Source organism: Pinus tabuliformis, chromosome 3_2 (assembly GCF_031772625.1).
Source record: "Pinus tabuliformis cultivar Carrire ecotype Pingquan chromosome 3_2, CPIR1, whole genome shotgun sequence".
Classification (NCBI taxonomy): Eukaryota; Viridiplantae; Streptophyta; class Pinopsida; order Pinales; family Pinaceae; genus Pinus; species Pinus tabuliformis.
Window position 1 is genome coordinate 188,459,268 of NC_142302.1, and position 72,089 is coordinate 188,531,356.

The window sequence follows — 72,089 nt, forward strand, 5'->3', positions numbered from 1 at the left end:
TTTTCTACCAAGAAGCCTAGTAATAGGAAGCAAGGTATGTACCAATCCTTTCTTGCACCCACATGCCTTGGGAAAACATTACTATGGATTTTGTGGGAGGTTTACTAAGACATGACTATTTATTAGTGGTATTTGAAAGGTTCACAAGATGTGAATTATCATGCTCTGTTAGGTCCCTATAGTACTAGTGTATTCCCACATTGTCAAATTGGTGTAGACCCCTTATTGTTATTGCTGTGCCCCATAGAAGCCCACTATTGTTAATGTGGTGCCCTTACATTATTATTTTAGGTCAACTTTGATTATATTGTGACCCCTTAGACTCCTATATATAGAAAGAAGGTCGTGTCATTTGAATCATCCAAGAATTGTTCATTTGTGTAATTTAAAGGAGGTTTCCCACATGAAGAGGCTTATTTATAAGTCGTTTATCTATCTTTTCTATCTTTTTGTGAGCTGGCTTCATAACATTTGGCATCAGAGCTTTCAATTATAGGGTTTCACTATTCCAAACAAGTCATTGTGGGATTTTTGCTATAACTTTTTCCATACGAAGTTTCAGAAGCTAAAAAAACCCATTTTAATCGGAATCGCTCTGAACCTTAGGTCATAATTTTAGATCTTGTCTCACTATATTTTTAGAGATATGATCTGAGGAAGTTAGGGTTTTCGTAAGCTCCAGAATTCCATCTCAAACAGATCATCATGGAATTTAGCTATACTTTTTTTCTACGAAACTTCAGACTCTGAAATTAAAACAAATTTGATCCTAAATCGCGATGAAGCTTGGGTCTGAATTTCCAATCTTGTCTCACTACATTTTCAAATATATGATCCAAGGAAGTTAGGGTTTTTGCAAGATCTCGAATTACATCCCAAACAGGTGACCTTGGGAAAATCGTCATAACTTTCTCTCTGAGTATTAGATTTAAATTTCATAAGCTACAGAAAGAGAAAAGACTATAGTTTTCTGTGTATAATATTCAGGTCCGAAGGTGGAAACAATAATACATGGCACTTTGTACAAGTCTGCTCTACTGAAGAAGTCTATAATCGGGTCAGTGTGGAGATTTGGCCAAACTCTTTCTTGAAGACTCCAAACTTGATCAGACCTGTGGGGATGGAAAGAGGTTTCAGAGGGATACCATGCGACAAAGTTGCAAACCTTGTAGATCCTAAATTTCAAAGATACAACCGATTCAATATTAATCTCCTACGAAGCAAAAACAATGTGTGTAGTCTTTTAATTTTTTTGCATAAGTTTGGTTTGAAAAACTAGTTTGAAGTGATTCCAAAAGGGAATAGTGAAGCATAATTATCATTAATTGATGCCCCAAATAAATAAAATGGAAAAACCTAGTAAGAAACTTGCAATCTCCACTATGACACATGAAGAAGAGGAAGAATGTAACATGATACATGAAAATTGCGAGACCAAATGCAAAAAATTTTGCTCTTGCAAAAAGTAACAAAAAATGAATTGGAAGCCATGATGAATGTTAAGATAGATGGTATAAAAAGGGACATTGTAGTTTTTAATTTTGGTTTAAAATTATACATGGAAGTAATGATGAATGTCAAGGTAGAAGGATTGAAAGAAACTTTGGTAAATTTGCTAGAAGAGAGGTGTCCCATTGGCGACAAGGAAATCCATGAAAATAATGATGAAGACAAAAGAATTATCAATCACGATTTTAGAGACTCCCATGTGGGGTTTAAGAACCACCACATTCCAAAGATAGAGATGAGGAAGTTTGATGTCAAGGATCCGGTAACTTGGATAATACAAATGGAGCAATATTTTGATCTACAGGATGTTCAACCCTCACAAAAGGTACGTATTGCATCTTTATATTTAGAACCCAATTAGTTTGTATGGTATATATGGCTTTGTTCTCGTAAACCACTTGTCGCCTAGTAAATGTTTACAGAATAAATGATAGCACATTATGAAGATACAAAGAGTAACACCTTCTTTAGCCAATTGATAAATCTCAAACAAAAGGGTTCAATGGCAGAGCACATTGAAGGCTTCCAAAAATTGAATATTAGGGTAACTGATATTCCAGAGCAACCTAGGATTGATGTCTTCATAGGGACTTTAAAAGATAACATCCAAAATGAGGTACTCTTTTGGGAACGTGATTCCTTGGAGAAGGCACTCAGGGTGGCAACAGAAGTTGAAAGAAAAATTATGGCAACAAGGAAGTCTACCAATCACAACTATAAATATGGAAGTGTTACCGGTCCTAGTCTTCCACAACCTACAAGGTTGAAACCACAAAAATTAGAGGAAAAAGGAACAAAAGGAATTTGTTACAGTTATTATAGCAAATACAATAAAGGTCATAAGTGTGTTGAGAATAAATTATTCTACATAGATTGTGAATAGGAGGAAGAAAATGAACAAGAAACATCAAAAGAGGAGGATATACACCAGGAATCAACCCTAGAGAAAGAAGAAATGAATCTAACCCATTCGTAGGAATTACCACTCCTCAAACTCTCAAGATAAAAGGACATATCAAGAAGAAAAAGTTATTAGTGTTGAAAATAGCGAAAATATCAAGAAGAAAAAGGTAATAGTGTTGAAAGGTAGCATAACTGTATGTTGTGAAAATAGAGATTCAAAGGTCAATATATTTGTAACACCCTCCTCCCACATCTACCCAAGTAACCATCCAACCAGGGTAAACATGTGACGAGAGGATACTATCATGGGATTCAACCTCCTATGTGACCTTAAGGAAGTGGAATCGACGGAAACACAACATACAGACCATCCTAGGAACCATCCCAACCTACAGACCTCCACGTTAGCTATAGGACTCCTAGGAACCATCCCAACCTTTTCGGAAACCAGCCCCTGGGTCCCACTGAGTTTTTAGACCAATTAACCCTCAGAATCTCCCATGCTATGGGCATGCCAACATCTAGAGGGATTTGGACGTTCCCATAACATGGAATTCTAGCGTCGAGGGACTATTTTGCTCAATGTTGTGCCAGTGTCCCTAGGATTTAAGTGACTTTTTCAGGCCCAGATCCAAGTTACTACCCAAAATTAAATGATACCTTCATAACAGAAAGATAACAAGGTAATGATTATACAAATGAAAATACTTGAATAAGGGCTTGAATAAACCCCTACTATTCATGATAGGAATTTCATCAAACATATCACAAATATGTAATCTATAGGTGTAAACAATAGATTTAAGCATAGGGGTCTCATAATTATTTGATAATTTCTAAGAATCATTTTTCCCTTATATCATTAGTTGCATTATCATCTATTAGGTCATAGATACATTGTTCATTCATTTACCAATAAAAACATGAGGAAAAACATACATCATCATTGTCATAATACATGCTTATAACCAACATAATAGCAACAAAAATATCAAGGATACATCAGCCATAAAATCCACATATAAACCAATACATGTATACATAAAATTTCAAGGAGAGAACCTCTTATTAATGAATGAAAAATCCAACCTAGGATGGGACTACCATGTTCCACCCGACCATAGAATGGCTAAGCCAAATTTCTTTTCAGCCATTCACCCTCGTGCCAGATTCCAAGCATAAATATGGGACTCAAACCAAAAGAACCAACCATGGCATCCTGAGGCTACACCACCTCACCCTCATCAATAAAAACTAGGTTTTACCATAATCCATCCTGGATCAGTAGGACAATGCAATAAACATGTGATAACAGGCTTTACCATGATCTCCACCAGATCACTAGGCCAAACAAGCATGGATGCCACCGGATTTCTCCACCTACACCATGATGAATTTTCATGTCTCCTAGTCTCTTAGGATTTACCACAATCCATAGTTCGATCCAGGGATCACCGGGCCCTAAACCGAGACACTACCCTAGGATTTACTATATATCTCACCATTCACCGATAGGGATTCTCGGGCCTAATCAAGGGAAAACACCTCTTGGCTTTACTGTATATCCTGCAATTCACCAGCAAGGATTCCAAGGCCCACCTAGGAAACACAAAATCTAGCTTTACCACAACCCATAGTCTAGTTCAGGGGTCACTAGGTCATGTGTTCTATAATTCTGAGATCTACCTCACTTAGCTTCGAATCCATCTGGAAATCTAGCTCAACCAAAACATGAGAACCCCATCACACTATGGCTATCCGAAAATGGCAAGGCTAGGCTGAAAACACTGTCACACCTGGAAAAACCCATGTCATAACAACAAAGAAACACATGCAATACCATGCATACCAAATCTAGCAAGAAAAACACACATGAAAATCAATACCTGCAAAGAATATTGTTGTAGCTTATTGATATTGCTCTTCCTTTCTTACTCCTTCCTTCCTTTTACCTTCTTTCCATTTCTTGATCCAATGCTAAAGTGCTCCAAGAAAAATCTAAGTGTCCAAGAGTGAGAGAGAGAGAAAGAATAATGAGAGAGCTCCAAAACTGAACTGACAAAAGGTTACAAACTGATCCTCAAAAGCCTTTTTATCAATTAGACCTCTATTTTCTTCATTTTCCATTATTTTCCTTCATTTCCTCTCACATGCAACCTGTGACCTTTCACCTTCCTTTTCTCCTAATTTCCATTATTTTCATAAATAAATGTGCCAAAATTGCATTTTTCCTTTCCAAAGCCTTAACCATTGTTTTTGCTAATTTCATTATCCATAATAAAGTAATGAACACCCACAATAGGATGTTTTTCCCAACATTCAGCTTGGAATAAGTGTCCCATCAACCGTGGGTTGTTATAGAACCCTCCCCCTCGGGGGACACCTTCCTCTATGTTCAACCACACCTATACCTCAGCAAAACTGCTAAAAAGAAAACATACTACCCATGGAGCTTTATAACGTAGCTTGATGTAGTATTTACAATGACCACCCTGCTGAAAAGAAAACCAACATGACGACATAAAAACATAAAAACATGACAACTATAATGACATGACACCCATACCGCTTATTGGAGGTTTATAACATAGCTCATGGTGGTATTTACATCCATATACATATGTACATATACCAAAACATCACACCAAAACACATGCCAAAACATATACCAAACATCATACCAAAATTGCTTTGCCTCAACCTACAAAAAATGAAGGAAACATAGCCCGCATTTGATCCACCATCTCCCATGTAGATTCATCGGGCCCAAAGTTCTTCCACCACACTTTAACCTGCTCGATTTCTCAGTTCTGGTGCATGAACACCTTTTTCTGTAATATACATTGAGGCTCCGAATGGAATTCTCCATTTGTATCCACCTGCAATATAGACTAGTAATGACATGATCAACATCTTTAACATACTTCTTGAGCAATGACACATGGAAAACATCATGTACCTTCACTTTCGGAGGCAGTGCAAGTTGATAGGATATTGGTCCAACCCTTTCAATAATATGGAAGGGTCCACAAGAATGGGGTTCAAACTTGGCACATGATCCAATCTGCAAGGAGGTCTTATTCTATTTGATGCACAAGTACACATGTTCCCCAACCTGGAACTCCTTGAACAACTTGTTTTGATATTCATAACTCTTTTGCCTATCCCATTTTGCTTTCAAATTCTTCTTTATTACTTGCATCTCCTGTTCCATTTCTGCCAACGTGTTCGGCCCAATCAAAAACCTATTAACTGGATCACTCCAAGTGATGGGAGTATTGTAATTCCACCCATTCAATGCCTCAAATGGAATGATCTTCAAATATTCCCAATACCCATTTTTGTAAGTGAACTCTACTAGTGGAAGGTACTCTTCCCACTTCCATTGTTGATGCATCACATACATCCTTGACATGTCCAATATCCTATTAACCCTCTATGTCTTTCCATCTATCTGAAGGCCGAATCTGTACCCAAACCCACAAACAACTCCTTCCAAAACTTGGAACTGAACTTTGCATCCCTGTCTGACACAATCTTCTTTGGAACTCCATGAAATATGACCACAACTCTGATGAAAACCTATGCTACATCACTTGCTGAGAATGTAGACTTCATTAGAATGAAGTGTCCAACCTTTATCAACCTGTCCACCACAACCATGATGGAATCATGTTGTCTCACTCTCTTCAACAAACTTGTAATAAAGTCCATGAAAATTACCTCTCGTTTCCACTCTAGAATCACAATCAGTTGTAGCAGTCCACCTGGACGCTTACACTTTGCATTTACCCGCTAACAATAAAAAAAACTAGTAACAAACTCTACTACATCCTTATTTATATTCAGCCAATAATAAAATTTCTTCACTGCAGTCAGTGTCTTTTGATAGCATGGGTGACTTGAATATGGTTTAGCATGAAACTCCCTTAATATCACCTTCTTAATTTCACTGTTGTTTGGCACATATATCCTGTCTCTAAACATGACCAATCCTTTCGTTTTAAGACAATAGTCCACATCCTATGCACCTATACCCATACCTATAAGACTACATGTATCTGTACCTATACTCTGCTGCAACATGGGCACAATCTCCATATACTAGACATCTTGCTGACCTGTGTGCAAGATCCTATCCTATAGATCTATCCCATAGGAAATCATAGTTGCAATATGATTTACTTGTATCCACCTACTAAGAGAATCTGTGACCCTATTCTCCTTTTCTTTGATGTACCTGGTCTCAAAATCAAACTCACTGATCATGGCCAACCACTGAGCCTTCCTTCCATTCAGATTCGATTGGTCAAATAGATACCACAAACCACTATGATCACTCATCAATACAAACCTCCTACCAAGAAGATAGTGCCTCCACATATTTAATGCATGTATGATTGTTGCTAGCTCAAGATCATACGTCAGATAGTTCTTCTCATGCTCATTCAGTTTCCGTGAATCATATCATACCACCTATCCATCCTGCATAAGGACTCCACCAAGTCCTCTCTTTCAAGCATTTGTACATACTACGAACTCTTTATTCGTATTTGAAATCTTTAACACTGGAGCATGTGTCAACAACTGCTTAAGTTGCTCAAAACTGGGCTCACACTCCTCTATCCATTCAAACTTCTTACCTTTCCTCTACAATGATGTAATGGGATAAGAAATTTGTGATAATTTCTTGATGAAACTCTTATAATAGCCTGCCAACCCCATGAAATATCTCACCCCATCCACATTCCTAGGGGGCTACCCATTCCATGATATCTCTTATCTTCTCGGGATCTACTATTATTCCCTCCTTGGAGACAACATGTCCCAAGTAATGTACCTCATTCTAAAATAAAATGCACTTGTTGAGCTTAGAATAAAACTGATGCTCTGTCAACAACCTCAACATTGTTGCTAAATGATCGGCATGCTCTTCCTCATTTTTAGAATATACCAATATATCATCAATGAACACAATAACAAACTTGTCCAAATAGGGATGCAACACACTATTCATCAAGAACATAAATGTGGTTGGAGCATTAGGCAAACTAAATGGAACTACAACAAAATCATAATGCCCATACCTGGTCTAGAAATTTGTCTTGTAAATGTCCTCCTCTTTGATGCGTACCTGTGGTATCCTAATCTCAAATCAATCTTCGAGAACACTGTTTCTCCCTTCAAATGATTGAACAAGTTATCAATCCTTTACAACATATGCATGCTCTTGATGGTCACTTTGTTCAACTGCCTGTGGTCAATTCATAATATGAGAGTACCATCCTTCTTCTTCACAAACAATAGTGGTGCACCCAAAGGTGATACACTTAGCCCAATGTATCCCTTGTCCAACATTTCCTTTAACTATTATTTCAACTCTAATAGCTCTAGAGTGCTCATCATGTAACTTTCCTTTGATGTTGGTGCTTCCCCTAATACTAACTCAATAAAGATATCCACTTCCCTATGAGGTGGAAACTTTGAAATATCTTGGGGAAACATGTCCTGAAATTGCTATATAACTGGGTACCTACTCAAAACATTTTTATCCTCAACTTTCTTACCTTTGTCACTAGAGACATGCACTACAAATAACACACACCCTTTTCTACAACTATGTTTTTCCTTCATAGATGTCACCATCCTAACTGATGTGGCTTTCTTATTTCCCTGCAAGACTCTTGGTTCCCCAGTGTCATCCACACAATTAATTTCTTTTCATAACGATCCACCTTGGTCCTATGAAGGTACAACTGATCTATGTCCAACAACATACTATATGATCCCAATGGTAATACATTAAAATGTGTTGCAGTAGGCATACCATTCAAATCAAATGCAAAGCTCTTACCCAATGATGAACTCACTTCTTTGTACCTATAGCCACCTACACTAACCAATATTCTGCATGCACTTCTTTATTCAAACCACACTTATCCACCAAGTCACAAATAACATAGTTATAATTAGATCCAGGTTCGATCAAAATAGAAACTACTCGATCAAAAAGTTTACCGTCTATGTCAATGATAGATGCATGATGGCATTCCTGTCTGTTATCCAGTACTGCATAGATACGTGGAACACTCTGACCAACATCCCCAATAGTTTGTGCCTCTTGTGCACTATATATCTGAGGCCTAACACCCTGAATATGTGGACAATATATCTTATAGTGTTCCTTACTGCATGTCCAATACTCTAACTGTCCAGTACCATCACCTTTATAATGATGTTGTGACCCATGTCTCTATCTAGATGCATTGAACTTATTTTGTGGTGCCACAATTTCTTTCTCTTCTACATTCTGAGGCCTTGTTCTTTTCCGCTACCATTTACATTTGCCTTTATCCTTATTCTTCCCTTTCCATCCTTGCTGAGATTCATTCTTACGCTTTGATTGTTCATAACCATGCTTCAATTTCCCAATAGCTTCCTCAAGTTACCGAGGCTTATCATACTCAATCTGATCTCTAAATTCTAATGGAAAACCACTTTCAAATCTCTAAATTTTATCCTTCTCATCTTTAATATACGGTACATACCTCAATAGCTCCAAAAATTTGGTTGTGTACTCTCTATCTATCATTGATCCCATCTTTAGCTCATAGAATTCCTTGGCCTTATTGCCATAGTACCTTTCTGACAAGTACTTCTTCCTGAAGATCCTCTTGAACTCATGCGAAATCAAGTCCTTTGTCCTGATGTATCTGACCTACTTCACATCTTCCCACCAAATGTCTGCTTTACCTTTCAGACTGAAGATAACAATTTTCGCCTTCATGTTTTCTATGTACTCATGCAACTCAAAGAACTTGTTCATCCCAAGTATCCAAGCCCCTGCATCTTCTAGTTTCTTCAATTATCAATCAAAATTAGTTGGCTTTTCTTTCTTAAAATCGTCTCATAAGTATCCCCTATCACTCCTCCTGTAAGGATGATACTGATGATGATCATGATGACTATGAGAACCAAAACTAGAATAATACCTGTATCCATCACCTCTCCTATATGGAGTATTCAACAACCTGCCATCTCTCACTATGTCTTCTCTACCTGACATGTGACCACCATGAGACCTACTTCCATATTCTCCATTAGTTATGTCCTCCTGTCCATGGGTGACCCAAATTGGCCCTGTCACTGCAATTCTAACAAACTTTGAATAAGTATCGTGTTAACCTCTACTTGTTTCTCTTATGCCTGCATGGTTTTTTTTATTTTCAACCTTACAACTCCTTATCTTTTCATTCAAGCTTCTCAATGTGTCTACCAAATCAGAAGAGTGCCCAACACCACACTGCTCCTTTGATTCATAGGGAGAATCTTTTAGTCTGCCATCTTGCTAGTCATTTTGATCTCTTTCCTGCATGGCATTCTATGTCAACTAAACCAAATCATAATAAACCAACATACTTTAGCATAATTCAGGGAGGATATCTCATCTGCAAGATCATCAAATCAGTGTAATACATGTGTAACATAATCATAACAACATATAGACATATAATACATAAGAAATAACCATGTAACCACTAGTCTAGCTAGAGTCTAGTCATCAATGCATGACCATATCAACAACACATACCATGACATCATGCATGAAAACAACAAACATACCAATGTACATTGATGATACACATGCATAAACAACATCTAACCAATCACACCCTCATGACAACACACTTCACAGTAACAACATCCCCATTCACATGGTGACATCACTACAACCATATCCGACACCATGCATATGAAGCAAGCATATAAACCACATGGATGATTAGCACATGTGCAACCAACATGAATGCATGACCAATACACACTATCCATCCAATTCGAGGGGTGAACCATGCTCTGATACCACTCTGTAACACCCTCCTCCCACATCTACCCAAGTAACCATCCAACCAGGGTAAACATGTGACAAGAGGATACTATGATGGGATTCAACCTCCTATGTGACCTTAATGAAGTGGAATTCATGGAAACACAACGTATAGAACTTCCACGTCCACTACAGGACTCCCAAGAACCATCTCAACCTTTCTAGCAACCAACGCCTAGGTCCCACTAAGGTTTTAGACCAATTAACCCTCGGACTCTCCCATGCTATGGGCATGACAATGTCCAAAGAGCTCTGGTTGCTCCCACAACATGGCATGCCAATGTCTAGGGACTATTTTTATTATTGTTGTTCTAGCGTCCCCGAGATTTGAGCCAATTTTCATGCCCAGAGCCCAAGTCACTGCCCAAAATTAAATGACATCTTCATAACATAAAGATAACAAGGTAATGATGATACAAATGCAATTACTTGAACAAGGGCTTGAGTGGATTCCTATTAGCCATGATAGTCATTTCATCAAACATATCACAAATATGTAATCTACAGGTGTAAACAACAAATTTAAGCATAGGGGTATCATACTTATCTCAGAATCGCCAAGAAGCATTGTTACCTTATATCATTAGCTTCATTATCATCTATTAGGACATAAATACATTGTTCATTAATTTACCTATGAAAACATGAGGAAAGCCATACATCATCATTATCATAATACATGCTTATAACCAACATAATAACAATAGAAATATCAAGGATACATCAGCCATAAAATCCACATATAAACCAATACATTTATAAATAAAATATCAAGGAGAGAACCTCTTATTAATGAATGCAAAATCCAACTTGGGATGGGACTACCACATTCCACTTGACCATAGAATGGTTGAGCCAAATATCTCTTCATCGATTCACCCCTGTGTCATATTCCAAGCATGAATGTGGGAGTCAAACCAAAAGAACATGTTGGCATTATGACTAATGTGTTGTCCTTGATGGTAACCTACTTGATGAGTTTCCCTTTGATGGAAACCTACTTGATGAAGATGTCAACATGATGTGTTTACATGTGACAGAGAGGTTGATCAAAATCACAGCAGTTTAGAGACTAATAAATGATAAAGATGAAGTTTGAAGAAGTATATGTAGGTTTGGTGAAGCAAAGTCGAGTATACACATGTTTCTTGAAGAAAAGTCAAGTATACACAGGTTCTATGAAGAAAAGTAGTGTACATAGTCAGGTTTTCTGAAGCAAAGTAGAGTGTACATGGGTTTTGTGAAGCAAAGTCATGTAAACAGGTGGGTATGAAGAAGAAAAGGTGTGTACATATTTCGCACAATGGTATTCTAAATACCATGGGTCCTTACCATGGTATTTCCCTATGGCATTTAGCCCAACAATGGATGTTTTGATCCCATCTAAGAAAACCATTAGTCGGAGTATGGTTTTGACATGTGGTATTGGATAAGGGCTAAGATATATAAGGAGATGAAGATAAAAGTGGTAAGGGTGTGCAAGTGATGATTTTTTTATGAATAGTTAGATCTAAAGCAAATAAACATGTTATGGGTTTTTAATGTTTTGCTTAATCCAAAACTAAGTATGCACCTAGGAATTTGATGATGGATTAGATCTAATAGATTTGAGATGGAAATTTTGATTATGATTTGATTTGATCAGTGATGCTAGTGTCTTGATGCATGATTTTTCTATGTATCTCGAGATCTAGTTATGTATGAAGTTTTGTGTTGCATCAAAGTTTTGTGCCAGTAAATGCATATTTGTATGTGGGTTTTATAGCTTGAAGGGCACGTATACACGTGAGTTTGATACTAGTAAGTCACATATGTATTATGATCTATACATGGGTTTTTTTCCTGAAAATCGTGTATACACGCGGATATGATTTTAGGAAAGCGTGTACAGAAACTAGGGTTTTGATGAAAAGTATGTCTAATCAATTTAATCAATCTTGTTGTGTTTATGTTGTCTATCAATGAAGTCTTCTTGACGATCTGGGCTTAAACAATGATGTTTTTATTATGAATTGAATGATTGAAGAATGATAAGATACTTGTTGTTTTTTATTGAAGTTCGGTGAAGGTTCTATGATTATTTCAGAATGGTTCAACGGTTCTGTGTATGACATAGTGTTTAGTTTAGGATGGCATTGGTTCACTTTCACAATTCTATGGTTTAAGATCTATATGTGGGTATGCTTCATGGAAAGCACGTACACACACAGGTTTTCTACTGTAAATTAGCATATAGATTTTGATATATGGTTGATCAAGGTTTGCAATAACAAAATATGTTTTCTGTGATGTGCAGTGTGTTGATTGGTATTTTGGTTACAGTGATCTGATTGTTCTTGTTATTTAAGTTGATTGAATTGGGTTCCAATTGATTGGTTGATTCGGTTGATTCAATGATTGGGTTTCAGTTAATGATTGATTCATTTGGGTCAGATATTGTTTCAGTTGATGTTTGAATAATTTATTGCAGAGATGAGTTACAGTTTTGATATTTGGTTTTGGGCTTAAATGTTGGTAGTGGGTCCAGTCTAAAAATTTGATGAAACGTGGCCTACAAGTTGTGATGTTTTGTAGCAGGTGGATCCAGCATGAAAACTTATGAAACGTGGTCCACGTAAGTGTTGAGGGTTGGAGCCTTCAATGAGGGAGTTGAAGCTTCCTTCTAGTAGTTGGTAAATCAGATCATGGGGTTGGAGCTCCCTTCCGATGGGTGTCGGTAAATGATATCAAGGGATTGGAGCTCCCTTCCAGTGGGTGTTGGAGAATGAGAGAAGGTTGTAGCCTTCTACAAGTGGGTGCTTGCATGATGGTATGAGTCTGTTCCAGTAAATGATTGTAAGAAGTTTTTCTTTATAATAAAAAGAAGACAAATACGACAACAGTGGTGGTTTTTTCCCACGTTGGGTTTCCAACTTCAATCCTGGTGTTCATGTGTGTTGATTATATGTGATGTTTTATTTTTTTCATACTGCACATGGTTAATGTTTATATAATGTTGAATGCAGTGTTGATGCACTGGCTTAAGATAAAGAGAAGATGAATCAAGTGAAAAATATGTTTTACTAGTTATACACTAGTTGTATGAGTAACAATTTCATACACACGTGGGTTCCCTTCAGTAAAGTCACGTACAGAAATCAGGATATGAAATTGAAAAGTTTAGTGGTTTTAAAATACTGATTCACCCCCCCTCTTATTATTTTTCCCAAAAATTGGTATGAGAGAAGGTCCTTCAGAAGAAGCTTGATCGCTTGAAGGAGATCCTTCAAGACAATGGGTAAGAAGCAAAAGAAGAAAGAAACTCAAAAGAAGAAGACATCTCAAAGAAACTATGACAATGAAGATTTTATATTAGATGGAAGCAAATATTTAGATTCATAATCACCCTACTTTGTATTAATCCATTATGAAAATGATCAAACAAAATAATTATCAGGTACTGATTTTTGTTCCACTTGTGATCCATTTCCATGTTCATGTAATATTGAAGATAGTGAATATGACAGTGAATCAACTGAATTTTCTCTTATGGGTAAAAGTGAAAGAAATCTAATGGCCCTAGAAGTAGAGGTTAAAAGGCTCACAGATAAAATTAGAGATAAGAAAAATCTATTTGATAAAAGGGACTGTACCTACAAAGAAGAGATTACCAGGTTAAAGACTCAGTTGCAAGAGGGAAACAAAATAAGGAAGCAGTACAAGGAAAAGGAAGATCAATGTCAAAGGTTGTAGGATGAAGTAACATCATTAAGAAATCAAGTGAATGAAAAGGATACAACAACCAAGGAACTTAAATAAAGAACCAGTTGTTGTGAAGGAATTCATGCAAAAATCACTTCTCTCAAATCTGATCTTGAAAATTCAAACAAACAATATGAGGAGACTCTTCAAATATTCGAAGAACAAGAAAAGATTGGAAAATACTAGAAGTGAAAGAGAGGTTGAGGTAAGTATTATAGAAGGTAAGCTAGTAGAAAAGGAGAAGAAATTAAGATTTAAAGATAGCTCAAAGATATTAGATAATATCCTTAGCAAGCAAAGATCTCCCTCCATCAAATATGGTCTTGGATTTTTTGAAAATGAAAAAGAAGAATCTAGCTCACAAGCTTGTGCAAGAAATTATAAAGCTATCAAAGCAAATTCTGAAAAACTAGATAAAGAAGTGAACAGTCAATCAATCCAACAACCAAAGAAAGAAAATTTTCAAAGGAAATCATTTTCTCCTAACTATAGAAGTAACAATCACAAGAATGTTTTTATCTGTCATAACTTTAGACATTTAGCAGCCAACTGCAGAAGCAGATTGTTTCGATCTCAAGCAAATAGCCACTTCACAACATGATCAACTCCTAGACATAAAGGATGGTTTTATGGGTATTTCTTTTCTTGTAACTCATTTTGGCATAAGGCCACTGGTTGCATGTCTAGTATGCAAAACAAACTAGGAGATGGGATAAGTTCTAACACATGGGTTAAAAATACAAACAAATTTGGAGGAAGAAGGAATATCATTCAGAAACATAGGGAAGATTGATGTTACTGCAATCCATTTTCTTAAAAGTTTACTTCTCAGAGTGATTGTAGAAGAGATGTGAGGTACATGACATCATGAGAACATAAGATCATTACCAGGTCCTCAGGATCAATGATATAGGAAGAGAAATACATGATTTGTCTTGATGAATTTTCCCATGATTGTTTTTTCTTATGCTATTGACAGTGCATATGGTGTAATAACAGTAAAAAAGAACATTCAGTACAAGCATGGGAAGAGATAAAGTTGTGGAATTTCAGTATTTCACTTTATGTATTCAGATCCTATGAATACAAGTCGCGTATACACGAATTATGAGATGAACAATCACGTATATATTTCTTTGATGAAGAAACAATGAGACAGACTCAGGAAAATGATTTGATATGCTTCAGTCAATTATTATTTGGTTTTCTTGTTCTGACGGTTGATGATTACAATCTGTTGATGATATTTAGAAGTGCTTTTGGCTTTTATAATTTGTTTATGCTATGATGGATAACTTATTGATGAATGTACTTTTTATGTCCTAACTAATGGATGAGTTGATATGATCTGATCTAATAGCGAACAACTAGCATAGGTTCAATGGGAGCATTTGCTACGTTTCTAATAATGCATTGTTGGCATTATGTTTTCTTTAGAAGTCCTTGGTATGTAATGATGCTTATCAATGGTGATGATGCTTATGTTTTTGAAGTGTTTAAACTATGCATCATGTTATGTTGCGGACATAAGTTGCCTATGATGAAATCATGGATGATACATATATATTCCTTGATCCACATAGTTGTTATGATGCTAATGATAAGATTTATGGATGATTCTTTTGATGATGCATATGGTACATATATTATGTTTCTTACAAGGTGATCTTCATAATTTCAAGGAGATAAACAGAGCTTGATTATACAACCTCATTATTTTATGTGTCACACATTACTTTTATGCTGTTGTCATGCATGATTTGCATATGGTGTAGTTATGGATGATGATGCCTATATTGCTTGGCTCTAACATGTACATGATAAGATGCACATGGTATATTGTTTGAGGATTGTTGCTTTTGATGGTATCAAGGAGATGTGTTACTAACAAAGTTTGGCAAATGATGGTGAGCTCATGGTTTGATTTTCTCATTGATGAGAAGATAGACACATACTTCTATCTCTATGATGGATGAATTACAGATAAGGATCTTGTGAATGATTAATTAAGTTGCATAATTATTCTTTCATGAGGAAAATGGGCCAAGATAATGGTGTTACTACAGGTTTCATGAAGAAATGGCATACTTAGCCTCATATTGATGATGTTAAGGAATGATGATACTTCTCCCTATCTTAATTTATGATGATATGATTGGTTATCAAATATGTCAATTGATGCATGAGTTTCTAAATCACGGTTGATGCTTATCATATGTGGGATGTTAGAAAACTCCCTAGCAATGATACATGTATGATATGTTGGGGGTTGTTGTGGAAATAACATGTAGTTCTTGCTAGATTATTTGATTTTGATGTTGTTGTCATGGATGATGACTATGGTGCTTACACATATACATGATATGATGTGAATGGTTTGTGAAGATATGGCTATTACTACTATATATGCTGGATGATACTTGGACACATGACATATGCGTGGTTGATAAATGAAAAACTATGATTTGATTAACATGGATTAAGGATTTTTCTACTAAGGCAAAAGAGCAAGTTGGCCTTGGCAAGTTGGCTTTTTCAACTCATCCTCTTGACCACAATAGTCCATACATGACTGAAATTTTACAATGATTACATCATAGGTCTTTACATGACCTTTACATCAAATGACATATATGATCTCATTTGATGTAAAGGTCATGTAAAGACCTATGATGTAATCATTGTAAAATTTCAGTCATGTATGGACTATTGTGGTCAAGTCTTTTTGGACATGTGATGTAATTTGTAACCCCATTGTGCTTGGGAGGTTGATGTAATCATGAAGTAAAATATGTAAACCCATTGTGATTAGGTGATTGATGTAAGTTTGAGTCCTTGGTGATAGGAAAAGTCATATTCAGTTGAGTCATAGAGTCATGTAGTCCATTATAAATCTGTCAGAAATTTCAGCATGTGCTAAGGGGGAGCATGGTCAATATTTAGTACTCAGCAGTTCAGATCTACAATGCTCAAGAGAGAAACCTTCATTCAACATTGGTCAATCCTTTTCCCTTGACGTCAAAGGGGGAGAGTAACTTGGTGTTTGAAAACCTTGATGCTTGTCTTGATGTGTTTTATAGGTATCTACAAGTTTTGGTGACCAAACGCCAAAGTGGTTGGCATAAAGTCCAAAGGGGGATATTGTTGCCATATGACTAATGTGTTGTCCTTGATGGAAAACTACTTGATGATCTATCCTTTGATGGAAACCTACTCAATGAAGATGTCAATAGGATGTGTCTACATGTGATAGAGAGTTTGATCAAAGGCATAGAAGTTCAGAGACAAAGAAATGATAAATATGACTAATGTGTTGAAACACATAACAATTCAGAGACAGAGAAATGATAAAGATGAAGTTTGAAGAAGTATACACAGGTTTGGTGAAGAAAAGTCAAGTATACACGGGTTCTATGAAGCAAAGTCGAGTATACATAGGTTCTATGAAGCAAAGTAGTGTACACACTCAGGTTTGGTGAAGCAAAGTATATTATATATGGGTTCTATGAAGCAAAGTCACGTACACACATGGTATGAAGAAGAAAAGGCGTGTACATATTCTACACCATGGTATTCTAAATACCAAGGGTCCTTATCATGGTATTGAGCCCAACAACAGATGTTTTGATCCCGTCTAAGAAAACCATCAGTGGGAGTATGGTTTTGACCTGTCGTATTAGATAAGGGCTAAGCTATATAAGGAGATGAAGATCAAAGTGGTAGGGGTGTGCAAGTGATGAATGCTTTATGAATAGTTAGATTGGAAGAAAGTATACATGAAATGGGTTGTTAATGTTTTGCTTGATCTAAAGCTAAGTATGCATCGAGGAATTTGATGATGGATCAAATCCAATAGATATGAGATGACAATTTTGATTTTGAATTGATTTGATCAGTGATGATAGTGTCTTGATGCATGATTTTTCTGTGTATGCCAAGATTTGGGTATATCTGAAGTTCTGTGATGCAGCAAAGTTTTGTGCCAGTGAATGCAGATTTGTAAGCAGGTTTTATAGCCTAAAGGGCACGTATACACACAGGTTTGATATTGGTAAGTCATATATATATTATGATTTATACATAGGTTTTCTTCCTGAAAATATACATGTGGATATGCTTTAAAGAAAGCATGCGCATAAACTAGGGTTTTGATGAAAAGGATGTCTAATAAGTTTAATCAGTCTTCTTGTGTTTTTGTTGTATGTCAATGAAGACGTCTTCATGATCTGGGCTTAAAACATGATGTTGTGATTATGAATTGACTGATTGAAGAATGATGAAGATACATGATGTTTGTGATTGAAGTTAGTAAAGGTTCTATGATTATTTCATAATGATGCAGTGGTTTTGTGTATGAAACGGTCTTTAGTTTAGGATGACAGTGGTTCACTTTTAGGATTCAATGGTTTAAGATCTGTATGCACGTATGCTTCATGGAAAGCATGTACCCACATGGGTTTTTACTATAAATTAGCGTACATATTTTGATATATGGTTGATTAGGGTTTGCAGTAACAAAATCTGGTTTCTGTGATGTGCAATATGTTGATTGATATCCTGGCTACAATGATCTGACTTCTCTGGTTATTTAAGTTGATTGATTTAGGTTTCAATTGATTTGGTTGATTCAATGATTGGGTTTCAGTTAATGGTTCATTCAGTTGGGTTAGAGATTGTTTCAATTGATTTTTGAGTGATTTATTATAGAGATCAATTGCAGTTTTTGTTGGGTCCCTATAATACTAGTGATTACCCCATTACTATTGTAGTTATACCCCTTATTTATATTTTTGTGCCCCCATTACCCCCATATTGTTATTAATGTGCCCATAGAATCCCTCTATTGTTATTTTTGTGGCTTTATATTATTATTGTTAGGTCGGCTGGATTATATTGTGACTCCATAGACTCCTATATATAGAAAGGAGGTTTTGTCATTTGAATCATCGAAGAATTGTTCATTTATGTAATGTAAAGGAGGTTTCCCCCTCGAAGAGGCTGAATTCTAAGGCGTGGATCTCTCTTTTCTATCTTTTTGTGAGCTGGTTTTATAACATTTGGTATCAGAGCTTTGGATTCTAGGGTTTCGCTGCTCCAAACAGGTCATCGTGGCATTTTCACTATAACTTTTTTTCTGTGACGTTTCAGAAGTCGCAGAAAAAACCCATTTGAGAAGAAATCGCGCTGAACCTTGGGTCCGAATTTCAGAGCTTTTCGCGCGATATTTTCGGAGATATGATCTCAGGAAGTTGTTCTTTTTGCAGACTCCTGAATTACACTCAAAACAGGTGACCTGGGGAAAATCGTCATAACTTTTTTCTGAGCATCGGATTGAAATTTCGTAAGAAGGTACAGAAAGAGGAAGGACTGTAGTTTTCGTTTATATAATTTTTAGAGTCAAAGGTTGAAACAATGACACGTGGCACTTCAACAAAGTTCGCTCTACTGCACTAGTCTATAATCAGGTCACTGCGGGAGATTGTGCATAATTCTTTCTTGAAGAATCCAATTTGGTTCAGACTAGTGGCATTGGAAAGAGGACACAGAAGGCTACTACAGGTCACAATTTCAGAACTGGATGATTCGAAATTACAGAGATACATCAGATTCAATATCAGGCTTCTACAAAGTAAAAAAAGGTGTGTAGTTTTTATTTTTTATTTTTGCATAAGCTTGGTTTGAAGGAATTCAAAGGGCCTAGTAAAGCATTTTTATCGGTAACTGATGCCCCGAGGAAAGAAAATGCAAACACCTAGTAAGGAACCTGAATGCTCTAGCATGACTCATGAAGAAGAGGAAGAAATGCTACATGATATATCAAAATTACAAGAACAAGTCCAACAAATGTCACGCTCACAAAAGCTAACAGATGCTAAGATAAATGGCGTGGAATCTAAGATAAAGGGCATGGAAGCTAAGATGGAAGATTTGAAGATAGATTTGAAGACAGATTTGAAGAAAGACATGGCAAATTTGAAGACAGATTTGAAGACAGACATGGCAGATTTGAAGACAGATTTGACAAATTTTCTACAAGAGATACTTACTAATGGTGAAAAGGTTGTAAAGGAAACTCATGATGTGAACAAAAGTAATGTTAATCATGATTCCATAGATTCTAATGTTGGATTGAAGACCCACCATATTCCAAAAATCGATATGAGGAAGTTTGATGGCAAGGATCCCGCCACATGGATATTACAGATGGAGCAGTTCTTCGATCTCAATAATGTGCAAAACACACAAAAGGTACGTATGGCAACTTTATATTTGGAACCAAATCAATTTGTATGGTATCAATGGCTTTGCTCTCGTAAACAATTTATCACTTTGGCAATTTTTACGGAAGAATTGATAGCACATTATGAGGATACAAAAAGCAACACTTTTTTTAGCCAATTGATAAGTCTCAAACAAAAGGGTTCAATAATGGAGCACATTGAGGAGTTCCAAAAATTGAACATAAGGGTAAAAGATATTCCAGAGGAGCATAGGATTGATGTGTTCATAGGGTCTTTAAAGGATAATATCCAACATGATGTTCGACTTTGGGAACCTGATTCATTAGAGAAGGCATTCAGGTTAGCAAGAAAAATGGAAAGGAAAATTATGGCAACCAGGAAGCATACCACTCACAACTATAAAGACGGAACTGCAGTTGCCCCTAGTCTTCTCCAACCTATAAGGTTGACACCTCAACAATTGGAAGAAAAAAGAGCAAAAGGGCTTTGTTATAGTTGTGATAGCAAATACACTAAAGGTCATAAGTGTGCTGAGAAGAAATTATTCTACATAGATTGTGAAGAGGAAGAAGAAAAGGAGCAAGAAAGGTCAAAAGAAGAAGATATACTCCAGGAACAAAGCCTAGATGAAGAACAAATAAATCCAACCATATCTTGTAATGCATTGGCGGGAATTACCACTCCTCAAACCATCAAGATAGAAGGACAAATCAAGAAGAAAAAGGTGATAGTGTTGATTGATTCAGGAAGCACCCACAATTTTATTCATTGTAGGGTAGCAAAAGAATTGAATTGCTTCCTATATCCAGCACCAGAGTGTCAAGTGATGATTGCAAATGGAGGAACAATAAATTGCTCTGGAAAGTGCCATAATATCAAGCTATCCATGGGAGAATATGTATTGACTAGCCCAATGCTTTCCATTCCAATGGGAGGTGCTGATGTTGTACTAGGAGTCCAATGGCTACAATCCTTGGGTACAATAGCTTTTAATTTTCAAGAACTTTTCATCAAATTTTCTGTGGAAGGAAAGGAAGTTGAATTAAGGGGTATTGCAGGGAAACCAGGAAAGATAATCAGCTCTAATGGTATGACAAAGCTTCTAAAAAAGGAGCAAAGGGGTGTAATTGCACAATTATGTTCGCTAGATGTTTCCACATTAGAATCATCTATTTCTCCAGATCTCCAAAAAGTCCTGGACAATCATTCCAAGGTATTTGAGACTCCCAAAGGTCTCCCACCTATGCGTGATCATGATCATGCTATTCATCTGATTCCAGGAAGTGTTCCTCCAAACATCAGGCCGTACAGATATCCCTATGTCCAAAAAAGTGAAATTGAACGTATGGTTGCAGAAATGCTAGAGGCTGGTATAATTCAACCGAGTCAAAGTTCTTTCTCTGCTCCAGTAGTATTGGTGCACAAGAAGGATGGATCATGGCGCATGTGTCCGGATTATAGGGAGCTCAACAAGCTCACTATTAAAGATAAGTTCCCCATTCCTGTCATTGATGAATTACTGGATGAATTGCATGGATCAATTTACTTCACCAAGTTGGATCTTCGTTCAGGATATCATCAAATCAGAATGAAGATTGAAGACATTCCGAAAACGGCATTTAGAACTCATGAGGGTCATTATGAATTTTTGGTCATGCCTTTTGGCCTTACCAATGCACCTTCAACATTTCAAGGTTTGATGAATTCAATTTTCAAACCATTCCTTAGAAAATTTGTGTTAGTATTTTTTGATGATATACTTATCTACAGCAAGTCTTGGAAGGATCATGTTGAACATGTTGACAGGGTGCTACAACTATTGGAAGAGAAACAATTATATGCCAAAAGATCCAAATGTTTCTTTGGAGTCCAGGAGGTGGAATATTTGGGTCATATTGTATCTCATGAAGGAGTTAAGGTAGACCCTACCAAAATTAAAGCCATTAAGGAATGGAAAATCCCCACATCCATAAAGCATTTGCGCGGATTTCTTGGGTTGACAGGGTATTATCGCAAGTTTGTTAAGAATTATGGGAGAATAGCAGCACCTCTAACGACATTATTGAAGAAAGATGCATTTTCATGGACTCCGGAAGCAACAAAGGCCTTTGAACATCTTAAAGAGGCAATGTGCCAAGCACCGGTCTTAGCTACACCGGACTTCACAAAAACCTTTATTGTGGAATGTGATGCTTCAGGAAATGGAATTGGTGCTGTTCTAATGCAAGATGAAAGACCCATTGCTTTTGAAAGTCGTCCAATCAAGGGAAAGTTTCTAAGCAAAGCTATTTATGAGAAGGAAATGTTGGCAATACTCCATGCACTTAAGAAATGGCGACCCTACCTAATGGGAAGACACTTCAAGGTAAAAACAGATCATGATAGCCTTAAATACTTTTTAGAACAAAGATTATCCTCTGAAGAGCAACAAAAGTGGGTCACAAAGATGTTGGGTTATGACTTTGAAATCATCTACAAAAAAGGGAAGCAAAATGTGGTGGCAGATGCACTCTCAAGGAAGGATGAGGATGTGGAAGCATTGTTGTGCGCTATTTCTATCATCCAACCAGATTGGATAAATGAAGCAAGGGAGGAATGGAAGAATGACGAAGAAGTGTGGGCACTTATTCGAAAGCTACAACAAGATTCCAGTACGTCTGATACATTTAGCTGGAAAAATGATTCGTTATGGTACAAAGATTGCTTATACCTCTGTAAGAATTCCCAGCTAAAACAAAAGATTCTTATGGAATTGCACACTTCTCCCTTAGGAGGGCACTCAGGATTTTTAAAAACTTACCACAGGGTTAAGAAGGAATTTTTTTGGGATGGCCTTAAATCAGATATTCAAAAGTTTGTGGCAGAATGTTTGGTTTGCCAACAAAATAAAGTTGAAACAATTAAGACACCGGGTCTATTACAACCTTTATCCATTCCAAGCCAACGTTGGGAGGAGGTATCAATGGATTTTATCACAGGTTTACCCAAGTCTGAGGGAAAGAGTGTCATCATGGTGGTAGTTGACAGACTTACCAAGTATGCACACTTTTGTGCATTATCACATCCATTTAAAGCCAGTACAGTTTCTACTGCATTTATGGAAACAATTCAAAAGCTACATGGAAACCCAAAGATTATTGTAAGTGACAGAGATCCCATTTTCACTGGAAATTTTTGGACACAATTATTTTCTTGTCTTGGTACTCAGTTAGCTCATAGCTCATCTTATCATCCTCAATCTGATGGGCAAACTGAGATAGTAAACAAATGTTTGGAAGGATATCTTCGTTGCTTTGTATATGATAAACAGACACAATGGGTCAAATGGTTGCCTCTGGCTGAATGGTGGTATAACACTTCCTTTCATACAGCAACAAAAATGACCCCATTTATGGCACTTTATGGGTATCAACCACCATCCATCACATCATATTTAAGAGAAAATTCTAAGGTTCAGGCAGTGGAACATCACATCGAACATCAACAACAAGTCCTCCAACTCTTAAAGGATAACCTCGTGTTGGCACAGAATAGAATGAAACAACAGGCAGATCAACATCGCAGTGAAAGAAGTTTTGATGTAGGTGATTGGGTATTCCTACGGCTACAACCATATAAGCAAATGTCTCTCAAGCAAGCTAAGAAGGATAATAAATTATCACCAAAGTATTATGGTCCGTACAAGGTGTTGCAAAAGATTGGTACTATGGCATACAAATTGGAGCTTCCTGCAGCTTCTCGATTGCACCCAGTTTTCCATGTTTCATGCTTAAAGAAGGTTATAGGCGACAAGCTCCCAGTTCAAACAATATTGCCAGAACTTGACGAGGAAGGAAAAATTATATTGGAACCGGAAGCAGTTATAGAAACAAGAACTCGACAGCTACGAAATCGATCAATTTCAGAGTACCTTATCAAGTGGAAGAACTTATCCGCTGAAGATTCCACATGGGAGGATGAGAATTTTATGCAGAAGTATCCTGAACTACTCAAGCGTTGAGGACAACACTTTTTTGAAGGAGAGGGGCATGTTGGGTCCCTATAATACTAGTGATTACCCCATTACTATTGTAGTTATACCCCTTATTTATATTGTTGTGCCCCCATTACCCCCATATTGTTATTAATGTGCCCATAGAATCCCTCTATTGTTATTTTTGTGGCTTTATATTATTATTGTTAGGTCGGCTAGATTATATTGTGACTCCATAGACTCCTATATATAGAAAGGACATTTTGTCATTTGAATCATCAAAGAATTGTTCATTTATGTAATGTAAAGGAGGTTTCCCCCTCGAAGAGGCTGAATTCTAAGGCGTGGATCTCTCTTTTCTATCTTTTTGTGAGCTGGTTTCATAACAGTTTTGATATTTGGTTTTGGGCTTAAATTTGGTAGTGGGTCCAGTCTGAAAATTTGATGAAACATGGCTTACAAGTTGTGATATTTTGTAGTAGGTGGATCCAGTATGAAAATTTAAGAAACTTGGTCCACGAAAGTGTTGAGGGTTGGAGCCTTGAATGAGGGAGTTGAAGTTTCCTTCCAGTAGTAGTTGGTAAATTAGATCAGGGGGTTGGAGCTCCCTTCCGGCAGGTGCCAGGAAACAAGATCAGGGGGTTGGATCTCCCTTCCAGTGGGTGCTGGAGAACAAGAGAAGTTTGTAGCCTTCTACAGGTGGGTTCTTGCATGCTGGTATGAGTCTGCACCAATACAAGATTGTAAGAAGTTTTTCTTTTTAATAAAAAGAAGACAGAGATGACAACAACGATGGTTTTTTCCCACATTGGGTTTCCACCTTAAATATTGGTGTTCATGTGTGTTGATTATGTGTGATGGTTTATTTTTTTTCTTACTGCACATGGTTACTATTTTTATAATGTTGAATGAGGTATTGATGCATTGACTTAAGATAAATAGAAGATGAATTAACTGAAAAGTATGTTTTACTGGATATATATTAGTTGTATGAATAATAGTCATGTACACACGTAGGTTCCCTTTAGTAAAGTCACATACAAAAATCGAGATATGAAATTGAAAATTTTAATGGTTTGAAAATACTGATTCACCCCCCCAGTATTTTTCCCAACATAACCAACCAGGGCACCCCAAGGCTAAACCATCTCACCCTCATTAATAAAAACCAGGCTTTATCTTAATCCATCCCGGATCACTAGGCCAACACAATAAACATGTGATAACATGATTTACCATGATCTCCACCAAATCACTAGGCCAAACAAGCATCGATGCCACTAGATTTCTCCACCTACACCATGAAGAATTTTCGTGTCTCCTAATCTCTTCGACTTTATCGCAATCCACAATCTGATCCAGGGATCACTAGGCCCTAAACTGAGACACCACCCTCTAGGATTTACCGTATATCCTTCCATTCACTGGCAAGGATTCCTAGGCCTAATCAAGGGAAAACTACTCTTGTATTTACTGTATATCCCTCCATTCATGGACAAAATTTCCTAGGCCCACTGAGGCAACACAAAATTCAGCGTTACCGCAACCCACAGTCTGGTTCAGAGTTCACTAGGCCATGTGTTCTATCATTCATATATCTACCTCACTCATCTTTAAATCCATCCAACAATCCATCTCAACCAAAACATGAGAACACCATCACACCATGGCTATCTGAAAATGACAAGGCTAGGTTGAAAACACTGTCACACTTGGCAAAACCAATGCCATAACAACAAAGAACCACATGCAACACCATGCATTCCAAATCTAGAAAGTAAAACACACATGTAAATCAATACTTGCAAAGAATGCTCTTATAGTTTCTTGATTCTGCTCTTCCTTGCTTGCTCCTTCCTTCCTCTTTCCTTGTTTTCCTTTCTTGATCCAATGCCAAAGCACTCCAAGAAAACTCTAGGTGTCCAAGAATGATATAAAGAGGGAGAATAATGACAGAGCTCCAAAACTGAACTAAAAAAGGTAACAAACTAATCCTAAGAATCCTTTTTATCAATTAGGCCTCTATTTTCTTCATTTCCTTCTCACATGCAACATGTGACCTTTCACCTTCCTTTTGTCCTAATTTCCATTATTTTCATAAATAAATGTGCCAAAAATTCCATTTTGCCTTTCCAAATCCTTAGTCATTTCCTTTTCCTATTTCCTTAGCCATAATAAACCAATGAAAACCCACACTAGGATGTTTTTCCCAATATTCAGCTTGGAATAAGTGTCCCATCAAGTGTGGTTATTATTTTTTCCTTTATTAACTTTCATTACATGGAATTTTCACTAGGGTTGTTACAATATTGATGGAAGCAATATGCCTATTTGGTGGCTGGGTGTAGACCTTAAAATTTCCAACATAGATAATATCACAAGGATTTGCAATAAAGTATACCTATATAAACTTTCAAAATGCCTCCAGAACACTAATATGTTTTAATGTCACCTTGGTTTATAATAATTTATCTCAAAGAACCCATTAAAAATTATAGGGTATCCTCCTAGTGTGCACTAAGGGGTCCTAGTGTGAGATCAATGCATTAAAATTGAATCATTGGCTGCAACAACTAGAAGTTTATTTCAACATTCACCATATAGATGAATAATAAAAGAAATCATTTTCTAGAATAAAATTAGAGGGACATGCTTTAACCTAGTGGGAAATCCATACAAAACACTCAGGCTTGAGGGTGATACATCAATAACTAGGGGGAGGAATTAAAAACCCTAAATAAGTCACAATTATACCCTATTGGGTATGTAGAGGATTGATGAATCCATTGGGACTACTTTAACTTGAGGCAAGGGAAGATTGTATAGGAGTACACCACTCAGTTCAAAAACAAAACCATCATGCTGGGAATCTCTTCCAAGAACTCAAACGTATTCCTCAAGTATTTGGGGCCTCTACATAGCCATTTATGAAAAAAATTGATGGTTTTCAATCTAAAAATAGTATGCAAGGAATTCTTACATGAACAATATTTGAAAGCATGGTCCACAAAAAAGGGAAACTAGGTGATTCCAAGTAGAAAGAGAAACATGAAGCTTCTAAGGAGGGGAAGAAGAAGTGGAAAGAAAGGAAGGATAAGAATATTATAGCCATTGCACATTAGTGCAAGGATTCTAAAAACAATTGTATCCATTGCAATATTGGATGTGCAAGGATTCTAAAAACAATTGTATCCATTGCAATATTGGATGGTCACATAGATGAAAAATGTTTGAAACTACATTCAAACATGAACCCAAAAAACCACAAGAAGGATGTAAGGAAAAATAATCTTCTAGTCATAGACTCTAGAAATAATTTTGAGAGTAAGATTAATATGGATGAGAAAATCTTTTGAACATCAGTGTAGAAGGAGGTGATTCCAAGTAGCCTTCATCATCAGGAAGAAGAGGAGATGACTAAAGTCTTACATGTCAAGATCTAGGTCAAGAAGACCAAGATAGACACTTTATTTGAATTTGGTTCATTGGTTAATCTCATAGCTATGGATGTTGTGAACAAGCTTAGATTGGAGATTCACAATCATCCTAGCCATATATGGCTAAACAATGATACATATATCAAGACAGTGAGACAATGAGATTAAATTTTCTATAATTATTTATTTCATTAATGGAGTAGAATATTATGCATTACCACTTGATGTATCCGGAGTAGTGTTTGGAAGCTCCTACATATATAGGAGGGATGCAATATTCACGTGGACAACAAACCAATACTACTTGATCAAGGATGGAGAATCCTACATCATTAGTGCATGAAAATTGAATTCAAATATATCATTGGTAAGTACTAACCAAGCTACGAAGTTTATTGGTTCTAGTAAGAAACATGTTTTAATTTTATTAAGAGAATAAATTAGATGGTGAATCAACAAGAGTAAATTAATCCGTTAAGGAGTGTACTAAAGATAAAGATAAAAATAAATATCTATTGGAGGAGTTGTTATAGCTATCGAAAGGAGTGTTATAGGAGCCTAAAGGGATGCCACCTAAGAGGGTAGCAGAGCACAAAAACAAAATATATATCTTAAATACCCATTATCGAATATTGAGTCATATATACAGTCCATCGTGGAAGTAGATAAAGTGAAGAAGAAGTTTCAATAACTATTGGAGAAGGGAGTGATTCCACCAAGTATATCACTTTGTGGATCATTTATCATGATCATGCCTAGAAAGGATGGGACTAGGAGGATTTGTATCAATTATAGGATGTTGAATAATATTGGACTTAAGAATATGTATCTTTTCCCTATTATCAATGATTTATTAGACTAGTTAGAACATGCCAAACACTTCACCATGTTGGATCTGAAATCAAGATACCATCAGGTAAGAGTCAAAGAAGAAGACACCTAGAAGAATTCCTTCAAGACAAGGAAAATTTTGTATGAATGGTTGGTAATTCCATTTGGTTTATCTAATGCATCATCTAAATTTACGAGATTAATGATTGGTGTATTATGCCCATATTTATGTGATAGTCTATATGGATGAGATACTAATTTATAGTGATACCTAGGAGGAGCATCTCTCACATCTCATGTAGGTGTTAGAGAGTTAAGGAAGTTCCAACTACTAGCTAACCTCAAGAAATGTGAGTTTTCTCACTAGTGTTTGGTGTGTTTTGGGTATTTGATCAATCAAGGGAAGTTCAAGATAGATTTTACAAAGATGGAGGACATCATGAAATGGCCAACTCCTATAAATGTCACTAAAGCTAGTACCTTTGTTGGGGTATAAAAATAATTATAGAAGTTCATAGCTTCACCTTAAACAATAGTTGAACCACCCCATACCATACATTAAGTGACAAGGGTTTCTAGTGGGGGAAGAATTAACAAAAAGATTTTGATGAGCCAAAAAGAAAAATCAATAAGCACCAATTCTCACATTACCAAACTTTTAGAAGCCCTTTGAAGCGGAGACAAATTCAAGTGGGTATGCCATCAGTGTGACATCCCTTTCATTATCCCAAATTTCATAATGTAATTAAGAACATATAATGCTATGGTTCCAAAATTGGTGTTATGATGTCAAACTCTATTATATGATGTAATGTTTATTTTTATTAATAAAAATTCTAGAGCTGAAGAACAGAGATAACCTATAGATTATGATGCCTTGGGGAGGGGGAAAACTTGGCTTAAGAGGAAAAATATACCTTAGGTTAATATTTCCATTTGATGTGATGGTTAGTCTTCCCAAGAAGCTGAAACGTTGGGAAGATGAAGGTTCAAGGTGTAATTATAAAAATAAGAGGGAGGAGCAATCAAGGGGTTCTTCTTCTTGGATCTTAAGCTTCGAGTTTTTCTCTCTTATATTAATCTCTCATGCATCTCTCTCCCACTTAGAAAATCTGATTTGTAAAAAGGTTTGGTGATAGAACCAAGAGAGGTTCATACCTTATGAATTGTTAAGATATATGAGTGATAGGAAATGAATGTGTTGCAAAAACTTTACTTTGGACTAGATGTCTTTAAGGACTGGGAATGATCCCAGTTATGTGTGGCACATAAAGAACTGAAAAATGGAGGGTAGAGGGACTATAGAGACAAAATAAGGACTCCCTTGTGTTGTTGAGACCTACATGGTATTTTTTTGAATGTGATCCAAGTTAAAGATGGAAAGGTTGATCACTGAGTTTTCATGTGTGGTCCTGAAAGAGAATGGCCTTCACTTCTAATGTTAAAATTATGGTTTAAATTTAAGTGTTTAAAATATACCTGAGTTAAGTTATCCTCAAGGCATTTCTATCTCACATTGGAGTGGATAGTTGTGAGAAAATTTTCAACTCAACTTAGCATATGGTGGGGTGGAATATGGCTCACCCTACTTCAATTTCTAGTATTTTTCTGGTTGCAATAGATAAATAGTTATTTATGTGTTAATGATATTTTTGATATATATGGTTTAGTGACATGCATGATTATTTAATTACTCTTTTCAAGAAGTTTATATGTACATGCATTTACCCTTCAACAAATTTATCATCGTTGTAGCTATTATACTATTTGGTTGTATATTTTTATATGTATTAAATTGTGTAACAACATTGGTTGATGAAGATAGGCATCCTAAACTATTATTTAAACAAGTCATGTTGGAATTTGTACTATAGATTTTCTTCTGGGAGGTTCCAGAAGCTGAAACTTAGACCATAGTGAGGGGATTTCCCACTAATCCTCTGGTCCATTTTTTAGATCATAGGGTTGTGAATTTTAGTAAATATGATTATAGGAATTTGGGCTTCCTAAATTCATATTTAAATAGGTCATGTTGGAATTTATGCTATAACTTTTCTTTTTGGAGATTCTAGAAGTTGAAACTTGGAACATACTGAGGGGAAATCCCAATGATCATGTGGTATAACTCTAGGTCATGGGCCATGATATTTGAGGATATATGATCAGATTAATTTAGATTCTCTTAAAATCATGCATCGAACAGGTCATGTGGGAACTTATTTTATAAATGTTCTTTTGGGAGGTTCCAGAAGCTGAAACTTAGAACATAGTGAGGGTAAATCCCATGGTTCATCTGTTATAACTTTTATATCTTGAGTTGTGCTATTTTAAGAGATATGATCAGAGAAATTCAAGCTTCTTGGGTGCTCCTAAAATCATGCATCAAATAGGTCATGTTGGAATGTTTGTTATAACTTTTAATCTAGGAGGTTCCAGAGGTTAAAACTTGGACCATAGTGAGGGGAAATAATACTGATCACTTGGATTAGTTTTTAAAACTTGGACCACTATAATTTAGGATATATGCCTTGATGAAGTTTCTATATTAGTTTGCATGCAAATTGTTTGAAGAAATTCCTAAATGGGTTAATGATTCATTGCATACAAACTATTCGATTAAATACCCCAATGAAAATGATGTTTTGTGGATGGGGATAATATTGTTGTATTTTTGTATCTTTGTGTGATATTACTCTTGTAGCTGATATAGGCCCATTTCCATGCAAAGCATTTGAAAAAATATGTTAAAGGTGCTTCATTACAATTTGCATACAAAGTATTTGATAAGATACCTCAAAAACATAAATCAAAATTTGCATGGGTGAGTGGTATATTTGAGTTAGTATGTTACAAGTGGAGTCACAATAATATTTCTTATTTTATTTCATACAAATTGTTTACAATAAAAAGACTACTTAATTGGTTCTATACAATGTATTTGAAGAAATAATTACATGTAAAGTGTTTGAAAAAATGTATGGGAGATGATAATAAAGTTTCTACAAGTGTGGCTAGGATAAGTTTAGTAGGGATATGTTACGAAGTGGTATCAAAGCTTATTTTCAAGATAATAAAGGAAGAAAATGAAAAAATTGGATACCTTGTAACCTTTGTAAGCCATTGAGGTAACTTGGTATGTGACAATGGGAGTGACCTTAATGCAAAGAGGAAAGCATATATGCTATCATTCTAAATATTTCATGGGTTAGTTTTGAACTACCCTACCTATGACAAGGGACTCTATGCTCTAGTTCAAGCTATAAGGAAGTGTAAGTACTATATAATTGGAGAGGATACCATCATCCAAATATATCACTAGCCACCATAGAATTTTCATGCCTAGAGTAAGCTACAATTGACCATACATTAAAAGTGTATGGATTTTTTTACATTAGTTTCATCTCGTAATCAACTATAAGAATGTAAACATAAATAGGTTAGTAGATATGCTCTCAAGGCCAACCATATCCAATATTACAAATTTGGGAGCTTGTATGCACATGGATCCATTTAACCATGACACATGCAAAGAAGCATACACAAAATATGACTTTAAGGAGGTGTTTCAACCTCTAGAAGGTTATATTCATGTAGAAAATGATGACAATAAGGATTATTATAATCTTCAAAATGGCTTACTTTATAATTTGGACAAGCCATGTGTCCCTAAAGGTTGAATAATTTTTCTTATTAGAGAGGGTCACACCTCCAAAGTTACAAGACATTTTGGTGTTAGGAAGACAACTTCCAACTTATAAAGGAATGTGTATTGACCCATAATGCAATAAGATGTAGCATAATATATTAGAGGATGTATATTTTGTTGTACCAAGAAGCCTAGTAATGGGAATAACGGTATATACTAATCCTTACTGTTATCGGGAAAACTAGTGTCCATTCAGGGCTGCTAGTCCCACTAAGACAGGTAGCTATCTTAGAAACAAACAAACTAAAGTTACTTGTGTTTTCCTTTATGAGAGATAGATGAGAGAGAAGCAGAGAGTACCAACCTCAGTCTTTCGCTAGTCTCCTTGCTTGTTTCCTCTCTTCCTTGATAGAGCTTTCACCACTCCTTTCTCACTTGTCTCACTTTTAAGAACACTTGTAGAGTCAAAGCAGAAAAATACCCTCAAAACATAGAGATCTATAACCATAAAAAATGTAGGATCAGATGTACATTAACCATATAAATGCATACAAAAATACAAGATTCAGAGGTATACAAGCATATGGAGGAAAACTCAAATAGCTTTATTGATAGAAGTAGTAGAAGAGAGGATTACAACCAAGCTTTGTGATCCAGCATCATCCTCCTAGCATGAAAGCCCTCTTCACCTCATACAAAGCAAGATCACCCAACAATGTCTTCAAAGAGAAACCAACAACACCCCCTTGCAAATTACAAAATTCCAGCCTTTGGATCTCTAGGATGAGGGATCCATATATAGATGTTTGCAGGAGAGTGAATTAGCTTCTGGGATTTTGATTAGTGTCATTTCACTGATAGTTCTTGGTTCCACTTAGAGATTTCATGATCTCTTACTCATCCCTGGGTGAATTCAGAGAGGCAAGTGTTATATGAGTAGTTTCTAGAAGATTCTTTGAGTTTCCACCTAGAAAACTGCTTCTGCCATTTGTCTGCTCTTGCTCATCGCACCCTACAGAAGGGATTTTCAGTATGCAACATACCCCTTGTGTGTAATAGGTGATATGCATCACACCCTTAGCATGGAGCAGTCTGTATGGTCTAGTTTTGACCAGTTCTGAGTAGTTTTTCAAGGAGAAATTCTGGGAAATGATGTAATCAGCTAACCTTGTTCCTTTAGGGTATGAAACAACACTTTTATGGGTTTAGAAGCCCTTGGTTTATGGACATATGTGATTGGGGTTGCAGTGCCCAAATATGTATATAACACTTACTTGCACCCACTTGATTTGGGAAAAGATTCATATGGATTTTATTGTAGGTTTACTAAGGCGTGACTATCTATTTGTGGTATTTGACAGGTTCACAAGATGTGCATTATCATTATCTACAAAAATACCATCAAAGAACAAGAAGTAGTAAACGTGTTTGTTAAATAGGTATAAGTGCACTCTGGGATACCAAGGAGCACCATCATAGATAAGGATACCTGATTTCTCAATGCATTTTGTACTAGATTGTGGGACAATATGGAAACTAGATTGAAGATATATACTAACATTCCCTCCACAAATAGATGGGTAGACAAAAGTAATCAATACGAGTTGGTGCAAATTTTGACAGGTTGTAATCAAAATAATCTAAAGGCATGGGATAAAAATATGATCTATATTAAACACTCTTATAGTAGAGTAGTCCACACTCCAATTGGTGAGTCACCTTTTGAAACCTTCTTTCAATATTTTCCACCTTCACCCTTGAATGTTATTTATGGACAACAAGGAAGAGTGAGGGAGGGCCTCATAGGATATGCACTGAGAGTAGGAAAAAATGTTGAGAATATTTGGAAAATCTATTTAAAACTACAGGGGAAACTAAAGAGTTCATAGGAAAAATGTAGGGCCAAACATGATCAACACAAAACAAAGAAGTCATTCAAAGTGAGAGACAAAGTTTCATTATAACTAAAAAATGAAAGACAATAGGGTCCTTGTATGAAGATCGAGGATTTGTAGTGTGTTCCTTCCAAGATATTGAAAAAGGTGGGATATAATGATTACAAACTTATGCTACCCCCATAAATGTGCATTTACTTAGTAGTAAATGTGGAGAATCTTAACCTCTATTATCCCTCCATGTTGGATTAGGAAGAGGAGTCATTCCTAACTTCCATAAAGGAATTAACATTAGATGGCCTTACGAAGAGTTGGAAGAGGACACTATTTTGTAGAAGAGGTATATAACTACAAGATATAGGTAGCATAACATTTGGAATATTGGGTTGAAAGGAAAATTCCAGGTAAAGAAAAGTGGTACTTTAGGGAGAAGGTAGAGGAAACAATTTCTCACCTCATTCAATAAATCAATTGAGGACCAAAATCATCAATAAACGGAGAGGTATGATATAGATTGAATGATATGTTTTTTGTTATCTATATTGATGGTTTTAGAGTGAAAAAAATTAGAGGAATCAACCTTAGGGTCATCTCCTTCACATGTCCCAATTTGAAAATTTTGGGTTTGAAACCTTCTAGATCCATCTTGAGGCATAAAATGGAATTTTCTAGTGGTGAAAATATTACATAAATTGGAGCTTGTATGCAAAAGTTATGCCTCCCATAAGTTGACCTACCATATTGACCACCATGGTATGAGATGATGCCACATCGACCCTGTTAATCATTCATATGGGGATAACCATGTGTGGATATTCAAGAAGATTCTAAAAGGTCTGAAATTGTAACTCTATTTGAGTGCTGAAGAAGTCAAAAACCTACCAATAGATGGCTATTGAGAAAATTTAAATACTAGGCCAATAAGAGCAAAAGGGGTTCCATTCTATGCCATTGTATTTATTCTATAGTTGAGCATAACATCTAGGAGTTGGAAGTTAGAGAGTATACTGAAAGGGGATAAGTTTTTGTAGCATACGTATGGGCCCTGAGTCTCAGGTTACTCCAAATAGCATTTTCACATTTCCATACTAGAGAAAAGAGAGTAGAGTGATCTCACCTTCTAGCTAGGCTTCTCTTATACAAGTTTCCTAGGGTAAATCTTGTATTTATTTGTGGATGGTGTGTGTGTGTGTGTGTGTGCACGTGTGTGCATTTTTTGTTTTCTATTTTTCACATTTAATTTATTTCATAGATCTAAGAATAGATTCAATAATTAATGAATCTGATATGTAAATACAATTAACCTTCATAATAAATATTTAAATATTTTTACACATTTTTTAATGTCAATTCATTGTTATTTAAGCAAGTAACATAAAATCTTCCATTGCATGTACTAGTTTTTAGTTTTTTCAATGTCAACGCATTTAATTGTGGTAAGTGAGATATTAAATTCAATTTATATGATCAAGCCTAGCCCTATAGGTTCCAAAGCTAAAAGGAGCTAATTTTAAACACATAATTTGAGTTTTCATTCAATTGCAATGATTATGTGAGAAAGCATGATTTGTTGGGTAGAGTATATGGTTTTGAAGGGAAAATTTTGGAATATGGAGGTCACCATGGATAAAGCTTAGGTATCAACTTCAAAGAGAAATGGGAAGGCTTCATTGATGTGCATGTATTACATGAATAATGATAGTTTTTTCTTCATGAGCATGCATGTAAACCTTGTTCAATCTCCCATCTATTTGACTTAATTAGTATTTTCACTTGCAAATTAATTTTCCTTCATTGCTTCCTTTAGCCAACTTTATACTTATCTTGAGTGGCCATGAGCTATGGCTTGAGAGTTCTCATCCTTGAACCCATTATTTCATTTTTCTCCATTGCTAATGTTGTAGAGTAAATTGTAGTCAAATCTTTCCCATTTTTTATTTTATATTAACAATTAAATAATATTCCAAGGCTTCATTTGATAAGCCCACTTTCAAACCATGGAAAAAAAATTGGGAACATTTTTAACCTTAATATGACAAGATTTTTAGTAGATTATTATTGTTGATATGCATGTTTTGAGCATTTATAGAATATGGAGGTCACCATGGATAAAGCTTAGGTATCAACTTCAAAGAGAAATGGGAAGGCTTCATTGATGTGCATGTATTACATGAATAATGATAGTTTTTTATTCATGAGCATGCATGTAAACCTTAAATTGAGAACATTTTTAACCTTAATATGACAAGATTTTTAGTAGATTATTATTGTTGATATGCATGTTTTGAGCATTTTTGGAATATGGAGGTAACCATGGATAAAGCTTAGGTATCAACTTCAAAGAGAAATGGGAAGGCTTCATTGATGTGCATGTATTACATGAATAATGATAGTTTTTTCTTCATGAGCATGCATGTAAAACTTGTTCAATCTCCCATCTATTTGACTTAATTAGTATTTTCACTTGCAAATTAATTTTCCTTCATTTCTTCCTTTAGCCAACTGTATACTTATCTTGAGTGGCCATGAGCTATGGCTTGAGAGTTCTCATCCTTGAACCCATTATTTCATTTTTCTCCATTGCTAATGTTGTAGAGTAAATTGTAGTCAAATCTTTCCCATTTTTTATTTTATATTAACAATTAAATAATATTCCAAGGCTTCATTTGATAAGCCCACTTTCAAACCATGGAAAAAATATTGGGAACATTTTTAACCTTAATATGACAAGATTTTTAGTAGATTATTATTGTTGATATGCATGTTTTGAGCATTTATGGAATAAGTATGATGAGATATTGACCAAATTATTATCACTGATATGTGTTTTACTCATCTATTACTTATTAAGGGATGGATAGCTATAAGTTTCCCATGGCATACTTTTCCCTTTATGGCTTAAGCATAGGCCATGACAGGTTTGTTTTCTTCTTGTGACCATTTGACATGTAAAATGAGTTTATTTTCTTGCAAGTTAGCTATAGATGGTACAATCATGGAATGTGGATATATTTGATGATGGAGTTATTAATGTTTTTTATTTTACACTATTCATTAGAAGAGTTTTGTTTAAGGTATGAGTTAGATCTCACATTGTTTTGGGATAAGAGACCCATCCAAATTTTTGCCTGGTAACCATTCTTAGTTTTTCAATAATGTTATGAGATATGGTAGTCATCACAGTAGAGGAATTAAGATGCTAAACTAAAACTATCTAATGCACTAAGATGAAAAAGGTAAGCTACCTAGATATGGAAGATAGAAGAAAAATAGGAAATGGTGAGCCATTAAACACACAATAACGGAGTCAAGAAAACAATTTGTGGAAATCTAGTACAACAATGAGTGCTTAACTTACGAAATTCAAAATAGTCAATATGTTGATCTACTAAGTTCTCATAAATGAAATTAACATAACTGAAACAATAAGCATGTGAGAAACACAATCTAATTAATATAATAGTCCATAATCTAGTAGTATATATCCCACAAAGTACACACATACATGAAATGTTTATGAATATTCAAAATCAAGTACAATATGCATGCTAAAATATAGCTCCCACAATGGCCTTTCAAGGCTTGTTAATATTAAACCATGGATCCATAAGTACAAGCCTCCTAGCTTTGGTCTATAGATATATCAATAAGATAGGAAGCTACATCTACAATAAATTTCCTAAAATGAGAACTAAAATTCAAAGATTAGGAACCATTTTCACTAAGGGTTTCATAATATTTATAGTTTTGAGTTAGTAACTACCACTTGTGATTGTTCAGTTTCTTGTCAGGTCAGTTACAACTCTTCATCTTCTCCTAAATTACAAAATAAAATAAAATTCTTATTACACCTCAACAATTAGGCTAAGATCATTAGGATTCTACTTGGAATCAAACTCTCCATAGTAGCATGGTATTCCACTATGTTCTAGGTGATTACTGGCATATCCTTATTCAATGAAACCATAAATGAATTCAACATTTTGTGCTACTTAGCAGGGTCCACTAGATGTTTCTTGAGATTGTACTTAGTGATTTTACTGCTGAAAACACTAAAGGATAATTCTTTTGCATTACATGCTTAATTTAATTCCTTGTTCACTTCCTTATCTACTAGGGCCTATCCTTGATCCCAATTGAAGGATGTTCATCTTAATGACCTTTTTGCTAGGGAGTAATGTTGTTCATATTGGGCCACTAAATGAGCTATGCATTTTTATAACTTATTCTGAATCTTGAGATCTTGGTTGATTGCTATAGATTCGTAAATTAATTCCCATGCATAAAATATAGGACATTTATTTGGGGCCTAAGGATATTAGTTTGGCCAATATTCTAGCTAAGTGACAATTCTTAATACTCCTTATAACCCAATTCCTCCCTTTTTAGTCAACCCCTAGGGGAAACAAGTAAGTTGATACCTTTTGCAAGATTTGAAAACAATGATATACCTATAAGAAGAGGGGCTTCTATGATTCATGCATCTCTAAGGACCATGCCCTATAATCCTTTACCTTGATTCTCTCCTACTGCATTTTCTTGGTTTCCTCCTTCAATAATCTAACTTGTCATTACAACTCAATTATCTAGGAATATTTCATTTTCATTTATTTCAGGAGACCTCTCACATGCCTCTCAATGGTCTTAGAGAATACCATGCCTACTGAGGCTATGGTGAGAGGATTCTTCCTCTTATCAGGGACTACATTTTAGAAAATTATATATTACAGAGCAATGGAACACATAAAATATTGCAGAAATACAAAAACAGAAAACACATAAAACAATAGAGACACAGATATACGTGGTTCACCCAATTTGGGCTATGTCCATGGAGAAATAGCCAGTCCTTCCTTTTATATTATCTATCTAAATGAAGAGATACAACCTACAATAGATTCGTTGTAATTCCCTCTTCGCTTGATGACTGTCCATTCCACTTAAAATCCTCTTTTGATTATCATTTTTTACCATTTAACCTTCATATTCTAGCTATAATCCTTAGAAACTAAACGATATGATGTCATTATCATTATTTTTAGCTTGAAATTAATTTTTGAAATTATCATGTTAAAATTGACATTTTTCATAAAATTACAAGAAGTTGTGACTTCCTGTAAATGCTCCATTGTTTGACATGTTGCACAGCATGTGAGTGAATTTGAAGATTGTGGGCATGAAGTAAAATGTACGCGGATGGTGGATCACCTATACACTTTCAGTTTTGAAGGAAACAAGTGTCTGGTCAATGCTGGTCAAACCCAGCCACTTCAACAAGATTTCCAGATTTTGTGAAGAGAATAATTTCTATTTTGAGAATTTTTGCATAAATGAAGGAAATGATTCAATTTCTACCTTCTTGGATGTAATTAATAGAATTTTTTTAGGATAAAATGGGGGAGGAATAGCTTCTTTTGTTATAGGATTCATGATAAATAACCTATGGAAGAAAACTATGTTTTAGAGCTAGATTGTGAACATATGAAAGTATAGTTTGTGCATTTTTAATCGCCAGATTTAATACATACTTCATTATCAAGTTTAGGCTTCTAGATCCAATAGTCATACTCTTCTGAATCATTTTTCACTGTGCTTGTGAAGTGTTGAAGGGCCTCATCACTACGCTGGTACACTCTATTTTCAAGTTTCCTTACTAGTTGCATATTCAAATTTGAAAGTTAGAAGTTATTTTATGTGCTATAGTAAAGGTCATGTTATTAAATTTATCAATTGAAAAGGACTTGCATTCATTGTGAAAAGAACCTTGTAAAAGGATTCAACCAATTCTGATCTTGAAAATTGATATATATACTTGTTGTCATACAATTTCCATATTTGCTTATTATCTTTAACTTTGAAGATAGTTCCGGTTTGATTTCCAAGTGATTTAGATTGTAATTGTTAAATTCAATTTTCATTTTGATAAGTGATTCTTGTAAAAAGATTCAATTGTTATTGGTTTGCAACATTACTCATCTTATTCACTGTTTGATTTAGTTAGTTATTGAAATTACTTTGGATTGTTATGATTGGGAAAAGTTCTATTGAGCAATATTCTTGTAAGGGAATGATAGGATTTTAACTAGTCATTAATACTTTGTTTTTTTTATTTAGGCAATTAGAATTTCATAAGATTTGTTTTATCTAGATTAATGCTTGAGTGATTGAGAAGACAATGAAGGACCTCTTGTAAGAGAGCATCGTTAATTTCATTTCACTAGGTTGTCATTAGAACCTTAGATCCTTCTGGATCTATATACTTTAGGTGAGCACCTCTAAGTGTACTTTCCCGGGTTGATAAAGGAATTAAGAGCTTAACTTACCTTAGTAGGTAGATATAAAACACTTTGTCACCGTTGTCGGGGAGGTGCAACTAGAAAGATTTAAAAAAAAAAAAAAAAAAACTTAAAATCAACAAAACAACAAAAACAAGGATTTAAATTTAAATTTCAATCATGTTTATTTATGTCTAGGTTTAGGGATGAGAAAGGAAGATTCACAAAAACCCCCCAACAAACAACTAATCCACCATTAGGAGCAGAACCATTACAAAAGATTGAGTACACAACACCAACTGGAAAAGTTACTGTGGAAAAGCTTGAGGAAAAACAGAGATTAGGGCAAAGGCTTACTCTCATTGAAAGACAAATCCTACTAGCTCATCAGGCAAAGAAAAGATATATACTTGAGACTTATACAGTAGGGAAATTAAAAGAGAGTAGTACAAAAACCCAACAACCTATCTTTGAACAAATTTTCCCTCAAGAACTAAAACTAGAAGAAGAGGTAGAAACCTTAGGCAAATCAAAAATTACAATGGCTGAAGACGGAGGATCCAAAGGACCTACTCCTGAACAACTAAGAGAGTATGAGAGACAAATGGAAGAAAGGATAAGGAAAAGGGAGAATGAAGAAAAACAAGGAAATGATAATCTGTTTGGAGGAAATCCAAATCAACCAAACACAGAGGAATCCACATTTAAATTTCCAATTCAAGATAGAGGAGAGTATATGGACGAGGAAATTAAAATGATAAATATACCGCCATCTGTATTACCAAATTTTTATGGTATGGCATCTGAAGACTTGGACTCGTTTTTGTTCGAATTTGACATAGTATGCCAAACCTATGGATATATCGATGATGCACATAGACTTCGACTTTTTCCTGCTACCTTAAAAGCAGCAGCACTTAGGTGGTTCATGGGATTAGGTGAACACTCAGTAACTGAATGTTATGACATGAGAAAGATCTTTTTGAAGAAGTATCAACCTTATTGTCGATCAAAAGATTCTAAAGATGACATCTTTAGAATTAATCAACAAGAAGACGAGACCTTAGAGGAATACTTGGAAAGATTCTCATATAATCTACAAAAATCAAAACATAGAACCATGTCTGTTGATCTTATTCAAACAATCTTTCTTAAAGGCATCCAGGATGAGTATCTAGATGACTTGAATCTCATGGGTAAAGGGGAAATTTCTAATTTACCTTTTGAGGAGATCACTGACTTGTGTCAAAAGTACTCTAGAAGTAGGGCAAGAAATGGAAAAAGAACCATGACACCAAATATCCCAAAATCTACTACAGGAAATATTACAAGAGCTGAACTAGGCAATCTATTTGAAGATTTCAAAATAGACCTTCTTAGTACTTTGGAGAACCAAATAGACACTTTGAAAACAAAGAAAATACAAGATGATTGAGAGCAAGAATTATCTATATTCTTTCCCAAGTGCAGAAAAAAACATGCTTTGAAAGAATGTCCTTTAGATAATGTGCAGATTTGTGGGTTTTGTATAGAAAATTATGACATTAAGGATTGCACAAAGATGAAAATTTTGTAGAATTACAATTTGGAAGCCAATGCAGAAATGGAGAACATGTATTTCATGGGAGCTAGAAGGCCATGGCAGCCAAGACCTCCAAGTATGTATCAAAATCCAAATTTAGCAAATTATAACATGCCTATTAAAAATTCTTGGAATGTTCCTATGCCTTGGCAAAATTGGTTTAATCAACAACAACAAACATACCCACAACAAGGATAGAAAGGATATTATTTTCCGCAACAATTTACTCAACAACAACCTCAGCAATATCAGCAACCATTTGCTCAGCCATATCCCCAACATTATCAGTCACAATACTCTCATCCATATCCACAACAATATCCTCAGCAACCAGTAACATATCAACAACAGAATCCTCAACAAACTTTACCTGTTCCTCCACAAATAAATTCACCTCAGCTACAACTACCATCCAACCAACCTCCTAGACCCACACAACTACTAGCTCAACCCATAGCTAACCCAAAAAACCAAATAGATAGACCAGCTTACAGTGTAGATGAGGGACCATTGTACCCAACTCTGCCATTGCAAAACATAGAACTAAGATTAGGTCCAACTCTGCAAAAATAACCTCCACCTATTCAAACAAAGTCACAAAAGGAGAATCAGAATGATGAACAAGAAAACCAACCACGTAGCAAACAAAATGACCCAACAGAAAAGAATCTAGAACAAGGTCAACAAATCAAAACACTACAACCACCTCCATTTCCAGAATGATTACTTCAACCAAAATTACTCACACCATTGCCACAATTTGATGTTCTTGATGAATTGAGAAATTTCTATGTCAAAATGCCATTACTCCAGGTAATCAAGGATATTCCAATTTATACCAAAGCCATAAAAGAGCTCTGTCTCAAAAATCCTACAAAGAAAAGATTTGATCCACAAACAATACATGTAATTGGCAATTTAACTGGCTTGATGTCGAATGTCATTTCCATGGAAAAATATGTTGACCCATGCATACCTAGAGTCACAGCAGTTATCAACAAAATTTCAATTCCAAACACTTTGATTGATTTAGGAGCTGCAATAAATGTTATGACATTGGACATTATGAAAACTTTGCAGCTAACAAATTCACAGTCAACCCCAATTGTTTTGGAATTAGCAGATCACTCTAAATTCATTCCTAAGGGGGTACTGGAAGATATAACTATCTCACTGGACTCTTGGGAGTATCCAGTTGATTTTTTAGTACTCCATCCAAAATCAAACTTAGGAGGACATCCACTCATACTTGGAAGACCATGGTTGGCCACTGCTAATGCATTCATTGGATGTAGATCTGCTAACATGATCATTTCTAGAGGCACAAAGAGAAAACAACTTACCTTGTACCCATCAGCACAAGCCCCAACAGCAACACAAAACTTATGGATAGATGACAAGTACAATGATCAGGAAGAAATATACTATGTTTTAAGCATCAATCAAATGTATGATATTGAGGAGAACAACAATGAAGATTTAGTAGAAATGTTTATCACCCAACTTGATGTTTCAGAATAATTGAGAAATGCACAATACACTACAACAGATCACATGTTGGCACAAATATTTTATGAAACTTGCACTATGTAATCTCTGAAAGCACTATTTGAGGAAATCTTTCCAATCAACTCCATTACAAATACACAAAGAAAGACAATAGAAATCAGCCCAAGAAAAACATTGAACATTGGGGCCTTTCTAGAAACATCTCAGGAACGGAAATTGCTTGACTTGCTCACCAAATACCAAAAGGCATTCGCTTGGGACTACACTGACATGCAGGGAATTCACTCAGAAACTTGCACTCACCATATCTATACAGACACTAATATTCAACCAGTGAGGCAGCCACAAAGAAGGATGAACCCCATGCTCAAAGAGGTTGTAAGGGATGCATTGCAAAAGCTACTAAAAGTGAAGTTCATTTACCCCATTTCTGACAACCAATGGGTATCTCCATTAGTAATAGTTCCCAAGAAAATGGTAAATGGCGAGTCTGTGTTGAATATCAAGAATTGAATAAGACCACCCTTAAATACTATTTTCCACTACCATTTATTGACCAAGTTTTGGATACATTAGCTGGGAAAATGTCATTTTCCTTTCTCGATGGTTTTAGTGGCTACAATGAGATTAGCATAGCCTTAGGCGACCAAGATAAAACAACATTTACCTATCCCTGGGACACATATGCTTACAATGTCCTACCATTTGGTTTGTGCAATGCACCCACAACACTTCAGAGAGAAGTATTAGCAATTTTCGCTGATTTGGTCCACAAATGCGTTGAGGTATATATGGATGATTTTTCAGTATATGGTGATTCCTTTGACAATTCTTTTCAAAATCTTGAGAAAGTTTTACAACGATGTATAGAAACAAACTTGTCATTAATCATTGAAAAATGTTATATGATGATGAATGAGGGAATAGTCTTAGGACATCATATTTCTCCTGAGGGAATCAAGGTAGAATGAAACAAAATAGAAATTATTGTTGAATTTCCCATTCCAACAAATCCAAAAGATGTAAGAAGCTTTCTTAGTTATGCAAGTTATTATAGGAGATTTATTGAAAACTTTAGCAAGATAGAATTGCCTTTGTTTAAACTTCTTGCAAAAGATGTACCCTTTAATTGGAATGAGGCTTGTCAAAATGCTTTCGAGAAACTCAAAGAGAAGCTAAGCACTACTCCAGTTTTAAGGGGACCCAATTGGACTTTACCTTTTCACATTTCAACTAATGCATCTGACAAGGCAGTAGGGGCTTCATTAGGGAAAAAATAAGATGCTTTAACTTATGCCATTTACTTTATCAGTAAAAATTTGACTCCTGCTGAACTCAACTATATAGTAACGGAAAAGGAAATGCTTACAATTATACATGCGATGAACAAATTTCGTCATTATATAACTGGATATGCAGTCCTCATTCACACGGACCACTCCTCCATTAGATACTTAATGAACAAACCTATTATTAATGGCAGGATCACCAGATAGTTACTCTTATTGTAGGAATTTAATCTCACAATACTGGATAGACCATGGAAAGAGAACCAGGTAGTAGATTACTTTTCTAGACTAGAAAAATCAGGTGAAGTAGTCCAAGTTGAAGACTCATTTCCTGATGAACACTTGTTTGCAATTTCAATGTTAACTCCATGGTATGCTAATTTAGCTAACTACTTGTCCACAGGAAAAGTACCACCATCTTTCAATTCAAAGGAGAAGAAAAGGCTTATCAAAGAAAGCGCAAGATATTCATGGGTTAATGGTGATTTTTTTTATACTGGTTATGATATGATCATTAGAAGATGCATTAGAGAGGATGAAATTATTGATATACTAACCTCATGCCATGATCAACCTTGTGGTCTGTTAGGTCCCTATAATACTAGTGATTACCCCATTACTATTGTAGTTGTATCCCTTATTAATATTTTTGTGCCCCTATTGTCCCCATATTGTTATTACTGTGCCCCATAGGATCCCTCTATTGTTATTTTTGTGACTTTATATTATTATTGTTAGGTCGGCTAGGATATATTGTGACTCCTTAGACTCCTATATATAGAAAGGAGGTTTTGTCATTTGAATCATCACTGAATAAGTCATTTGTGTAATGTAGGAGGCTTCCCCCTTGAAGAGGCTAAATTCTAAGGCGTTGATCTATCTTTTCTATCTTTTTGTGAGCTGGTTTCATAACATTTGGTATCAGAGCTTTGAATTCTAGGGTTTCGCTGCTCCAAACAAGTCATTGTGGCGTTTGCACTATAACTTTTTTTTTGTGACGTTTCAGATGCTAAAAATAACCCATTTGGGCCAAAATCGTTCTAAACCACAGATCTGAATTTCAGAGCTTTTCGCACTATATTTGTGGAGATATGATCTGAGGAAGTTGGCATTTTTGCAGACTCCTGAATTACATTCCAAACAGGTGACCTGGGGAAAATAGTCATAACTTTTGCTTTGAGCATCAAATTGAAATTTCGTCAGAAGTTATAGTAAGAGGACGGACTATAGTTTCCTGTGTATATTTTTCAGATCCTAAGGTTGAAACAGTGACACGTGTCACTTCCTACAAGTTTGCTCTTCTGAAAAGGTCTATAATCAAGTCATCTTGGGAGATTGTGCATAACTCTGCCTTGGAGAATATAAATTCGATCAGACTGGTGGCATTGAAAAAAGGACACAGAGGGCTACTGCAGGTAGCAATTTTAGAACTGGATGATCCAAAATTACAGAGATACATCAGAGGCAATATCGAGCTCCTACAAAGTGAAAAAAGGTGTGTAGAGTTTTTTAAATTTTTTCTTAAGCTTGGTTTGAAAAATTATTTTGAAGGAATTCAAAGGGCATATTAGAGCATTATTATCAGTAACTAATGCCCCAAGGAAAGAACATGCAAACACCTAGTAAGAAACCTGAAAGCTCTAGCATGACTTATGAAGAAGAGGAAGAAATGCAGCATGATATATCAAAATTACAAGACCAAGTGCAACAAATGTCACTCGCACAAAAAGTAACAGAATCTAAGATGGATGGTTTAAATAAAGATGTAGAAGCTAAGATGAATGACGTGGAAGCTAAGATGGATGATTTGAAGATATATTTGAAGACAGGCATGGCAAATTTGAAGACATATTTGACAAATTTTCTACAAGAAATACTTACTAATGGTGAAAGGGTAGTAAAGGAAATGCATGATGAGAACAAAAGAAATGTTAATCATGATTTCATAGACTCTAATGTTGGATCCAAGACCACCATATTCCAAAAATCGATATGAGGAAGTTTGATGGCAAGGATCCCGCAACATGGATATTACAGATGGAGCAAATTTTCGATCTCAATAATGTGCAAAATACAAAAAAGTTACGTATTGCAACTTTATATTTGGAACCAAATCAGTTTGTATAGTATCAATGGATTTGCTCTCATAAACAAATTATCACTTGGGAAATTTTTACGGAAGAATTGACAACAAATTATGAGGATACAAAAAGCAACACCTTTTTTAACCAATTGATAAGTCTCAAACAAAAGTGTTCAATAATGGAGCACATTGGGAAGTTCCAAAAATTGAACATAAGGGTAAAAAATATTCCAGAGGATCATAGGATTGATGTGTTCATAGGGACTTTAAAGGATAATATCCAACATGATGTTTGCCTTTGGGAACCTAATTCATTAGAGAAGGCATTTAGGTTAGAAAGAAAAATGGAAAGAAAAATTATGGCAACCAGGAAGCATACCACTCACAACTATAAAGATGGAAGTGTTGTTGCCCCTAGTATTCCACAACCTATAAGGTTGACACCACAACAATTGGAAGAAAAAAGAGCAAAAGGGCTTTGTTACAGTTGTGATAGCAAATACACTAAAGGTCATAAGTGTGCTGAGAAGAAATTATTCTACATAGATTGTGAAGAGGAAGAATAAAAGGAGCAAGAAAGGTCAAAAGAAGAGGATATACTCCAGGAACAAAGCCTAGATAAAGAATAAATGAATCTGACCATATCTTGTAATGCATTGGCTGGAATTACCACTCCTCAAACCATCAAGATAGAAGGACAAATCAAGAAGAAAAAGGTAATAGTGTTGATTGATTCAGGAAGTATGCACAATTTTATTCATTGTAAGATAGCAAAAGAATTGAATTACTTCCTATATCCAGTACTAGAGTGTCTAGTGATGGTTGCAAATGGAGGAACGATAAATTTCTTTGGAAAGTGCCATAATATCAAGCTATCCATGGGAGAATATGTATTGACTAGCCCAATGCTTTCCATTCCAATGGGAGGTGCTAATGTTGTACTAGGAGTCTAATGGCTACAATCCTTGGGTACAATAGCTTTTAATTTTCAAGAACTTTTCATGAAATTTTTTGCGGAAGGAAAGGAATTTGAATTAAGGGGTATTGCAGGGAAACCAGGAAAGTTTCCACATCGAAATCATCTATTTCTCTAGATCTCCAAAAAATCTTGGATAATCATTCCAAGGTATTTGAGACTCCCAAAGGTCTCCCACCTATTCGTGATCATGATCATGCTATTCATCTGATTCCAGGAAGTGTTCCTCCAAACATCAGGCTGTACAGATATCCCTATGCCCAAAAGAGTGAAATTGAACGTATGGTTGTAGAAATGCTAGAGGCTGGTATAATTCAACCTAGTCAAAGTTCTTTCTCTGCTCCAGTAGTATTGGTGCACAAGAAGGATGGATCATGGCAAATGTGTCTGTATTATAGGGAGCTCAACAAGCTCATTATTAAAGATAAGTTTCCCATTCCTGTCATTGATGAATTACTGGATGAATTGCATGGATCAATTTACTTCACCAAGTTGGATCTTCGTTCAGGATATCATCAAATCAGAATGAAGACTGAAGACATTCCGAAAACAACATTTAGAACTCATGAGGGTCATTATGAATTATTGTTCATGCCTTTTGGCCTTACCAATGCACCTTCTACATTTCAAGGTTTGATGAATTCCATGTTAAAAGCCTTCCTTAGAAAATTTATGTTAGTATTTTTTGATGATATACTAATCTACAACAAGTCTTGGAAGGATCATGTTGAACATGTTGACAGGGTGCTACAACTATTGGAGGAGAAACAATTATATGCAAAAAGATCCAAATGTTTCTTTGGAGTACAAGAGGTGGAATATCTGGGTCGTATTGTATCTCATGAAGGAGTTAAGGTAGACCCTAGCAAAATTAAAGCCATTAAGGAATGGAAAATCCCCACATCCATAAAGCATCTACGAGGATTTCTCCGGTTGACAGGGTATTATTGCAAGTTTGTTAAGAATTATGGGAGAATAGTAGCACCTCTAACAACATTATTAAAGAAAGATGCATTTTTATGAACTCCAGAAGCAACAAATGCCTTCGAACATCTTAAAGAGGCAATGTGCCAAGCACTGGTCTTAGCTACACCGGACTTCACAAAAACCTTTATTGTGGAATGTGATGCTTCAGGAAATGGAATTGGTGTTGTTTTAATGCAAGATGAAAGACCCATTTCTTTTGAAAGTAGTCCAATCAAGGGAAAGTTTTTACACAAAGCTATTTATGAGAAGGAAATGTTGGTAATACTACATGTACTAGAGAAATGGCGACCCTACCTAATGGGAAGACAATTCAAGGTAAAAATGGATCATGATAGCCTTAAATATTTTTTAGAACAAATATTATCCTTTGAAGAGCAACCAAAGTGGGTCACAAAGATGTTGGGTTATGACTTTGAAATCATGTACAAAAAAGGGAAGCAAAATGTGGTGGCAGATGCACTCTCAAGAAAGGATGAGGATGTGGAAGCATTATTGTGCGCCATTTCTATTATCCAACCAGATTGGATAAACAAAGCAAGGGAGGAATCGAAGAATGATGAAGAAGTGTGGGCACTTATTCGAAAGTTACAACAAGATTCCAGTACATCTGACACATTTAGCTGGCAAAATGATTCATTATGGTATAAAGATCGCTTATACCTCTGTAAGAATTCCCAACTCAAACAAAATATTCTTATGGAATTGCACACTTCTCCCTTAGGAGGGCACTCAAGATTTTTAAAAACTTACCAGAGGGTTAAGAAGGAATTTTGTTGGGATGGCCTTAAATCAGATATTCAAAAGTTTTTGGCGGAATGTTTGGTTTGCCAACAAAATAAAGTTGAAACAATTAAAACCCTGGGTCAATTACAACCTTTATCCATTCCAAGCCAACATTAGGAGGAGAATTCAATGAATTTTATCACAGGTTTACCCAAGTCTGAGGGAAAGAGTGTCATCATGGTGGTAGTTGACAGACTTACCAAGTATGCACACTTTTGTGCATTATCACATCCATTTAAAGCCAGTACATTTTCTACTACATTTATGGAAACAATTCAAAAGCTACATGGAAACCCAAAGATTATTGTAAGTGACAGAGATCCCATTTTCACTAGAAACTTTTGGATAGAATTATTTTCTTGTCTTGGTACTCAATTAGCTCATATCTCATCTTATCGTCCTCAATCTGATGGGCAAACTGAGATAGTAAACAAATGTTTGGAAGGATATCTTCGTTGCTTTGTATCTGATAAACATACACAATGGGTCAAATGGTTGCCTCTGGCTGAATGGTGGTATAACACTTCCTTCCATACAGCGAAAAAAATGACCCCATTTATGGCACTTTATGGATATCAACCACCATCCATCAAATCATATTTAAGAGAAAATTCTAAGGTTCAAGCAGTGGAACATCACATCGAGCATCAACAACAAGTCCTCCAACTCTTAAAGGATAACCTCGTGTTGGCGTAGAATAGAATGAAACAACAGGCAGATCAACATCGCAGCGAAAGAAGTTTTGATGTAGGTGATTGGGTATTCCTACGACTACAACCATATAAACAAATGTCCCTCAAGCAAGCTAAGAAGGATAATAAATTATCACCAAAGTATTATGGTCCGTACAAGGTGTTGCAAAAGATTGGTACTATGGCATACAAATTGGAGCTTCTTGCAGCTTCTTGAGTGCACCCAGTTTTCCATGTTTCATGTTTAAAGAAGGTTATAGCCGCCAAGCTCCCAGTTCAAACAATATTGCCAGAACTTGACGAGGAAGGAAAAATTATATTGGAACCGGAAGCAGTCACAGAAACAAGAACTCGACAGCTATGCAATCGATCAATTTCAAAGTATCTCATCAAGTGGAAGAACTTATTTGCTGAAGATTCCACATGGGAGGATGAGAATTTTATACAGAAGCATCCAGAACTACTCAAGCATTGAGGACAACACTTTTTTGAAGGAGAGGGGCATGTTAGGTCCCTATAATACTAGTGATTACCCCATTACTATTGTAGTCGTATCCCTTATTAATATTGTTGTGCCCCTATTGTCCCCATATTGTTATTACTGTGCCCCATAGAATCCCTCTATTATTATTTTTGTGCCTTTATATTATTATTGTCAGGTTGGCTGGGTTATATTGTGACTCCTTAGACTCCTATATATAGAAAGGAGGTTTTGTCATTTGAATCATCAAAGAATCATTCATTTGTGTAATGTAAAGGAGGTTTCCCCCTCGAAGAGGCTGAATTCTAAGGCGTTGATCTATCTTTTCTATCTTTTTGTGAGCTGGTTTCATAACATGGTGGTCATTTTGCAGCTAAGAGAACACCACACAAAATTCTTAGCCTTGGCTACTATTGGCCATCAATTTTCAAAGATTCAAAGAAGTATGTAAGAAGTTGTGACAACTACCAATGAATGGGCAGACCAACCACCTCCAACAAAATGCCACTACAGCCACAAGTGCATCTTAAGCCATTTGAAAAATGGGTTCTCGACTTTGTCAGACCCATCAATCCACCATCGAAGGGTAAGAATTACATTCTTGTATGTACCAATTATGTGACTAAATGGGCTGAAGCAAAGGCACTTACAAGGGCAACTAAACAAACAGTAGTCAATTTCCTTTTTGAAGAGATTTTTGTTAGATATGGAGTACCCAGAGAGATAGTAACTGACCAAGGGACTCAATTCACATCAAGACTGGTTCAAGAAATTACTGATAAGTACAAAATCAAGCACAGACGGAGCACACCCTACCATCCGCAGGCCAATGGCAAAGTGGAATTTACAAACAAAACACTAGAAGGGATAATGACAAAAACAATGGCAATAAACAAAAAGGATTGGGCAGACAAGCTCAATGAAGCACTCTGGGCATATAGAATTACTTGGAAAAACACAACAGGGTTAACACCTTATCAGCTAGTGTATCGCAAAGAGGTCATGATACCAATAGAATTTCAAATACATACATATAAATTGGCTGCAGACGTAGTAATAGATCTTTCTAAAGCCTATCAAGAAAGAATCATGCAATTGAACCAGTTGGACGAGATGAGACAACAAGATTTGGAAAGGACAACAATGATAAAACAACAAAGAAGATAGTGGCATGACAAGTTAATTAACAAGAAGGAATTTCAAGTTGGTGACTGGGCATTACTCTTCGACTCAAAATTCAAAGCTTACAAAGAAAAATTTACAACCCACTGGATGGGCCCTTATGAAATCATTGAAGTCTTTGAGAATGGATCAGTCAAATTAACTTCAATTGACCAGGAAGGATAGACATATATGGTGAATGGAAATAGGCTAAAGATTTATCATAAGCCTATCAGTAAAGAAGACTTCATGAGGACAGTATTGCAACAAATGAGGTACAGATAGTACAACAGCCAGCTGTAATATCCAAGCCTTAATCAATTTCAGTTTTCTACAATAAAATAAAAAAATAGAAAAAAACAATTAAAAAAAAAGCTTAAAAAAACAACAAAATAATGTTTAGATATTAAAACCAGAGATGGCATAATATAAACACGAATTATTATGAGAAAACCAAGAAATTGGCTTGTAAGAATTCCTTTTTAGCTTAGATTGAATTTCAAAATAAAAGGATTCTGAAAGAAACATGACTTGAGGACAAGTCAAATCATCAGTTGGGGAGAAGAAAGTCTGAACTTGTTCATGCTTTTCTATCTCCCTAAGTTCATCTCCAGCAGAGGAAGAGATTTGTCTTTACATTTTCTAATGGATTCTTAAAAAAAATGATTGTTGTTCAGTGTTTTCCAAAAGACTTTGATTGTAAACTCAGAACATATCTCAGAAAGGGACCTGTTATATAGAATTTCTCATAAGGGACCTGTTATATATAATTTCTCATAAAGGGATTTGTTCTATGTACATTTTCGGCATGGGATCTATTTAGAGGAAGATTGCACCTAAGAAGAAGAAACTTGCAAAGAAGAGGATTGCAGATTGCATCTACAAAGAAGACTCCTTCATAACATAAACTAAACTGGACTGGACTGCACCTAAGAAGAAAGAGTTACATTTAAGAGACAAATGGACACCATCATAGGTCTGAACTATGCCTGAACATATAAAACAACAAAAGCCAACCTACAAACAAAGGGATATCATAGGACTGTAAGAGTTGTTATTTTAATATTTTTAATTTCTTTTATTAACTTCAATTTTTAAATGATGGTTTATGATGATTATTGATTTTAGTTTCTAAATACCCAATTTATCCTATATCCTTCATTCTTTTATCTTGTAGAAGTCAGTCCTACTCTTCTACCTATATCCTATAACTATAACCTATTTCCTATTTCTGAAAATTAATCCTATCTTCTATCTTGTATATATTCCTAAAAGCTTGATCCTTAAAGCCTACCTTTTCATCCTGTACATATATTTCAATCAACCAACAATCATAAGTATCAACAAATCTACCAAAACTAAGCATGCATACTTAAGAACCAATTAAGTCACCAACTGCAGATTGGAGGTCATCAATTAGTAGACTACAGAACCAAATTTTGAAGAAGGGATCAGGGAACGAAGACAAAGGATTTAAAATATTTATGGTTTTCAATCTAAGGATTTTTAAATCTAGAAAATAAAACATATTTGATAGACAAAGGGTATGTGATCATAAGTAAGGATTAACGGCTAGTTCAACAAATCATCATGACCTGATGCTCTTATGATCTGTAGGTGCCATAATGATCCGTATTCCTCATAATTTCAACAAAGGGCTTGCACCATACCCGATTTCATCATTCAAAGACCGCTGCCAGGACTCCGTAGGTCATCATTAAAAATCCTTGTTTAAGGCATTGAAGGAATTATCAGTGAAGTATATGTTGCGTGAAGAGACTGAGGATTCATTGCATAAGCAAGTAATGAATGAAGGTCGTAAAGAATGAAACCACCATGTTAAAAAGGAAGTAAGTATTATATTCATCACGGAGTATAGGTAGAAGTTTGAACTTGTAGAAAACACTGTGAATTAGGGTTGTTTACCATTCTGAAGGGCAATCCTCTCTGAGATACATAAGGGTATAGCATTACGAGTATGTTGACAATAACAATGTCAACATACGAGTAAAAGGGCCACGACACAAGGGAGACTCTACAAAACCGGTTGAAGGATATTTCGATTAAATTGGTAGCGTCCTCCATTAAACAAGAGATACGCATTTTACTCAGGATCAGGTAGTTTCTTATCGTAAATATGGTGAAATTTGTTTTTACAGCATAAGGGAAATACAATAATTTTCTACAAGCTATGGTAGAATTCTTTTTACAACTGTAAATTCTTCTTACGCACAGGGTAACAGGAGATAAAAAAATTTCTCTCATGGAAAACCGAACAGAGCCACAAAAATTTGACCCTACCAAATACCATAAGGTCTGCATAGACATTTTTAGGGCAAAACAATGGCTAGCATTCTTAGAGAAATTTAATGGGCATAATGAGCTAGCAGTAAGGGATTTTGCCTCATTCAATGGAGAGAGCTATTGTAGGAAACTTGTCTTTTAGGGTCTCAGAAGACACAATTTCTCAAGCAATAGGTATAAGCCCAGAAGGAGAAAAGTATTTTAAAACCAAGTAGTTCAAAAGGAAACATGGACACATTTCATATCCAGGACAAGGGTATCATCAGTTGACTGGAAATCGGGGATACCAAGGAGTTGGCTCATTCATCCATGGGATGAAATAGTTTATTTTATTCAAAAATTTATAACATGTGAGGGAAGAATTTATTTATCATATCAAATTATTAATGCATCTAAGAGGAGACTGCATCATAAGCTTACCATATTTTCTTTTGCAAAGCCTGACTAAAATGTCTAAGACCATACAAAAACAAAGGAAAAATTAGGATAGGAGCCTATACCATTTTAGTTTGGTAAAAATCTTGATTGAATTTGAACTGCAAAAGATAAGTGTGACATGGAAGAAATTCTTCGTGACTAATGAGTTTATGGCAGATGAGGAGCAAGCAAAACAATAGAATCCACAGGAGGAATAGAAAATTTTAAAGGAAGGGAAACAACATGCAGGAATATTGATTGATGTAGATGCTATAGAGGAAGACTTTTCATAGTATAGATTAAGTAACTCCATTCCATCCAGCAATAGTATCATAACAAGAAGGATGGTAAGGGAGGAGGCTGAAAGGGCTAAATAGGATAAAATTTTCTCCACTTACACAAAAAAGTCTAGAAAGACTAAGTTAGGTCAGAAAAGGAAAATGGTGGAGGAGGATGATATTCTACAACAAGCATAGTATGACTACATACAAGGATTGGAAAGTAAAGACAAGGAAATGAGCAACAAGAATAGAAATTTTCAGGTAAAAAGAAAAGAAAACTAGAAATGAAAGTTAAGAAGTTACAGCAACAACTTATGGAGTTAGAGGTTTTGGAAAGAGTAGTGAAAAGAGAAAATGAGACAATCAGAATACAAAGCAAGAAGTTTTAAGTTGAGAATCAAAAATTGAAAAAGAAGGTTAAGAAACTCACAGCCTATAAAATGCAAATTTGCAGGAAGGCCTACAAACTTTACAAGCAAAAGAAAGAAATTAAAACCAAGTATCAAATCTTGAAGACAGAGTATGAAGCCCAAATGAATATCAATACTTTACTTCAGGCAGAAGAGGCAGAAGTAGAGGTAGAGGCAGAGGCAGAAATCAGAACTTGACAGGTTAGAACTTATTTGCATGAGGGCATGCAAAATCCTGAGTTTGGGGGAATGTTGGTATCAAATTATGGTTTTCCATTCCACTTAAAATCCTCTTTTGATTATCATTTTTGACCATCTAACCTTCATTTCCAGTTATAATCCTTAGAAACTAAATGATATGATGTCATTATCATTATTTTTAGCTTGAAATTAATTTTTGAAATTATTATGTTAAAAATGACATTTTTCGGAAAATTATAAGAAATTGTGACTTCCTGTAAATGCTCCATTGTTTGACATGTTGCACAGTAGGTGAGCAAATTTGAAGATTGTGGGCATGAAGTAAAATGTACATGGATGGTGGATCACCTATCAACTTTCATTTTTGAAGGAAACAAGTGTCTGGTCAACGTTGGTCAAACCCATCCACTTCAGTAAGATTTCCAAATTTTGTGAAGAGAAGAATTTCTATTTTGAGAATTTTTGCATAAATGAAGGAACTGATTCAGTTTCTACCTTCTTGGATGTAATTAATAGAATTCTGTTAGGATAATATGGAGGAGTAATAGCTTCTTTTGTTATAGGATTCATGATAAATAACCTATGGAAGAAGACTATGTTTTAGAGCTAGATTGTGAACATATGAAAGTACAGTTTGTGCATTTTTAATCTCCAGATTTAATATAGACTTCATTATCAAGTTTACGCTTCCATATCCAATAGTCATACTCTTCTGAATCATTTTTCAGTGTGCTTGTGAAGTGTTGAAGGGCCCTCATCACTATGTTGGTTCACTCTGTTTTCAAGTTTCCTTACTAGTTGCATATTCAAATTTCAAAGTTAGAAGTTATTTTATGTGCTGTAGTAAAGGTCATGTTATTAAAGTTATCAATTGAAAAGGACTTGCATTCGTTGTGAAAAGAACCTTGTAAGAGGATTCAACCAATTATGATCTTGAGCATCACCCGATGCAATGAGTGCTAAGTGAACTATTCAAAAATCATGAGAAATTAGTCAGTTACGACTACCTCTCATGGAAATGGTCATATGTTTGAATGACTTACTTAACGCAGTTGAATCCCCAAAATGATATCTAATATAATGCACTGCGTAAATCCCCCATACTAAAATATATACTTGTTGTCATACAATTTCCATATTTTCTTATTGGCTTTAACTTTGAAGATAGTTCTAGTTTAATTTCCAAGTGATTCAAATTGTAATTGTTAAATTCAATTTTCAATTTAATAAGTGATTCTTGTAAAAATATTTAACTTTTATTGGTTTGCAACATTACTCATCTTATTCACTGTTTGATTTAGTTAGTTATTGAAATTACTTTGGATTGTTATGATTGGGAAAAGTTCTATTGAGCAATATTCTTGTAAGGGAATGATAGGATTTTAACCAGTCATTAATACTCTGTTTTTGTTATTTAGGCAATTAGAATTTCATAAGATTTGTTTTATCTAGATTAATTCTTAAGTGATTGAAAAGACAATGAAGGAACTCTTGTAAGAGAGCATTGTTAATTTCATTTCACTAGGCTGTCATTAGAACCTTAGATCCTTCTAGATCTATATAATTTAGGTGAGCACCTCTAAGTGTACTTCCCCAGGTTGATAAAGTAATTAATGGCTTAACTTACCTTAGTAAGTATAGACCAAACATTTCTCTCACACAATCTCCTCTCCCTTTCTCACTCAGAATACAGATCTACATAGACGCAATACAATTCCCTCATATATAGCAAGGGGTTTCCTTCTAGGGAAAAAACACTAAATTAAACATAAATTCTACCGTCAGATCTCTGCCTAGTGAATGGCCCAAATTGACTACGAGATTACATCATTTTACAAGGCAATTTTACATCTATTTTTAGCTCCAGGGGAGCTACCCCCGATCCCCCATTGGGGGGGGGGGGCTCCAAATAATTGTTGTCGCCCCCCCCCCCAACCAACTGGACCCCCTGGTGGTGCACATTTTACGGGTAGTGTTGCCGCCACATTACGAACTGGGGTCCAATGTGGCGATGCCTCTAAATAAAGAAGATAATCAGGCTCCACACCCAACACTACAAGTTTCTCAGTGGTGATATGCACCAATGACAAGTGTGATGTGATATATGTTTTCTTTGTCTTCTCCACAATTATGTTCAGGTTATGGTCAAATCTAAAATTATTCAGATTGACCAGCTTCTTCCTCTTTGGTGGTTTGATACTCATGTCTGTTATTGGAAAATGACAACCTACGATTTTTTTATTGTGATTTCTAGTGGTGTTGCATGTCTCCATTGCAGTTGAGTCTAGCTAATTTTCTTGCTCTAACTCTACTTGTTGGGCTTGGAGTGCTTCCTTATTTACTCTAGCTTCTACTTCATCCCGTAATTTCTTTTGTTCTTCTTTTTCATGTTTCCTCTTTTCTTCCTTAGCATTTCTTATCTATTCTTCCTTTCTGTTGAAGCCCCAAAAATCGGGTCGACAACAAGGGGGATACCCGCCCAGTCCGGACCTGGTTGGCAGCTCCTTATCCGTTTGGTATAGCGAGTCTGACTGGGGATAATGGAACCAGTTTCCCAATCTAAGGGTATGTGTGTGTGCAGAGTTGGATGATGTTGATCTAAGAGTTCTAATCTAAGCTGCTTTAATCTAATTCTATGCTATTGTAATCTAATGAAAACATCACATCTATTCTATGCTAACCCGGGATGTATTTCTTCTATTATGCGATCTAAAAAGATTTCAAATAATAACTGGTAATAAAGATCATTCAGCTATCATAAGAATGGAAATCAATTAAGATGAACCACTTTGCATAAAAAGTTAGGCAAAACATTTGTGAACAACATATCGCATAATAAGTTATTCATATATCAAACATAAATAAATGGCTCCACCGTACAAAAGTGCCAAATGGTAACTCAAACATTCATGCAATAACATATAAACAACTAAAAAATGTATATCACTTTAAGAATATAAGCAGAAATGGTCAAGAGATAAAAGTACCATTTATGATTGGTCCTACTCATAAGCTTCAAGCAACAATGATTTATCTCTCCTTGTTCTAATATCTACCAAGAGTACAGAAGTGCAACATCAGTAGCAGATATCAAATGCAAACATCAATAAACCTTGATCCATTCATTCACCAAAACCTCCTCTGAGGGTGCAAAAGTGCATGTTCTGAGGACAAGTTTTTGACGAATTTCTGGACCCTTCTCTAAATGCATGAGAAGGGTTTAAATACTACTTCCTAATTCTAATAATAGTTTATTTACAAAATTTAGGATGCGGTTTTCAAATGACTGTCCTTTTTCTAATCTAATTTTTAAGTAAAAACAACATTCCAAATTAAGCTACTTCTGTATCTGGTCTTTAAAGCTGCATGAATTCAGCATTGGTTTAAGGAGAGCCGACTGGCTGACTTCTGCTTTGAGCTGGGCTGAGAAAACGAAATCTATGAGATTTGGCACCACTTTTTCGGCCGCATTTATGATACATTTCACAGTCATCCACTAACTATGCGGCTTCACCAAGTATGCCCAGTAACATTCCCAATTTAACCTGTTTAGTGCTTGGATCGCTTTTCCCTTTCCTTTCGCCTGCTGCTTCCATTATGCTTCTAGTCGTAGTTTATCTGGTAAATACCCCGGGGTGGTCTCTGCGATTAAATTTTCTCTGTGAAAATTCTCATTTACACAGTCAATAAGAATGCTTGCTGTCATGGGCGCTGTTTCTGCGGCTTGTTCTGCCTCCCTGATTTGATCGTCCCACTTGTTGAAGAGCAACTCTTTATGATTCTCATTTATCCTGGGTGCGCCTGCTCTTTTTCCCTCGTCTTCATCCTGCCAAGCCAAGTACTCTGTCACTCATTTGTCAATCTGATCATAGTCACTTCGCAAGTCGACCACTTGATTGGTGATCTTATCACTGATTTCGCAATAATAATTCCACTGTGATATCTTTTGTCCCAACACTTCCTGTTGTTGCAGTAGTTGTTCATTCAAGGCAATAGATTCTGAAGTAAACTCTGTAAGTTTAGGGTCGTCTCTGTGCATCTCTTGTACATCCTGCAACTGTTTTCCCTTTTCGTCCAAACTTCTTTGATAACCTATTTTCATTTTCTGGAAGTCTTCCTGCAACTTTTCAAGCTGTTTGTGTGCCTCATTATTAGTATTGGCTTGTTGCAATTGTAGTTGCAATACCTGTATCTGATTTTCTTGCTCTTCAATAATTGTTGTACTTCTGACGCTTTATCAATAGTCACAGAGGCATACGCCCCTGCGATCTGAGACAGTTTGGTGAGATTTTCAGTCGGATTACTGGCAGGATCTTTCCATAGGATGTCTAATTGCTCAGCATCCTGAGAAAGTGTATTTTCTAATTTCCTCTTTTTTCTCTGTCTTCTTATAATTGCTTTATGTTGGGGACTATAAAATATGTCCAGAGGGGGAATTTCTTCTACATTCAGTAGAAGCTCAGAAGATGGAGCAATAGGAATATGCTCCGTTTCTGTGACAGTGCTGACTATGGTTGAACCCACTTCTTGTGCTACCTGTGTATTGCTCATAGTTGTTTTTGGGGCGTGTCCTTCAAGACTGATCAGTTCGTTGAAGGTTTCCCATTCCTTATCTAATTTTGTTGTGACGGGTGGTGCTTCAATGACGAGAGGGGGGACATCTCTTTGCGGGGAGGCGATAACCTATTGTTGTGGAAGTTCCATTGACTGAGCGGTGTCTTTAGCTGACTCTTTGCTCCTATCTTGGTTGTTTTCGGATCTTTTAGAATGTTTAGGCATCTCTTGTACAGTCTTAGATTTAGATCCGGAAGTGCTTGAATTCCCACTGAGCCTAACGCTTGGAGTCGGTTCTCTGGTAGATAGTCGTAGCTTTTCTAGAGGAACACTGGCTAGTCTTCTTTCCCTGTATACCATGAATCTTTGGAGGTCATCTGGATACAATTGCGATTGGGCTTCCCGTAAAATTTCCTGAAGTGAGCTTTTACTCTGAAATATATCATCAAATAAATCCTTTTTTCCAACGAACACTTTTATCTTGATTGTCGTTGTGAAATCCTGGGCAACCTCATTTGGGTCAAATGGTCTTGCCGGGAATTTAAATAATTGTAGACACGTCATATTCTGTACTTCGGTGGACGCGTGACCTACATCGAACAACGAAAAGGCCCCACAAGCCACAGGAAATTGTGGCCATATGGCCTTCTTTTTATCTTTTAGGTCTTTAGTTAGGCCGCCTTCTGAATAGGTTTGATATGCAATTTATCGAGCCAGAAGTTTGTCAGGGATATACAAAGGTAGGACATGAGGGGGGACGGTGCTTCCAAATACTCTAATATAGGTGAACCATTCTTCTCCGAACCATCTTGCAATGGGGATGATATCTATATGTGCCTTAGGTGAGCACCTTGGGGGGTCTTTATCATACATCATTCTATACAAGGGTAAGATAAGCCCGTGACAAATCTGGTAGAAATGTGGAATGAATTGAGAATCCCATAATATCTTATGATAAACATGGATGGGTAATGGGTCCTGAGTTGTCCATTTCCAACCCATAACGAAAAATTTAGACACATAACAAATAAAATCCATAACATATGTGGATAGGTAAAAAGGAGGATAGATCCTTTGAGACATGGATCTTTTAGACCAATAATTGATAATAGCCATGAATAGGTTATCAGAAAAGATCTTGGCCCAATCTATAATAACGGCATTTGTGGCAGCATCTATTAATGGTAACCATTCAGACAAAAACTTATTGATATCTGGCATCCCAAATAATCTACAAAGCATGGCCGCAACAAAACAATACGGAGAGGTGAGGGAACCAGTGCTGTACATACCGTTTTTGTCTTTCTTGAGCGGTTCATCTTTTCTGGACCAATCTTTGGTGGTCTCTGATAGGTTTGGGTTCTCCGCCACAAATTTTTTAATGAATTGTGCATTGTAAGTCGCCTGCGGTTCAGGAAGATGACACATGAGCTTTAAATCTTGTGTAGCGAATGACTCGATGAGCCCATGTCCTTGAATCTTGAACTGTCTGTTGTTCATTTCTGCATTGTCAAGTATCCACTTGATCATATCTGTATATGGGAGGATTTTGGGCCTTGCTGCTATCCGATGAAGGAATGAGCACGCTAGTTCTTCTAAGGATGCTTCAGAAGAGCTCTGTGAGTCTGAGACAATGGTAACCTTCATTATTCTGGGGTTTTCTTCTTCAAGCAGTCTGTACATGCCTTCCCACGTTGATATCCCTGTGTCTCTGTTACAAGTTGTGTCTGTATATAAAGGTGCCATTTCCTTCACCTCAGAGCCCTGAGCTTTATTTTTCTTTCCCATTTCTTCCTGCGTATGGCTTTGTATCGTCCTTCGTTCTCCGTTCCTGCAGCTCACAAGTGAAATGGAAATGACTGATCAAGAAAGGTGATGGGAGAGTCTTAAATGCAGCAGATATATCAAATATGCCACCTTACGTGAAGTAATTCTTTGCAAAAGCACGCGTCTACATTTTATTAATAGATGACAACTAATTCCTTTATTATCATTAAAAGCGCATGATCTTGAGTCAGATTATGGTAAGTGGCTTTTCTTGAATAGCGTGCCCGAAAGATTCGTGATGGAGTGATTTTGCGATTTGGTTCGCAATCGTCGCAGATCGCGACATCGCATTATTGCACTATCACGCTCTCGCACCGACTCACAAATATAACATCGCAGAGTTGATTTGGCTTAATATTGCAACCATCATTTTATCGCGATATCGCAACATCGCAGATCGCAGAAGTTTTATGCTTGCCAAATTTTGTTAGCTCATTCCCTGCGATATGCGATCTTGCGATCGGTGTTATCGCAAATCGGAAAATCTTGAAGTTTTTTCTTATTAGCATTACTTTATTGCGATGTGATATATTGCTTAGTACGAGAATCTTGCACATACCGGGATTATATCCAAATGGAGGTGCTTTTCTATCATTTTATGATGCAGCTTTTTAAAGATTTTTTCCTTATCATAAACTTAGGTTTTAAAGTATTCAAAAGATCTTCCTAAGCTTACGATGGTAACCTTATTTTGAAGAAAGGAAACTCTTGCTTTTCCTAAATTTTAACTAAGGGTCCCCATTCATTTAGTATTTTGGACAACACTTAAATGAAAAAGGGGGGGGGGGGGGGGGGTTGTTGCTGGCCACAACAATTGGCGATTCACTTGGGAGAACCAGTTATCTCTGATTTTTTATTGAACTTTTCAAATTTCCAAAACAAAACTTTTTTTTAGAAAATTAAACTTTATTATAAAAAGATAAAGTGCATTATACTCCAAACTGTCAATGATATTTTGTTCCAACCTCTTTCTATTTTAATTATTTGCTTCCTCAGCTTGTCTTTGCATTTACATTAGCCATTACTTGGTCTTGTAAAGATAAAATAAGATCTTCACTGTGTACCAGTTTTTTAAATATGCTCATTCGTCGTAGGTAGAGCCTCTTCTGCCAGCAGGTGTTCATAGCCTCGACAGGGTTACCTATTACCCAGTAATGATCCTTTATCCTGTTTAAGGTGATCTACAACTTTCAAAGAAAAACCCATATTGACACTTTTTCCTTTTTTATTCTTAAAGAACAATGTCTTGGTTTGGTAGCCAAATTATGACACAGTCATTCACTTGATTTACACTTTTGCTGAACAAGCTGGCTCGTGATGAGACCTCTTATTCTTCAAGATATAGTGTATCTTTGGGTCGTTTCTCTAAATGCTGCGATTTTCTTTAGCAGGGAGGAAGTCATTTTTTCCTTAAGAAAGCTCTGGACAACGATAATAGAGTTTTTGGAAATGGCTGTTCTACAAGGAATCCTCATTTTGTTATTGATACCTTTCATTGTACTGATATAAAACAATTTCTTCACTAAGATTGCTTTCGTCAAATTTCTTGAAGTTGAAACTAGTATCATATCTGGGTTAAAGTTTTTAACTATATCTATTAATAATAAAGATCAAGTTTCCAAAAGATTTGCTATTTATACAAGCAGAAGTTCAAAATCTGATAGAGAAATGGTGTCTTTAGTAAATGTCAAATGTTGTTAACCACAACAAATTTTATTAGGGAGAAAAATATTTAAAGAAATGAGAGGTAACTATTCCCTTGGATTATGTACATGATAGGGATAATTTCTTCTCTTATTTTGCCTACCAATATTTAAAAATTAAATTATCCACCTAATAACCTAGCTAAACTACCCCTACTTCTATTCTAACTATACACAGAAAAATTGACTAGGTAAAATGATATTTCGAGTGAAACCATCTTTTCATTTTTATTCCTACACGTATGTACCTTTTAAACATCAGTGTTAAGAATAAAACTTTTCTTGGACTGTGAACATTGAATGTAGGATTAGAAAGTGTAACTTTAGTCGGAATTTCGCCTGAAATTTCTTTCTTATGAAATCTTCTTTCCAATTGGATACCTATTGGATCATAAAAGTCAGGATGAATTTCTGTTATGGATTAGTGATCATGTAATAGGAAAGATGACAAGCCAGGTTGCGGATATGATTTTTTAGTTTTTATGACCTCTAATCTACTATGCATTAAAGTCAAGCTTTTAGCAATTTCTCGTAAAAGGGAAGTTTCCACATATAAATCACTAAATAAATCAATGAAGAATAGATGGAAATCTCTCGAAAGAGATTTATTAATTAACGTGAATTGTTGGCAAGTTTCCAAAAATACTTTCTTTCGTTGATGATGTTTTGGATGACATAGAAGTTTCTTCTGAAAGGTTGATATTGATTGATCTTGGAATTGAAAAAGTTCTGTATTTCCTTGACACAATTTAGTTTTCAAAAATGGTAATACATCTCTTGAATGTTCTTTGATAAGGTGCTCAATATACCATAGTAATCTATCAAAAGTCTGAAAATTTAAAATACAATCCGATTTTATACAAAATGAGTGCAAGTGAAAAAGAATGTAATGATTACCTATACAACTAATGTTACAGCACAACTGGGATTGACTTGAAATATCTTCTTTTTCACAAGAACTAGCCAGAATTATGGGATCTGAGTAATTTCGAATTACGTCTTGTGAATCATAAAACAAGTTATGATTGGGAACAGGCATGGGGGTTTGCTCATGATACGAATCATAGATCGGGATATTGTTTTGGATAGTAAAATCATGCAAATGATCTGTCACTCTGGAATGAGGATCGACTGATATGATTCTTGAATTAGAATATCTCTCATTATCTGAGCTCTGTTGAGTTACTTGAGATAAATCAACATCATGATCATCAAAGTAGCTATCATAAATGATTTTACAGGTTTCTTTAGATTTTTCTTTTTCATCCAATATTTTCAGAAAAGGAAGGTCAAGTCATTCTTTTTTGTAAATGACCAAAGGATGTTCTATAGCTGCCTCTTTATCTTGAAAACCTAATGGTGATTCATTTGAATAATCCTCTGTACTTTTTGAGAAATCATTAATACTGAGGGGGAAAAATTATCATCACTAAATACATGAGGATAAAGAGAAAAATGTGATTCTGAAACAATGCATTTGAAAATATCATCGTGAAAAAATTCTTCTTCATCACATTCATTGTAGACATCGGGCTTTAGATCATACCTTTTCGTATTTGTATTTTCCGAAAGAGAATTAATTTGCTGTTCTAACCTTGGCATCTGCATTTGTTGACTTGCGATGATATTATCTAACCTTGTCTCCAAGTTGCTTTCTGGTTCCAAGGCAGGCTTTCTTTCAACATTCTTGCTTTTGTCTTCTTGCATTAGAGCAGGCATGTTTCCTAAGCTTTGGGAAGTTTCTTCATCATGAGTGATTCACACATTCAAATTGGAATTTTCATTCCTATTAGAAGAAAATAAAACAAGACTTGGACTAATTTCTGATGGATCGGGCATAGGAGGCAGGGAACGCTCAGCATAATCTGAAGATTCGTCATTCATGAGTTTATTTTCAAGATCATATTTTAGACAATCAAGATGAAATCGCATATTAAAATCCCTAACAGATTCATCTTCTTTTCGTAGATACTCAATTTCATCATATACCTGATCATAATCATAGCAATCAAATTTACAAATGAAAGCCTTGACAAATTGGTCCCAGCTGTGAATTGAGGCAACTGGGAGGGTTCTACACCATTTTCTAGCTTCCTCCATGAATGTGAGAGTAAAAATTCTGCATAAAATGCCTTCATCAATTCTTTGAACGTTCGAACTTGAAACATTTCGAATAAATTGAAGGGCATGATTAAAAGCAGAAGAATTATTCTTACCATTGAATTTTACCTGAGACAAGAGTCTTACCACTTCAGGTGGAGTGTTGGAAGAGGCACGAACATGGATACAACTCCAAATGGGAAGTTTGTGAGCAGCCATCCTTATTCAAATGTTACGATCTCAAACCATTCCAACAGACACTATGCTCAAGTCCTCCTTCTAGCGCCAAATATGTTGAAGCCCCGAAAATCGGGTCGACAACAAGGGGGATACCCGCCCGGTCCGGACCTTGGTTGGCAGCTCCTTATCCGTTTGGTATAGCGGGTCCGACTAGGGATAATGGGACGAGTTTCCCAATCTAAGGGTATGTGTGTGTGCAGAGTTGGATGATGATGATCTAAGAGTTCTAATCTAAGCTACTTTAATCTAATTCTATGCTATTGTAATCTAATGAAAACAACACATCTAATCTATGCTAACCCAAGATGTATTTCTTCTATTATGCGATCTAAAGAGATTTCAAATAATAACTGGTAATAAAGATCATTCAGCTATCATAAGAATGGAAATCAATTAAGATGAACCACTTTGCATAAAAAGTTAGGCAAAACAGTTGTGAACAGCATATCGCATAATAAGTTATTCATATATCAAACATAAATAAATGGCTCCACCGTACAAAAGTGCCAAATGGTAACTCAAACATTCATGCAATAACATATAAACAACTAAAAACTGTATATCACTTTAAGAATATAAGCAGAAATGGTCAAGAGATAAAAGTACCATTTATGACTCGTCCTACTTATAAGCTTCAAGCAATAATGATTTATCTCTCCTTGTTCTAATATCTACCAAGAGTACAGAAGTGCAACATCAGTAGTAGATATCAAATGCAAACATCAATAAACCTTGATCCATTCATTCACCAAAACCTCCTCTGAGGGTGCAAAAGTGCATGTTCTGAGGACAAGTTTTTGACGAATTTCTGGACCCTTCTCTAAATGCATGAGAAGGGTTTAAATACTACTTCCTAATTCTAATAATAATTTATTTACAAAATTTAGGATGCGGTTTTCAAATGACCGTCCTTTTTCTAATCTAATTTTTAAGTAAAAACAACATTCCAAATTAAGCTACTTCTGTATCTCGTCTTTAAAGCTGCATGCATTCAGCATTGGTTTAAGGAGAGTCGGCTGCCTGACTTCTGCTTTGAGCTGGGCTGAGAAAACAGAATCTATGAGAGCTGGCACCACTTTTTCGGCCGCATTTATGATACATTTCACAGTCATCCACTGACTATGTGGCTTCACCAAGTATGCCCAGTAACATTCCCAATTTAACCTGTTTAGTGCTTGGATCACTTCTCCCTTTTCTTGCGCCTTCTGCTTCCATTCTGCTTCTAGTCGTAGTTTATCTAGTTCTGTCGTGGCCGCTGTTTCTGCTGCTTGTTCTGCCTCCCTGATTTGATCGTCCCACTTGTTGAAGAGAAACTCTTTATGATTCTCATTTGTCCTGGGTGCGCCTGCTCTTTTTCCCTCGTCTTCATACTGCCAAGCCAAGTACTCCATCACTCGTTTGTCAATCTGATCATAGTCACTTCGCAAGTCGACCACTTGATTGGTGATCTTATCACTGATTTCGCAATAATAATTCCACTGTGATATCTTTTGTCCCAACACTTCATGTTGCTGTAGTAGTTGTTCATTCAAGGCAATAGATTCTGAAATAAACTCTGTAAGTTTAGGGTCGTCTCTGTGCATCTCTTGTACATCCTGCAACTGTTTTCCCTTTTCGTCCAAACTTCTTTGATAACCTATTTGCATTTGCTGGAAGTCTTCCTACAACTTTTCAAGCTGTTTGTGTGCCTCATTATTAGTATTGGCTTGTTGCAATTGTAGTTGTAGTACCTGTATCTGATTTTCTTGCTCTTTCAATAAGTGTTGTACTTCTTACGCTTTGTCAATAGTCGCAGAGGCATACGCCCCTGCGATTTGAGACAGTTTGGTTAGATTTTTAGTAGGATTACTGGCAGGATCTTTCCATAGGACGTCTAATTGCTCAGCATCCTGAGAAAGTGTATTTTTTAACTTCCTCTTTTTCTCTGTCTTCTTACAACTGCTTTATGTTGGGGACTATAAAATATGTCCAGAGGGGGGATTTCTTGTACATTCAGTAGAAGCTCAGAAGATGGAGTGATAGGAATATGCTCCGTTTCTGTGACATTGCTGACTATGGTTGAGCCCACTTCTTGTGCTACCTGTGTATTGCTCACAAGTGTTTTTGGGGCTTGTCCTTCAAGATTGATCAGTTCGTTGAAGGTTTCCCATTCCTTATCTAATTCTGTTGTGACGGGTGGTGCTTCAATGACGAGAGGGGGGACATCTCTTTGCGGGGAGGCGATAACCTGCTGTTGTGGAAGTTCCATTGACTGAGCGGTGTCTTTAGCTGACTCTTTGCTCCTATCTTGGTTGTTTTCGGATCTTTTAGAATGTTCAGGCATCTCTTGTACAGTCTTAGATTTAGATCCGAAAGTGCTTGAATTCCCACTGAGGCTAACGCTTGGAGTCGGTTCTCTGGCAGATAGTCGCAGCTTTTCTAGAGGAACACTCGCTAGTCTTCTTTCCCTGTATACCATGAATCTTTGGAAGTAATCTGGAGACAATTGCGATTGGTCTTCCCGTAAAATTTCCTGAAGTGAGCTTTTAATCTGAAATATATCATCAAATAAATCCTTTTTTCCAACGAACACTTTTATCTTGACTGTCGTTGTGAAATCCTGGGCAACCTTATTTGGGTCAAATGGTCTTGCCGGGAATTTAAATAATTGTAGACACGTCATATTCTGTACTTCGGTGAACGCGTGACCTACATCGAACAACGAAAAGGCCCCACAAGCCACAGGAAACTGTGTCCATATGGCCTTATTTTTGTCTTTTAGGTCTTTAGTTAGGCCGCCTTCTGAACAAGTTTGATATGCAATTTCTCGAGCCAGAAGTTTGTCAGGGATATACAAAGGTAGGACATGAGGGGGGACGGTGCTTCCAAATACTCTAATATAGGTGAAACATTCTTCTCCGAACCATCTTGCGATGGGGATGATATCTATCTATGCCTCAGGTGAGCACCTCGGGGGGTCTTTATCATACATCATTCTATACAAGGGTAAGATAAGCCCGTGACAAATCTGGTAGAAATGTGGAATGAACTGAGAATCCCATAATATCTTATGATAAACATGGATGGGTAATGGGTCCTGAGTTGTCCATTTCCAACCCATAACGGGAAATTTAGACACATAACAAATAGAATCCATAACATATGCGAATAGGTAAAAAGGAGGATAGATCCTTTGAGACATGGATCTTTTAGACCGGTAATTGACAATAGTCGTGAATAGGTTATCAGAAAAGATCTTGGCCCAATCTATAATAACGGAATTTGTGGCAGCATCTATTAATGGTAACCATTCAGACGAAAGCTTATTGATATCTGGCATCCCAAATAATCTACAAAGCATGGCCACAGCAAAACAATACGAAGAGGTGAGGGACCCAGTGCTGTACATACTGTTTTTGTCTTTCTTGAGCGGTTCATCTTTTCTGGACCAATCTTTGGTGGTCTCTGATAGGTTTGGGTTCTCCGCCACAAATTTTTTAATGAATTGTGCATTGTAAGTCGCCTGCAGTTCAGGAAGATGATACATGAGCTTTAAATCTTGTGCAGTGAATGACCTGATGAGCCCATGTCCTTGAATCTTGAACTGTCTGTTGTTCATTTCTACATTGTTAAGTATCCACTTGATCATATCCGTATATGGGAGGATTTTGGACCTTGCTGCTATCCGATGAAGGAATGAGCACGCTAGTTCTTCTAAGGATGCTTTGGAAGAGCCCTGTGAGTCTGAGACAGTGGTAACATTCATTATTCTGGGGTTTTCTTCTTCAAGCAGTCTGTACATGCCTTCCCACGTCGATATCCCTGTGTCTCTGTTACAAGCTGTGTCTGTATATAAAGGTGCCATTTCCTTCACCTCAGAGCCCTGAGCTTTATTTTTCTTTCCCATTTCTTCCTGCGTATGGCTTTGTATCGTCCTTCGTTCTCCGTTCCTGCAGCTAACAAGTGAAATGGAAATGACTGATCAAGAAAGGTGATGGGATAGTCTTAAATGCAGCAGATATATCAAATATGCCACCTTACGTGAAGTAATTCTTTGCAAAAGCACGCGTCTACATTTTATTAATAGATGACAACTAATTCCTTTATTATCATTAAAAGCGCATGATCTTGAGTCAGATTATGGTAAGTGGCTTTTCTTGAATAGCGTGCCTGAAAGATTCGTGATGGAGTTATTTTGCGATTTGGTTTGCAATCGTCGCAGATCGCGACATCGCATTATTGCACTATCGCGCTCTCACACCGACTCATAAATATAACATCGCAGAGTTGATTTGGCTTAATATCTCAACCATCGTTTTATCGCGATATCACAACATCGCAGATCGCAGAAGTTTTATGCTTGCCAAATTTTGTTAGCTCATTCCCTCTGATATGCGATCTTGCGATCAGTGTTATCGCAAATCGGAAAATCTTGAAGTTTTTTCTTATTAGCATTACTTTATTGCGATGCGATATATTGCTTAGTACGAGAATCTTGCACATACCGGGATTATATCCAAATGGAGGTGCTTTTCTATCATTTTATGATGCGGCTTTTTAAAGATTTTTTCCTTATCATAAACTTAGGTTTTAAAGTATTCAAAAGATCTTCCTAAGCTTACGATGGTAACCTTATTTTGAAGAAAGGAAACTCTTGCTTTTCCTAAATTTTAACTAAGGGTCCCCATTCATTTAGTATTTTGGACAACACTTAAATGAAAAAGGGGGGGGGGGGGGTTGTTGCTGGCCACAACAATTGGCGATTCACTTGGGAGAACCAGTTATCTCTGATTTTTTATTGAACTTTTCAAATTTCTAAAACAAAACTTTTTTTTAGAAAATTAAACTTTATTATAAAAAGATAAAGCGCATTATACTCCAAGCTGTCAATGATATTTTGTTCCACCTCTTTCTATTTTAATTATTTGCTTCCTCAGCTTGTCTTTGCATTTACATTAGCCATTACTTGGTCTTGTAAAGATAAAATAAGGTCTTCCCTGTGTACCAGTTTTTAAAATATGCTCATTCGTCGTAGGTAGAGCCTCTGCTGCCAGCAGGCGTTCATAGCCTCGACAGGGTTACCTATTACCCAGTAATGATCCTTTATCCTATTTAAGGTGATCTACAACTTTCAAAGAAAAACCCATATTGACACTTTTTCCTTTTTTATTGTTAAAGAACAATGTCTTGGTTTGATAGCCAAATTATGACACAGTCATTCACTTGATTTACACTTTTGCTGAACAAGCTGGCTCGTGATGAGACCCCTTGTCTTTTGATCTCAACAATCTTAAGTCGTTGCACTGTTTTGGTGGACAGTAATGGCAAAGACAACAAGTTATAATATCTATGATCATGATAAGCCGGCTCGTGATGAGACCTCTTATTCTTCAAGATATAGTGTATCTTTGGGTCGTTTCTCTAAATGCTGCGATTTTCTTTAGCAGGGAGGAAGTCATTTTTTCCTTAAGAAATCTCTGGACGACGATAATAGAGTTTTTGGAAATGGCTATTCTACAGGGAATCCTCATTTCGTTATTGATACCTTTCATTGTACTGATATAAAACAATTTCTTCACTAAGATTGCTTTTGTCAAATTTCTTGAAGTTGAAACTAGTATCATATCTGGGTTAAAGTTTTTAACTGTAACTATTAATAATAAAGATCAAGTTTCCAAAAGATTTGTTATTTATACAAGCAGAAGTTCAAAATCTGATAGAGAAATGGTGTCTTTAGTAAATGTCAAATGATGTTAACCACAACAAATTTTATTAGGGAGAAATATATTTAAAGAAATGAGAGGTAACTATTCCCTTGGATTATGTACATGATAGGGATAATTTCTTCTCTTATTTTGCCTACCAATATTTAAAAATTAAATTATCCACCTAATAACCTAGCTAAACTACCCCTACTTCTATTCTAACTATACACAGAAAAATTGACTAGGTAAAATGATATTTCCAGTGAAACCATCTTTTCATTTTTATTCCTACACGTATGTACCTTTTAAACATCAGTGTTAAGAATAAAACTTTTCTTGGACTGTGAACATTGAATGTAGGATTAGAAAGTGTAACTTCAGTCGGAATTCCGCCTGAAATTTCTTTCTTATGAAATCTTCTTTCCAATTGGATACCTATTGGATCATAAAAATCAGGATGAATTTCTGTTATGGATTGGTGATCA